This window comes from Haliotis cracherodii, unplaced genomic scaffold, assembly GCF_022045235.1.
Source record: "Haliotis cracherodii isolate W230 unplaced genomic scaffold, xgHalCrac1.p SCAF_19, whole genome shotgun sequence".
NCBI lineage: Eukaryota > Metazoa > Mollusca > Gastropoda > Lepetellida > Haliotidae > Haliotis > Haliotis cracherodii.
Genome location: NW_027266274.1, coordinates 2,595,303 through 2,667,391, shown reverse-complemented (window position 1 = coordinate 2,667,391; position 72,089 = coordinate 2,595,303). Strand labels below are relative to the sequence as shown.

The window sequence follows — 72,089 nt, the reverse complement described above, 5'->3', positions numbered from 1 at the left end:
CTACACAGTTACACACAGTCACACAACACTGGTGTCCCACATTGCCATGTACTACTCAGTTACACACAGTCACACAACACTTGTGCCCAACATTGCCATGTACTACACAGTTACACACAGTCACACAACACTGGTGCCCAACATTGCCATGTACTACTCAGTTACACACAGTCACACAACACTTGTGCCCAACATTGCCATGTACTACACAGTTACACACAGTCACACAACACTGGTGCCCCACATTGCCATGTACTACACAGTCACACACAGTCACACAACACTGGTGCCCAACATTGCCATGTACTACACAGTTACACACAGTCACACAACACTGGTGCCCAACATTGCCATGTACTACTCAGTTACACACAGTCACACAACACTTGTGCCCAACACTGCTGTGTACTACACAGTTACACACAGTCACACAACACTGGTGCCCCACATTGCCATGTACTACTCAGTTACATACAGTCACACAACACTTGTGCCCAACATTGCCATGTACTACACAGTTACACACAGTCACACAACACTGGTGCCCCACATTGCCATGTACTACTCAGTTACACACAGTCACACAACACTTGTGCCCAACACTGCTGTGTACTACACAGTTACAGGGGCGGTCGGGTAGCCTAGTGGTTCAAGCGTTCGCTCGTCACGCCGAAGACCTGGGTTCGATTCCCGATATGGGTACAATGTGTGAAGCCCATTTCTGGTGTTCCCCCGCCGTGATATTGCTGGAATATTGCTAAAAGCGGCGTAAAACCATACTCACTTACTCACTTACTCACTTACACAGTTACACACAGTCACACAACACTGGTGCCCAACATTGCCATGTACTACTCAGTTACACACAGTCACACAACACTTGTGCCCAACATTGCCATGTACTACTCAGTTACATACAGTCACACAACACTTGTGCCCAACACTGCTGTGTACTACACAGTTACACACAGTCACACAACACTGGTGCCCAACATTGCCATGTACTACTCAGTTACACACAGTCACACAACACTTGTGCCCAACACTGACATGTACTACTCAGTTACATACAGTCACACAACACTGGTGTCCCACATTGCTATGTACTACTCAGTTACATACAGTCACACAACACTGGTGCCCAACATTGCTGTGTACTACACAGTTACACACAGTCACACAACACTGGTGTCCCACATTGCCATGTACAACACAGCCACACACAGTCACACAACACTGGTGTCCCACATTGCTACGTACTACACAGTCACACACAACACTGGTGCCCTATATTTCTTAGTGGTACATTATCACTTACTAATGGTGTCCCACACTTATCAAACGTTTTCACGGCCACACACCACAAGTTGCTTCTCACTGCTAGTTTATACTTTTGTAGGGCAGTGAGGTAACGCCGAAGTCGCGGGTTCGATTCCCCACATGGGTACACTGTGTGAAGCCCATTTCTAGTGTCCCTCGCCGTGATATTGCTGGAATATTGACGTAACAAACCATACTCAGTCACTTATTTCCACACAAACACGTACCACTGATTTTTCGCAATGCCCTCTGGCCAACAATCACAAACATTGTTGTCAAACACACCAACACACACACACACACACACACACACACACACACACACACACACACACACACACACACACACACACACACACACACACACACACACACACACACACACACACACACACACACACACACACACACACACACACACACACACACACACACACACATGCATGCACACACACACACACATGCATGCACTTCGCTCACATCCAAGCATGTTCATGATATAAGGTGCGCGTGCCATTAACCACTGGATCGCCTCGCCTGTACTCAGTTACTTACATGACTGCAACATGACACCTCTCGCACACTATTTCACAGTCAAACACTGGCAATATGTACGGGTTACATGTCTTCGTGCACAAGATGTGGCTATAACGAAGAGACATCCAGATTAAGTTACTGATGGTTGACTTTTACACATTCCTTGCTTTAAAGAACGAATTCCGTTCGTGATGCCAGGCCGATGTTTGCTGGACAGCCATGGATTTCAGTGGATTTGTCCAGGAAGTCAGAGGCGTTTCTTGGTGTGGTCTCCGTTATCCGAGAAACTAAGATCAGGAATTAAAGTCCAAGCTGAGTTTAAAGAATATGTTTGACATTTCAAACTTAACACCTATTATAGAACTATGAGGGGTTGGGTACATGTGAACAGATAAACTGTAGTCACATTGTCTGTATAGCAGGAAGGACAAGTTACGATAGAAATGAGAAAAAAACCCATAGAAATCGGTATCACAGTTGTCAGTTGAAATAGACTTAAACATCTTAATTCACACGTCCATGTGTTTCTTAATATTAGCGACCGTGATGCAAGCCACTGACGCACGAGCAAGGTGAAAACCCAAGGATCTTATTTACGGACTGTCGATAGGGATTTAAATTAGCAAAAAAGCAAACCATACGCCAAGGAGTGTTGCAAACAAACTAACTGAACAAGAGGATGATGAAAGCCCCTCAAGTGATCCTCGGTGTGATCACAAGTCTGTTCATCGGTGCATTACCCCTGTGTCCCCAAGTCTGTTCATCGGTGCATTACCCCTGTGTCACCAAGTCTGTTCATCGGTGCATTACCCCTGTGTCACCAAGTCTGTTCATCGGTGCATTACCCCTGTGTCCCCAAGTCTGTTCATCGGTGCATTACCCCTGTGTCACCAAGTCTGTTACCCAGTGTGTTCCCTTGTGAGTTCTTCAGTGCGTCCCCTGTGTCTGCACCAGTGTGTGACCTAGTGTGTTCATCAGTGCGTCCCCTGTGTCTGTCACAGTGTGTTCCTCAGTCTGTTACCCAGTGTGTTCCCTTGTGAGTTCTTCAGTGCGTCCCCTGTGTCTGCACCAGTGTGTGACCTAGTGTGTTCAACAGTGCGTCCCCTGTGTCTGTCACAGTGTGTTCCCTAATGTGTCCTTCAGTGTGTCCCCTGTGTTTGCCCCAGCGTGTTCAATAGTGTTGTTTATCAGTGTATCCCCTGTGTCTGTCACAGTGTGTTCCTCAGTCTGTTCTCCGGTGTGTTCTTCAGTGTATCCCAGTGTCTGAACCAGTGTGTTCCCCAGTGTGTTCCCCAGTGTGTCTCGTTTGTCTGTCCCAGCGTGTCCCCTGTGTCTGCTTCAGTGTTTTCTCTAGTGTTATCCTCAGTGTGTCACCTGTGTGTGCCCCAGTGTTTTCCCCAGTGTTTACCTCAGTGTGTCCCCTGTGTCTGCTCCAGTGTTTTCCCCAGTGTTATCCTCAGTGTGTCCCCTGTGTCTGCTCCAGTGTTTTCCCCAGTGTTATCCTCAGTGTGTCACCTGTGTCTGCCCCAGTGTTTTCCCCAGTGTTTACCTCAGTGTGTCCCCTGTGTCTGCTCCAGTGTTTTCCCCAGTGTTATCCTCAGTGTGTCCCCTGTGTCTGCCCCAGTGTTTTCCCCAGTGTTATCCTCAGTGTGTCCCCTGTGTCTGCTTCAGTGTTTTCCCCAGTGTTATCCTCAGTGTGTCACCTGTGTCTGCTTCAGTGTTTTCCCCAGTGTTATCCTCAGTGTGTCCCCTGTGTCTGCTCCAGTGTTTTCCTCAGTGTGTCCCTTATGTCTGCTTCAGTGTGTGACCTAGTGCGTTCCTCGGTGTGTCCCCTGTGTCTGCTCCAGTGTTATCCTCAGTGTGTCCCCTGTGTCTGCTCCAGTGTTTTCCTCAGTGTGTCCCTTATGTCTGCTTCAGTGTGTGACCTAGTGCGTTCCTCGGTGTGTCCCCTGTGTCTGCTCCAGTGTTTTCCCTGTGTCTGCTTCAGTGTTTTCCCCAGTGTTATCCTCAGTGTGTCCCCTGTGTCTGCTCCAGTGTTTTCCCCAGTGTTATCCTCAGTGTGTCCCCTGTGTCTGCTTCAGTGTTTTCCCCAGTGTTATCCTCAGTGTGTCACCTGTGTCTGCCCCAGTGTTTTCCCCAGTGTTATCCTCAGTGTGTCCCCTGTGTCTGCCCCAGTGTTTTCCCCAGTGTTATCCTCAGTGTTTCCTCTGTGTCTGCCCCAGTGTTTTCCCCAGTGTTATCCTCAGTGTGTCCCCTGTGTCTGCTCCAGTGTTTTCCCTAGTGTTATCCTCAGTGTGTCCCCTGTGTCTGCCCCATTGTTTTCCCCAGTGTTATCCCCAGTGCGTCCCCTGTGTCTGCTGCAGTGTGTCACCTGTGTCTGCCCCAGTGTTTTCCCCAGTGTTATCCCCAGTGCGTCCCCTGTGTCTGCTGCAGTGTGTCCCCTGTGTCTGCCCCAGTGTTTTCCTCAGTGTGTCTCCTGTGTCTGCTTCAGTGTGTGACCTAGTATGTTCCTCAGTGTGCCCCCGTGTATGAACCAGTGTTTTCCTTAGTGTGTTCCCGAGAGTGCCCCCTGTGTCTCCTCAAGTGTGTGACCTAGTGTGTTCCTCAGTGTGTCTGCCCCTGTGTCTGCTCCAGTGTGTTCCCCAGTGTGTTCCTCAGTGTGTCTGCCCCTGTGTCTGCTCCAGTGTGTCCCCTGTGTCTGAACCAGTGTGTTCCCCAGTGTGTTCCTCAGTGTGTCCCCTGTGTCTGAACCAGTGTTTTCCTTAGTGTGTTCCCCAGAGTGCCCCCTGTATCTCCTCAAGTGTGTGACCTAGTGTGTTCCTCAGTGTGTCCCCTGTGTCTGCCCCAGTGTGTTCCCCAGTGTGTTCCTCGGTGTGTCCCCTGTGTCTGCCCCAGTGTGTTCCCCAGTGTGTTCCTCGGTGTGTCCCCTGTGTCTGCCCCAGTGTGTTCCCCAGTGTGTTCCTCGGTGTGTCCCCTGTGTCTGAACCAGTGTGTCCCCAGTGTGTGACCCAGTGTGTTCCTCAGTGTGTCCCCTGTGTCTGCCCCAGTGTGTCCCCTGTGTCTGAACCAGTGTGTTCCCCAGTGTGTTCCTCAGTGTGTCCCCTGTGTCTGAACCAGTGTTTTCCTTAGTGTGTTCCCCAGAGTGCCCCCTGTGTCTCCTCAAGTGTGTGACCTAGTGTGTTCCTCAGTGTGTCCCCTGTGTCTGCCCCAGTGTGTTCCCCAGTGTGTTCCCCAGTGTGTTCCTCGGTGTGTCCCCTGTGTCTGAACCAGTGTGTCCCCAGTGTGTGACCCAGTGTGTTCCTCAGTGTGTCCCCTGTGTCTGCTCCAGTGAGCGATCTAGTATGTTCCCCAGTGTGTCCCCTGGATCATTGTGTGCAATAGTGTGTTCAAAAGTGAGTTCATCGGTATGTCAATGTGTCTGCCCCAGTTTGTCCCTATGTGTGTTCCTCAGTGTGTCACCTGTGTCTACCCCTGTGAGTTGGCTTTTACTCCTCTTTGAACAAGGTGACGCAGATCTTAGATGTTAATAGTTCCTACTAGTAAGATGCTGACAGGCCAAGTATCATCGTCAGCACGGCCATGGGGTCCTGATGCTCCCAATTACAGTAATTCTGCACGCCAAAATACTGGCCACTCAAACGACTGAGCTACTTCATTTTCATGAAAAAATCAAGTTTACGAAAGAGTTTTTGTGACCATACATTTACATGAAACATAGCCACATTGCCACAAACAACATCAAAGGTGCTAGAAATATTTGAAAACCCTTTTCAAAATTAAGTATACCTCCAAAACTGTATATACATTTGCACTTTCTTATGCTGCCGAAATAGATATGCAGTCCAATGTTGAGTAGTTCCACTAAGATATATAATCCCCGACTATCTGGGGAAAGAGCGAGATAAGTACCTGTGTGAAGACACGGCCAGGCTAAGACACTGATTAGGTCGAGGATGCTGCTGCAGTCACGCTGCTGAGAATGCCCAATCAATCGGTTCTGTTTTCAATGACAGGTCTGCAAATAGACTGAAAAATTGTTTAATTATGGATCCCTAAACACAATTTGCAGTACTAATCACGTGTTTCCTACGTAACAACTATGCATATCTACGTCTTCCTTCTCCTCACCGTGTCATCCAAGGGCCGTTAGGACTGTGGCAAGGCGGAAACATACATAAACCTAACTCCTATTTGAAATTACAAATGATAACTGCAAAATTAACATATAAAATATATGTGATGGGAAGACACCGGGATCTGTTTATACCAATCAAAGGGGCAATACCTCTTTATACAAAGTAGACCATCTGTAGCTTCGGAAGCGCCTGTCCAAATAAAAAACAATATTGAATTTACATCGATATGTCCTTTGAGGTTACACACAACCAAATGTTTTCCCATAGACTTCTGTAGTAACGTTATATTTTTTTTTAAATAACTAAGCATTTAACAGCTATTACCTGTACGTGTGTGCACAGTTTGGCCTTAGAGCAGCAATAAAAACATAAAAAATGACCAGCTTAGCCAGCTCCTTTTCCGAGTACCGGAAGCTAAACACTCCACCCCCAGTTTCACACCAAATGTCACCTACTTGCAAATAGCTGTGGTCACATTCAGCATAAGTCATCATGTTGAAAAAAGACAGTACTAAATATAGAAAAAAATGGTCAGTTTTAGTAACTGGATGGATGTACATTTGAAAGATATAAAAATCTTACATAATATCCTCCAATCACAGCCTGCAGATATCCCTACGAAAACCGCACTGTCAAAAACTGTTTGGTGTAGTCCCTTGACGAGGAAATTAGCTATTTGACATTCGATCCATATTGACATTAAAGGAAGAGCTTATTCATTTTGGGCCATAACAGTCTGAACTGTTTTGAAAGTTTGCTAAAACTTATACCTGTGAAACTATGTCCCTGCATGACTACACGTGATGACCATAGATCTATTTACAGCTCTATCTTCGAAGGTTCAGGACAACTTGTCAAAAATGAAAGCAAATGACATCTGAAGTTTAATGAAAAAAACATGTGAAATGATGGACTTCCTCATAGATAACATCTATGTGAAATTATGTCTAAAAGACATTTAAGCAAAATGTCTTTCTGGACTAATTAAAAGAATCAAGTATTTATGTATTTGTTACATCATGCCTGACTATTGTCCAGCATCATTTAACTCCACACATCTAGTTACACTCTAAAACAAGACGTTGTTGTGAAATGTATGCACGCTAACATGTCGGTGACATTGAATGGAACAGTGCCCTAAAAAGTTTCGAGAATCACAATACAATTTCTATGAAAGGTTTGGCAGTCAGACTTGAGTTCACCCGACATGCCCAGAAAACATTTGACCACAATCTATTTCCACGATAAAACACCCATGTCAGGACCTGTTTTCAATTCTTTGTTTTGTTCTGAAAGTGAGTCAAATTATATTCAGGTTACCATAGTATCAAGGAATATACGCATGTTAAAGCATACACGTTAACACTCGTAAATGGTTCCTTGGTCTGGAAATGGAATGTTTCCTTTTCCATATTCAAGAAAAAAACTCGTTACCTTCAATGTCTACTCATATACAGTGTCTTTCCCTGAGTCGCTTCATCATGCTATGACTTCTACCAAGGCAGCATTGCTGCTTGTGGGCGCCACAGCCCGCCCAGTTCTTATCCATAGCATTTGTAAGATATGAGAACGCCGCAATGATTCCCGATTGTTAATCTCGATACACATCTTCATCTGATCAGCTGTCTTTCACAAACAAAGGCAAATGTCACAAGTGTGTTCAGAGATTGATGATGAAAGGCGATATGATAGATGTCATTGGCGTCTAGGATATGAGGAGACTTAACCAGTTTCACTAACTCACATTTTCTATAAGGAATCAGTTTACCGTTTAACATTGCGACTTACTTTCTGTTACCCGTCTACATCAAGAGACGTATAACCCCCTGTCAATATATTTTCAGACTGAACCTTCTACGAAACGTTAAGTCTTCATCGATGACACTAATGGGCAACATAGATGTCCCGGCTCCTTCACACCATGCTGATATATACTAATGTTGGAGACATGAGGAGATCCGTAGCTATCCCCGTACTGCGCGCCCGTCATTATACACAGCCCATTGACATGTCACTTATGACATAATGATCCTCACAGCTTTTTCATCTGAACTGCTTAACCTTATTCAAGGATCCTGAAGAATACCAAATAAACTATGGAGACTGAAAGGTGTGTAATATATGACATGTTTATTTTTATTTTTAATCCCTAATCTCTGATCCATGTCCCAGACTAGTGTTTACGTATGATAATATTGAGTCTGGCTGTTCCTCCTTACGCGAGAGCATGTTATCCCTGACAAGGCAACGGGACGGATCGAGGGCATCAAACGTCATTGTGGTTCTGTCAAGGAGCCACGCGACATCTCTGTAGCCGTCAAGCCCTTTTGCATTATGCTGAAAGCCTTGAGAGCTCTTTTTAGAGGGATTATTAGCAAATAAGTGGCAGGGTTGACAAATTTGTTCAGGCAGATCACTCATCGATTTTCTATGTGGTCACCAGTAAGACCAACAACAAAGCATTTGTGACAGACCGAACCTCTGCTCTTATGTCAAGGCGTGTGTGTGTTAGTTCCAACCAAGCCCGGATACGCCGATCAATTCACACTCTTTAAATTCCTATCATTTCTAAAGATTTGTGGATTTGTGTCCGCTTCTTTAAGAAACAGCGGTTTGAAGAAATATTTGACGAGTTCAAACGTCGCTTCAGGGCGCTCATAACTCATCACCGCTGCGGATTTACAAGCAGCAAAAGTTCTCTCCAGTTCCAACATACTTTTTATAATCTTTTAGATATTCCCACCGCCCTGTTCTATAGGAGGCGTGTTGGAAGTAAAAGAAATGGCAAAGGACACTTGGCTTCAGAATCAGAATACTTCTAGAAATTAGAGATCTCATTTCTTTATCATTAACGATTATAAAACTTGCGAAATGTTTAAGATTTAAGACGGTTTGCTTGGTGTGTTGTTTTAGCGATTTCTCGTTATCAAGGAGTGATAGACTTAACCATGCGACAAATCCGGAAAGCACAGGAATTGCTGGTGAAGAGAAGTCACATCCCGGCCTGCGGTACAAGGTTTGAATGCGGACACTAGTCTTCCACGTACTAAGATGTTAAATTAGTATGTATAACAATGATTTTATTAAAAACAAATCCAACACTCCAAAGAGTGTCAATATTTTATACAGGCTTATGTCCCAATGCAATGGCCCGGACTTCAGAGGCTTCAATGGAGGCCTAATCACGCACGTAACGACGCATGCAGCTTGGCACCTCGATCACAATGTGTCGAAATAACCCAGAAAGTGAATTAGGTTCCTGAGTGATTCACAAGGACTGGAGGGGTGGGTGGGGTAGGGGGTGGATAGGGGTTGAATGAAGATGTGATGTGATGAGATGGGGCGAGGGGGTCATTACGAAAAGCACTTTCCTTCTTCTCTTCTTCATTACTTCTGTCATGACTGGAACGATATTTGCAGCGACTTTAATACGAGAAGAATATTTAATCTTTTTTCAAAACTGAAGCAAAGAGGTTGTTTCAGTTTTCGATGGAAATGTAGCCTTTTTCGTGGCTGTGATATCCTCATGTACGAAGGCTATAGGAAGAACATGTAGGGCAAAATGCATTCATGATGACAGTCAACATATAATTACGGAACATATCCGCACCAAGCGTTCTTCATATACATTATACGTTAAACATAAAAAAAAACACACAAAAAACAAGAACGTACTTATTATATTGTTACCTATGGAGTGTAGTGTAGTGTCGGTGTATTATACGCAGCACTGCCCATCCATGGCCCCTGGTTACTGATGTGCCATCCTGTCTGGTAGTTCTGTAACTGAATAATGTCTTGTCACCAGTCTTGGCTAAACCGTCTACATGTCTCTTGCGTTAAAATTCGTTTCAGTCAGTACACAACTCATTTAAAATTAAGCATTCTGTTTATTTATTGTCTGAAATTTCGAGATTTACTTCCGAAATTATTTCAAGTAGATCATATCAATCATTCATTTTTAACCGGCAGATATTTATGGACTGATCTGTGGGGACAGGTGCCCTTCCATAACTCTGTGAGGCTATAAGGATCGTATGGACATGGGAGCTAGTTACCAATTGATTTCCCTTGTCACCGAACAGGCAGAGAGAGAAAGCAGAGTGCCACGGGGGTCTAAACAGTTGCAGCCAATACGTCACGAGAACGGGGTCGGCCATTTTACGCCACTCTCAGTTGACGGCGCAGAAATGATTAATCATTGTATCTCACAATAGGTTCCTTCAAAGAAATAAATGAGATTTTATTTTTGAACTTTTGTATTTTCCTACCTTGGAGCTTGTATGGGCATTATGGCTGACTGCACCCAAATCTGCTGACCCGCATGCATCAGTGATTTCACCACTGCTCTGAGACACCGATATCCAGGAGCAGGGTCACACGTGTGACCGGGACAACTGACAATTACAAACACATGTTGAAGGTTCCGAATAGCAGATACATATCTAAGGATCAAAGAATATATTTCTAATTTCATGAACTGTAATAGTATACGGTGCAACAATCAATAAAACAACACTATCGAAACAATATATACTCTAGTGCATCGTGTCAACATGCACACAGTGTCATCTGAGGGGTCAATAGATCCCGTGATGCAGTCTGACAACAACAAAGTTTAATTCATTTCTCAAAATGTTCTTATTCCTTTTCTCTTAAAATCAATATGTGGAATCACGTAGAATCTATGACACAATTGCATATGGACATCAATTGCGTCATGTGTACCCGACCAGTCATACTACACCCAGTTATTTAGAGGGCAAAGCGCGATACTGTGACCATATGTCCTTAACCAGCTCAAGGGAATTCGTGTTGCGAAACGTCGTTTGTTGTCATTGTTGAATTGGTCGACAATTGAAAGATAATTATGAAGTATGTCAAATAGGTGCTGAAGTAAAGTTAATAGGTTATACATTTTAATTACTTTAACTTCTGTCCAGATAGTTTCCTTCTGCTACTGGGATGGGTCTTAAAGAGGTCGTGCATAAAGAGGCTATACTACTACAACCGTGCAGTCAAACAATTGTACACAACACTCTAAAGATATGAATCTGTCCAAGTAATAAAAACAACGGCTCTCTATTTTTACATGCTGGGGTATGCAAGTCGCTTCCTAATCAACGTGCAAGTAGTCCGTTGGGTGTTTTGTTAATTTCCAGAACAGTCTCATGGTTAACATATTACCGTAAAAATGGGAAATCCCCCAAAGTTAGTTTTACGGTCAATTACAAGCTTCTCGTCACATGAAACATATATTGCGTGACCTTCACATTAAATAAATATGGCAGTTTTATCTTGTCTCTTGGTCAGTATGTTAGCAGCCTTATTTTCTCTGCTTCGTTTTCACACAGGCCGATGTGGACAGTGGCTTCTAAAATCAAGTTAGTTAATGGGACTGTATTTGTGTTGACGTTCATCTCTGGTTCCTATCTGTGCTGCCACTTTCACGTCATGAATGATTGGTCGAGAGTGGTCACGTGTATGCACAGGGCACATCCTCAAGGCTAGTATCAACTAGTTCATTCCGCCAGCAGTGCTGTAATAACACAAATGCCACAAAAGTATAAGTTGTGATTTGATCAGCGTGGATTGTTTGTGTCAGAGTTATAGGTCTCGGTATGCTGCCCCAAGTAATCTTTCACGTGGTTGCTTACTCTATGCCGACTTCCCCTACAAGGAGACGCGCATGTAGCTTACTCTATGCCGACTTCCCGTACATGGAGACGCGCATATAGCTTACTCTATGCCGACTTCCCCTACATGGAGACGCGCATATAGCTTACTCTATGCCGACTTCCCCTGCAAGGAGACGCGCATGTAGCTTACTCTATGCCGACTTCCCCTGCATGGAGACGCGCATGTAGCTTACTCTATGCCGACTTCCCCTGCAAGGAGACGCGCATGTAGCTTACTCTATGCCGACTTCCCCTACAAGGAGACGCGCATGTAGCTTACTCTATGCCGACTTCCCCTACAAGGAGACGCGCATGTAGCTTACTCTATGCCGACTTCCCCTACATGGAGACGCGCATGTAGCTTACTCTATGCCGACTTCCCCTACATGGAGACGCACATGTAGCTTACTCTATGCCGACTTCCCCTACAAGGAGACGCGTATGTAGCTTACTCTATGCCGACTTCCCCTACATGGAGACGAGCACAAATGTTTTCGTCGCTGTAATCCCCTACACTATCTCCACTTACACAGGCATTGAATCTATGCTAGAAGGCAATGAATAGGGAACCATCACCGCCAGTTACCAGCACACCCTTTGGTAAACGCCCAGGGAACCCAAGGGGAAACCTCGTGGATAGGAAGCCTAAACTGACCATATAGTTATACCATTTTGTCTTAAAAAAACACAAAGACAGAAAGTGAGTATGCTGTGGATAGTGAATTGAAAGACCAAAGGATAGTTAAATGTCTGGGCATATTAATAATTTTGTTTCCTATTCTGATAGTATGATTGTCCCGACAACACTGTGGACCCACTCGCAGTGTACGACCCCTGGGTGCTCAGTTGACAGTTGACAGATAAATGATGTTGTGTAAATGATGTTGCGCTAACAGTATCAGTACCTTGTTGTATTGTCAACATGTGGTACCTATTTCACATGTTTAATTGTTCTATGGAATGCGGCTTCTTCACCAGAAGAGCGTCATTCTCGTGTCCAAAGAAATTAGTATAGTTGAATCCATGATAAAAACTGCAGTGTACATACAAAAGTTGTTTGTGTATGATTTCATTAGGGGAGCACTCTACCGTATGCACAATCTGATCATTTCTATATCTGACGTGCTTATTGATTGGAACACGACAGTAGATTTAATTGCAAACTATAGTCCGTAACTGATCGCTGTCACAAACCAGAAAACATTGGACGACAACCGATTAAAAGTGTTCAGTAACGAGGTGGTCCGCGACCGTTGACGCCCTGGCCTGACCGTCATGTGACCACCGTACGGCTACATGCAACTCGGTCGGTGGATGATGGCTGCCACAATCAATGCTTCTCCCAGAAGACTGCATGTTCATTCTTCATGTATCAGTACCTGATAATTACAAGCAATGGACTGAAAAAATATACTTCACTATGTACGATTCTACAACGACCGATTGTGTTGCTCGCTGAGTAAACCAATACAGTTTTAGTTTGTCATTTTGTTGCAATACGATATATGATCGATACCTCAATCTTTGTGGCAAAACTCTCTCTCGCCCCTTAATATAATAAATCCATAAACAATATATCACAAGCTGATCAGGGCATATAAATCATGTTGGCACCAGCTGACCATGACATAGAGATCATGTTGGCACCAGCTGACCATGACATATAGATCATGTTGGCACCAGTTGACTATGACATATAAATCTTGTTGGCACCAGCTGACTATGACATACAGATAATGTTGGCACCAGGTGACCATGACATATAGATCATGTTGGCACCAGCTGACCATGACATATAAATCATGTTGGCACTAGCTGACCATGACATATAGATCATGTTGGCACCAGCTGACTATGAAATATAGATGACGTTGGCACTAGCTCACCATGGCATATAGATCATGTTGGCACCAGCTGACCATGAAATATAGATCACGTTGGCACTAGCTGACCATGACATATAGATCATGTTGGCACCAGCTGACCATGACATATAGATCATGTTGGCACCAGCTGACCAAGGCATATAGATCATGTTGGCACTAGCTGACCATAACATATAGATCACGTTGGCACTAGCTGACCATGACATATAGATCATGTTGGCACTAGCTGACCAAGGCATATAGATCACCTTAGCACTAGCTGACGATGACATATAGATCATGTTGGCACTAGCTGACAAAGGCATATAGATCATATTGGCCCCATGTAGGAAGCATGACATTTGTCAGGTCCACTGGTGCTATAATAATATTTTTGCATTGGTGAGCTTGTGCCAACAAGATCTCTGTTTCTGAGATCTTATACTGCTATAAGATCGGGTAAACCAGAATGTAAAGTCATTGTATATATACTGGTATGTGATCAGGTGACCACGTAAGGTTAAATACTAGACGTTTTAACCGCAGAATACGTACTGTCATAAGATCAGGGTGTATCATGACAAACCACGAAGCTAACATACACGTTTATTAGAAGGGATCGTCATAGGAGATGTGGTGAACAGGTCAGGCTGACAGACTTCTTTCTCACACCTTACTGCAGGTTGCTTCTCGCGCAGCTTCTGGCATCATTAGCCACAGGCCGGCAGCCGTGAGATCTACATGTCACGTCAGTTTCTATAGTCCTAGTAACCCCTCCATTGAAAAGTCGCGCATATTGTTTTGCTAACCATTAGTTTCCAAAGCGAGCGGATCTTCCAATCTCATTAGGTAGTGGGAGGATGGGAGCGATTACGCAACAACGTCTGGATAATCCGCTTACTTCTGGTCGCTACTAGACTCGAGATATCCTCTTTTTATCTCATTAGCTGCTGGGTGTTTACCAGACACACGTGGCAGGGTATAGAAGCAGAAAACTGGAAAAATTAGAATAATTATACAATAACCAATTAGTTAACAATTATCCTTACTCATTACTGTGTTAATTAGGTTATGAACATAGGGAAGACGACTGGTATTTCCGAGTAACATTCATATTGACATCGGTATTTCCATCAACAACCACTCGCAGTGCTAGGATTTGGTTTACCAGTTTGTAGGCATTGTGAATAGTAATAACTAAACAAACAGATATTATCATTCGACTCATGAAATCTGCGATGGAGTTTAACTCCCATCACTCGCAGTTGTTCTTTACATTCAATGAATAGAAGTGAATCAGATGTTTTGCCCGTCACATACAGCAAAATCACCAAAGCAAATATTGGATTCGAAAACGTTCTAACGTCATCTAAAATCATTTGTGCTTTTTTTAGATATCCTTTCGCGTGGCTAAAAGGACCTTCGTCAACCCTGCAAATGGAATCACAATCTGTACCTCAAATGGATGTTTCTAAAATGTTAGTTTGAGTCAGATCCATACAAGTGTAAACAACAATATACGTTTCATGTTCAAAATGCCCTTCAATAACATATTGTAGTTTGGTATCAAAATATAGCAATTGGTGTCAAAGAAATATCATTAGGTTGTCATGTGTTCAAACCAGTACGTTAAGATATGTATAATACAATGACTTGAAGTACACCACGGCAAAATGGCCGACACAATCGAGCCAACGTGGAAGCTTTCGAAAACGTGTTGACCGAACTTGTGGTTGTTAGCTAGATATTACTATTGTTGACCGAGACGATATAATTACGAGGTGATTATACAGGAGTGTCGCGAAGTCGTGTTGTGCTTGTCATTTGGAATAGTGTGAAACGTTCACTTTATACACATTGTCTTTAGTTTCATGTGTAGATTTCTTAGCTCGCTTTGAAAATATTCCTAAAATAAAATATTTCGGTGCCATCGTTTCTAAGACACCGATTCTTAAGATTAAAGTCTCCTCCAGAAAATTTTGCACAGAAATTCTCCAGGGTTTTCCAAGGAATGTGGAAGTTGTCCATCATCTTTGAGTGAGGTCAGGTTAAAAACGCATGAATTTCAATGTGTTGTTCGTTGTTGAGTAGAAGAAAAGAAGCAACAGGGTATGGCTGAGGAAGATGGTTTGTGTGCAGTGTCCAGGTATTACATGATTGCTTGTACATTTGAATAACGGGCTCTATGTACTCGTGATACATATGTGTATTACGGAAGGGCAGATGTAAGACACGCGTGTGAAGGCAGCCACCACGACAAACACGAGGAGACAAGGGCCAGCCCTCACTGGCACAAGGGGCCCACATCCCCTACATGCATTACCAAGGTATGCATACACATTAAGTGCTTACAAGAGGAAATCTTGGGTTCTTAAATGATCATGAAGATGAGATATCAATATTACGTAGAGCCTCTTTCAGGATGTTAGTAAAAAGTACACGCTTTAAACATATTTACCAGTATGAAAATAAATGATGACTTCCTGGACAGAATCCGACTGTGTCAAAGTCGGACAAGTCCATTTTATGAACAGGGGGTTAAATTTGGTCGTTCCGCATATTCTCACAATTTTCTCGTCGATCATCTGTACCTTTTCTCCCAATAACGATTGTCATATCTCTTTTGGAAGCGATCGTACGGCCATTGCGTTTATCTACGTTGTCCAGCTACATCTACGGGGAACACCTCACTAGACACTCCCCTCTAAAAAATGACGTCGTACGACATCAAGTTGCGAGCGCATGTTCGAATCTCCAGAAATGACGTCATGATAGAACAATGCTTTACCGTGAAATAAACCATGCCTCGTGGTTCATATTCGCTTCTTATCTATCTGTCTGTCTGTGTATGTGTGTTTGTGTGTGTGTGTGTGTGTGTGTGTGTGTGTGTGTGTGTGTGTGTTTGTGTGTGTGTGTGTGTGTGTGTGTGTGTGTGTGTGTGTGTGTGTGTGTGTGTGTGTGTGTGTGTGTGTGATACAATTAGCGTGATAAGCAAGGCAACATGTTAGAGAACACTCAGTATGCGTGGGTTTTGGCACACCAACCCCCTTTCAGTGCCCTGGGGGCTGAGAGACAATCAATTATGTCTAATTCTAATATGTGTTTGGCCACAGGGTGGGTGTGAGGCGACACAACCCGCCACGCTCCAGCACTGCTACAGATAAAGACAGACTGGATTAGGTGGGCTTCGACGACGTATATATCTTCAGAGGATATCAAATCTTGCAATCTAGATAATTGGACGCCCCGTTCAACTAATTGTATGTGTTTGGTTTTATTTGTGCGAAAATGGTCATATTTAGTGCATTCGTGACTGGACTGTTAAAACATCAAATCTTATCAATAGACATTCGGGTTATTTTTTTCTAACCTTTCTCGGGTGTACGTAGTCGTCCCCTTGAGACTATCGCTACCTCAACGCGTGACCAAAACGGGCAATATGTTTTCGGACTCAATGCAAGTGTTGTGGAGCTTCGTATTGACGTGGGTGATAGATGTACTGCACAAGACAGCTGTAGGGTTGAACTCAGGTCATTGATCGCTAATATAACCCATGTCAAACTACTTGAATTTGTGTTCAGTTTTATTTCAAAGAGCTCTATTGCAATGTTTGAAAGGTATTGCTGAATTTCCCACTGTTACAACACATTAAGGCAGTACCACAAGAAGTTTATGTTATTACTTTTTGTTTCTATCAGGAAACATGTGAGATCCAGCCATCAGAGATCCAGCCATCAGGAAACATCTGAGATCCAGCCATCAGAGAACATGCGAGATCCAGCCATCATGGAACAGGGGAGATCCAGCCATCATGGAACAGGTGAGATCCAGCCATCAGGAAACATGTGAGATCCAGCCATCATGGAACAGGTGAGATCCAGCCATCAGGGATCATGTGAGATCCAGCCATCAGGGAACAGGTGAGATCCAGCCATCATGGAACATGCAAGATCCAGACATCAGAGAACATGCGAGATCCAGCCATCATGGAACAGGTGAGATCCAGCCATCAGGGAACAGGGGAGATCCAGCCATCATGGAACAGGTGAGATCCAGCCATCTGGAAACATGTGAGATCCAGCCATCATGGAACAGGTGAGATCCAGCCATCAGGGATCATGCGAGATCCAGCCATCATGGAACAGGTGAGACCCAGCCATCATGGAACAGGTGAGATCCAGCCATCAGGGATCATGTGAGATCCAGCCATCACGGGACAGGTGAGATCCAGCCATCAGGAAACATGTGAGATCCAGCCATCATGGAACATGTGAGATCCAGCCATCATGGAACATGCGAGATCCAGCCATCATGGAACACGTGAGATCCAGCCATCATGGAACATGTGAGATCCAGCCATCATGGAACAGGTGAAATCCAGCCATCAGGGAACAGGTGAGATCCAGCCATCAGGGAACAGGTGAGATCCAGCCATCATGGAACATACGAGATCCAGCCATCAGAGAACATGCGAGATCCAGCCATCAGGGATCATGTCTATCGAAAGCTGAAGACAAAAGACGTCCATTGTAATGCGACAATACTTAGCATCTAGAGAAAAGAAAACAATGTTAATTATGTCTGCAGAGGAGAAAGAGAAACACGTGTTTAAAAAATGCCGAGAAACATGTCACTTATTGTAACGACCGGTTGAGGGCTATATGACGTCGGCAAGCCGAAGGATGCTTTGAAGTTTATTTCCGGAGATACAATGCCCAGCGTTATCACCCTTCAATCACATTCAGCTTCAACCAGTTTCACGCATTGTCCACGCCCCGATTGAGTGATCGGGAGTTGTCCACCACCTCTGTCTTGCCCACGCCCTGAGAGTGTGACCGGGAGTTGTCCACCACTCTAACATACCCCGCCCCTTGTGTTGTTCGGATTCAAAGAGTGCCTGGGAGTTGTCCACCACTCTAACATACACCACCCCTGTATTGCCCCGGCTACAAAGAGTGACCGGGAGTTGTCCACCACTCTAACATACACCACCCCTGTGTTGTTCGGATTCAAAGAGTGCCTGGGAGTTGTCCACCACTCTAACATACACCATCCCTGTATTGCCCCGGCTACAAAGAGTGACCGGGAGTTGTCCACCACTCTAACATACACCACCCCTGTATTGCCCCGGCTACAAAGAGTGACCGGGAGTTGTCCACCACTCTAACATACACCATCCCTGTATTGCCCCGGCTACAAAGAGTGACCGGGAGTTGTCCACCACTCTAACATACATCACCCCTGTATTGCCCCGGCTACAAAGAGTGACCGGGAGTTGTCCACCACTCTAACATACACCACCCCTGTATTGCCCTGGCTACAAAGAGTGACCGGGAGTTGTCCACCACTCTAACATACATCACCCCTGTATTGCCCTGGCTACAAAGAGTGACCGGGAGTTGTCCACCACTCTAACATACACCACCCCTGTATTGCCCCGGCTACAAAGAGTGACCGGGAGTTGTCCACCACTCTAACATACACCACCCCTGTATTGCCCCGGCTACAAAGAGTGACCGGGAGTTGTCCACCACTCAAACATACACCATCCCTGTATTGCCCCGGCTACAAAGAGTGACCGGGAGCTGTCCACCACTCTAACATACACCAACCCTGTATTGCCCCGGCTACAAAGAGTGACCGGGAGTTGTCCACCACTCTAACATACACCATCCCTGTATTGCCCCGGCTACAAAGAGTGACCGGGAGTTGTCCACCACTCTAACATACACCACCCCTGTATTGCCCTGGCTACAAAGAGTGACCGGGAGTTGTCCACCACTCTAACATACATCACCCCTGTATTGCCCTGGCTACAAAGAGTGACCGGGAGTTGTCCACCACTCTAACATACACCACCCCTGTATTGCCCCGGCTACAAAGAGTGACCGGGAGTTGTCCACCACTCTAACATACACCACCCCTGTATTGCCCCGGCTACAAAGAGTGACCGGGAGTTGTCCACCACTCTAACATACACCATCCCTGTATTGCCCCGGCTACAAAGAGTGACCGGGAGCTGTCCACCACTCAAACATACACCACCCCTGTATTGCCCTGGCTACAAAGAGTGACCGGGAGTTGTCCACCACTCAAACATACACCACCCCTGTATTCCCTTGCTTGACCAGCCGTCAAAATCAGATTATGTGGCGAGTATCTTATTTACAATACCCCTCGGAAGAATTCAAGTCCTTATCAACTGATCGCTTCATATCGCGTGCAGGCAAATCGAATCCCTCTCCTTACAGCCTAATTCAATAGTGGCTAGTTTTCACTTCCCGTTAAGACATAGCCGTCGTCCGGCCACCGCCCAACATTTGCCAAACCCAAACTGTGGGAGACCTCTCCAGATGAGACGCGCTTTGCCTTAATGTTTTACCATTAGCACCAAATGCTAACCAATTTGAGAGTGAGGTAGTTTCTTAATGGACAACTTGGTCCAAACTTTGTGTTTACACTGTGTGGTGTGTTTGTGACGCTCCAAGACTCCTTGCGTCATCAGAACCAGCCAATGGTGTCACATGTAGCGATCGTACCGACGCTCGAGCTGTCCTCGCGAGGAGGCGAAGAGCCCTAACCCCATTCGTCGACGGCGAGCATACATTATCTGTGTTTAAATACCACCCCGCCTTTCCCACGTCCACTTCCATCAGACCCGGGGACATATACAGACAGCACACAGGTACGTGTAGATTGCACTCTATTGACTCGACTCTCTCAGCTCCGCCAACACTTTCTGTCACACATTGCACGTCAATAGCAGCAGGGATTTGCCACATTCGATGCACTTTGTTAAGGTCCTCGAGCGTATGATGTCGCTATAATCAAACCCATGCTTCACATGTTCCTGGCTGTTCCTTAATTTTGTTAGTTATTAAAGCTACTAGTTTTTAATATTAATGTTACAATGCTGAACATCTGAGGCAGGGTTGAAAAGCTGATAATTTTCATTAAACAACTAGACAAAGCCAATAGCTTAGGGCTCCCAGCCATTACTTAATAGATGGTTAATTTGCAACACTTTGATTGATTAGCTGACAATTGATTCACTCATTAACTCACTTACACTTAATTATAATGTACTGAAGAAATTAATTAAACACTGCCTTGGTGTACGTCTTAGTGAAATTGCAACACTTTCATTTGTGCTCCGTCATCACTGTTCGACCCAACATTTCTAATGCGTATTATATTGGAAGGAGATTAACAGAATCTTTTAATCCCGTCCGTACACCGACCTTCACAATACGCTGCCCATGGATGTCACGTCTAACACACGTCTATGAAGGACGCAGATTGATGTTAATAGTATCGACTCGCGCCGCAATGCTCGTGCATGTGTTTACTGAGACTGTAAATCAACACTTTAATGATGATACACTGGCATATTGTCTCTTGATTATGACATGCCTCGCAATGACGGAGAGAGGCGAGGTTAATGGTAGTGATCAGTTTTCCAGCCTAATTTGTCTGTATCGCCAACTCTTTGGTCTCACTGATGTGCTCCTCACTGCAAATAGATCACCTAACTTTGGATTTTCCAATTGAGATTTGCAGTTAGTCAAAGATAATTCATTACTCCGGGTAAAACATTTATCAAGTTATTGTTGATTGAGGTTATTAGTGCGTGATAAGGTATTATGGATGTCGACTGATCACCCGTCTGGCGTCCACCGATGATCAATGTACCTGTTGCTGGCAAATATTTAATGCAAATCAGGTATCTCCAACTCTGGAAACGGCACCCTGGTATTGATGTACATTAAATAGCATCTATGTGGAAGGCCCGCGATGTCAGTTTGTCACCACGAGATAGAAGGTGCTGGTGTTTCTGGTTGAAAGTGAACGGCGACGCGCATGTAATTATTTTGGTTGACAACCGAAACGCAGAGTACTTGTCGTTACATTTTAATATGCACCCCTGGAAACCTGACGAATTACAGTCGCCACAAGTCCTGATAATTTCATTTTTTTTTAAAAATTGGAATAATTTGTGACATTAAACATTAATATTGAAAACACAAGACCCCAAGGATTACCGTACTTAAGTATATAACCAGTATCCCTGATTCTAAGCTCCCAAACAATGTAACTGAAATCTCCCGAAAGTTTTAAAATCGTGTGAACTGATATGATTTAACGTGTTTCGTTATCGCAAACAATCCAATGCTGTCGGAAGTCTCTATATCCATGTATTATCCATTGAATGCACAATAAAAATCATAAAGACGACAATAAGAACCTCTAACGATAGTCAATACAAGTTAATGTGGTTTGGTAGAAAGAAGTAAATGAAATAACCTCAAACCACAGTCCCTACAAGTTAATGTGGATTATAGAACATTCGTCAATGAAGTTGTACTTCATAAAAAGATGGATCTGTTTAGAGTCACGAGACCCGAGACAGTTTGAAGTTGTAATTTGATTATGATATGTACTGGAGGCTTATTTAAGATGTATTTCAGTCTCGATGTTTTCGGAGAGAACTGAAAGCTGGAGCCGTCGGTGTAAAGTCAGCCTGCTCAGCAGCATAGGTCATTGACGGAAATCAGCTTTAGTCAAGGGAAACGCAGTAAATAAATATTACAAATGAAGAAGTGCTCCTCGTCGGCTACTTTCCATTCCAATGCCTACATTTCCGTGTACACGAGAAGACAAATGTGAAGTGCCTAGATGATTAACTGGGCATATAGCTGAGGTTAGATGCGCGATATAAGTTGCTTGGTGTTGTGTCTGTTGTTGCTTATTTATTTACTCGACAGAGGCAGAAAATCGTGTAACTTATACAAGAACGAAGTTTTTTCATAGCTTTACTGCTCTAGTGTAAGAATTGCGGGTATAATAGAAATAAGTTCCATTAAGCATAGCTTTCAATTTTCCATTTCTTTCATATTTCTTTCAAAGTATGATTGACGCAGGAATGCAGACTAACCATTGAAAAAGTAAATTTTTATCGTCCTAGTTGACACAAAGAATGAGAGACTATATATTCACTTAGAATTTTGTGTAAGTTAATGCTCATTTCTCACAGTATTTCATCAACGATATAGAGTATTAGTAAATCTAAAGAAACCGCAAAGCATGTACTATAATCATTTAGAAAGTATTGTTTGATGAATTTGAAAAAGGAGCAAGTCTCTATCACTTCAGTTGTCAACAGGGGTGGTGTGTTCCGAGCGGGGATATGTTCCCGTAGCCATATACACCTCATGTGTTTTCATCATGTCCTCCGGCGTGTGGGGAGATCGAAATGATAGGAATTCACGCCTTCTGTTTCCTTTGAGAAAACACAATCTACGTTTATCCTTCACTTTACTTGACTTTGTTTCTTAAATTCCATTATAAATCCTCGGCTTTGATCTTCTTACGTGCCTCTTTAGTGTGGCTTTCTTGTAACAACGCTATCTGAAGATTTAAATAACATCAATACACTAGGTGTAGTGGCGCTCTTGCTTCCTTTGTTTTAGAGAAGTACAACTGCAAACACGTTGTAAACGAAATACGCGTTGAACGCCTCGGTAATAAGCATTGTTCTACACACGTGTAAATAAGTAAATGATCTGTAATTAGTCACGCCCTGTTTTTTCTGTATTAGTGATATTAGTGATTACTTGATATTCACAGTAATATAAAGTATTACTGGGAGTGAAATTTGCGTTATGGTAGAGTTAACAACACATTGTGTACTCGCGAAAACATCACATTCAACAGTTTAATAGAACTTCAAAATGAAAACAGCCTTTATCTTGGCATGCTTGTAGTATACTTAGTAATTTGGAATAATTGTATGTAACCAACAAGTAGGTCCGAGTTCTACATGTGGTTTCCACTTGTTACTTGGTTATGGTTGTAATGATGCCTCGTGGTAAAATACTCCAATCGCTGTCTAATTATCAGTGATGTGAAGAGATGTGAGCTCAATATAAACGTAATACCGAAAGGTGTTAACAGTCAGCTTCAGACATTAGCAGATTAACTAATTATATCGTACATTATCTCTTTTTCGAGAGTCTAATTAGCATCAGTAAAAACTCAAAGTAATCGTGCAGTATATGGAAATCAGCCCTCTTGTTGGTCAAGTTGTGATGTAGAGAGACGTCCGTGTTAGCATCAGAAAACACATGCCAGGCGCGTGCTCAGCTCCCTTATTGGTCAAGACGTGATGTAGAGAGACGTCCGTGTTAGCAGCAGAAAACACATGCCAGGCGCGTGCTCAGCCCCCTTATTGGTCAAGACGTGATGTAGAGAGACGTCCGTGTTAGCAGCAGAAAACACATGCCAGGCGCGTGCTCAGCTCTTTTATTGGCCAAGTCGTGATGTAGAGAAACTTCAGTGTTAGCAGCAGACAAGACGTGTCAGGCGCGTGCTCAGCTCCCTTGTTGGTCAAGTCGTGATGTAGAGAGACGTCCGTGTTAGCAGCAGAAAACACATGCCAGACGCGTGCTCAGCTCCCTTGTTGGTCAAGTCGTGATGTAGAGAGACGTCCGTGTTAGCAGCAGAAAACACATGCCAGGAGCGTGCTCAGCTCTTTTATTGGCCAAGTCGTGATGTAGAGAAACTTCAGTGTTAGCAGCAGACAAGACGTGCCAGACGCGTGCTCAGCTCCCTTGTTGGTCAAGTCGTGATGTAGAGAGACGTCCGTGTTAGCAGCAGAAAACATGCCAGACGCGTGCTCAGCTCCCTTAGTGGTCAAGTCGTGATGTAGAGAAACTTCAGTGTTAGCAGCAGACAAGACGTGTCAGGCGCGTGCTCAGCTCCCTTGTTGGTCAAGTCGTGATGTAGAGAGACGTCCGTGTTAGCAGCAGAAAACACATGCCAGACGCGTGCTCAGCTCCCTTGTTGGTCAAGTCGTGATGTAGAGAGACGTCCGTGTTAGCAGCAGAAAACACATGCCAGGAGCGTGCTCAGCTCTTTTATTGGCCAAGTCGTGATGTAGAGAAACTTCAGTGTTAGCAGCAGACAAGACGTGCCAGACGCGTGCTCAGCTCCCTTGTTGGTCAAGTCGTGATGTAGAGAGACGTCCGTGTTAGCAGCAGAAAACATGCCAGACGCGTGCTCAGCTCCCTTAGTGGTCAAGTCGTGATGTAGAGAAACTTCAGTGTTAGCAGCAGACAAGACGTGTCAGGCGCGTGCTCAGCTCCCTTGTTGGTCAAGTCGTGATGTAGAGAGACGTCCGTGTTAGCAGCAGAAAACACATGCCAGGACGCGCGCTCAGCTCCCTTATTGGCCAAGTCGTGATGTAAAGAAACTTCAGTGTTAGCAGCAGACAAGACGTGTCAGGCGCGTGCTCAGCTCCCTTGTTGGTCAAGTCGTTATGTAGAGAGACGTCCGTGTTAGCAGCAGAAAACACATGCCAGGCGCGTGCTCAGCTCCCTTAGTGGTCAAGTCGTGATGTAGAGAAACTTCAGTGTAAGCAGCAGACAAGACGTGCCAGACGCGTGCTCAGCTCCCTTGTTGGTCAAGACGTGATGTAGAGAGACGTCCGTGTTAGCAGCAGAAAACATGCCAGGCGCGTGCTCAGCTCTTTTATTGGCCAAGTCGTGATGTAAAGAAACTTCAGTGTTAGCAGCAGACAAGACGTGTCAGGCGCGTGCTCAGCTCCCTTGTTGGTCAAGTCGTGATGTAGAGAGACGTCCGTGTTAGCAGCAGAAAACACATGCCAGGACGCGCGCTCAGCTCCCTTATTGGCCAAGTCGTGATGTAAAGCAACTTCAGTGTTAGCAGCAGACAAGACGTGTCAGGCGCGTGCTCAGCTCCCTTGTTGGTCAAGTCGTGATGTAGAGAGACGTCCGTGTTAGCAGCAGAAAACACATGCCAGGCGCGTGCTCAGCTCCCTTAGTGGTCAAGTCGTGATGTAGAGAAACTTCAGTGTTAGCAGCAGACAAGACGTGTCAGACGCGTGCTCAGCTCCCTTGTTGGTCAAGAGGTGATGTAGAGAGACGTCCGTGTTAGCAGCAGAAAACACATGCCAGGAGCGTGCTCAGCTCCCTTAGTGGTCAAGTCGTGATGTAGAGAAACTTCAGTGTTAGCAGCAGACAAGACGTGTCAGGCGCGTGCTCAGCTCCCTTATTGGTCAAGAGGTGATGTAGAGAGACGTCCGTGTTAGCAGCAGAAAACACATGCCAGGAGCGTGCTCAGCTCCCTTATTGGTCAAGTCGTGATGTAGAGAAACTTCAGTGTTAGCAGCAGACAAGACGTGTCAGGCGCGTGCTCAGCTCCCTTGTTGGTCAAGAGGTGATGTAGAGAGACGTCCGTGTTAGCAGCAGAAAACACATGCCAGGCGCGTGCTCAGCTCCCTTAGTGGTCAAGTCGTGATGTAGAGAAACTTCAGTGTTAGCAGCAGACAAGACGTGTCAGGCGCGTGCTCAGCTCCCTTGTTGGTCAAGTCGTGATGTAGAGAGACGTCCGTGTTAGCAGCAGAAAACACATGCCAGACGCGTGCTCAGCTCCCTTGTTGGTCAAGTCGTGATGTAGAGAGACGTCCGTGTTAGCAGCAGAAAACACATGCCAGGAGCGTGCTCAGCTCTTTTATTGGCCAAGTCGTGATGTAGAGAAACTTCAGTGTTAGCAGCAGACAAGACGTGCCAGACGCGTGATCAGCTCCCTTGTTGGTCAAGTCGTGATGTAGAGAGACGTCCGTGTTAGCAGCAGAAAACATGCCAGACGCGTGCTCAGCTCCCTTAGTGGTCAAGTCGTGATGTAGAGAAACTTCAGTGTTAGCAGCAGACAAGACGTGTCAGGCGCGTGCTCAGCTCCCTTGTTGGTCAAGTCGTGATGTAGAGAGACGTCCGTGTTAGCAGCAGAAAACACATGCCAGGACGCGCGCTCAGCTCCCTTATTGGCCAAGTCGTGATGTAAAGCAACTTCAGTGTTAGCAGCAGACAAGACGTGTCAGGCGCGTGCTCAGCTCCCTTGTTGGTCAAGTCGTGATGTAGAGAGACGTCCGTGTTAGCAGCAGAAAACACATGCCAGGCGCGTGCTCAGCTCCCTTAGTGGTCAAGTCGTGATGTAGAGAAACTTCAGTGTTAGCAGCAGACAAGACGTGTCAGACGCGTGCTCAGCTCCCTTGTTGGTCAAGAGGTGATGTAGAGAGACGTCCGTGTTAGCAGCAGAAAACACATGCCAGGAGCGTGCTCAGCTCCCTTAGTGGTCAAGTCGTGATGTAGAGAAACTTCAGTGTTAGCAGCAGACAAGACGTGTCAGGCGCGTGCTCAGCTCCCTTATTGGTCAAGAGGTGATGTAGAGAGACGTCCGTGTTAGCAGCAGAAAACACATGCCAGGCGCGTGCTCAGCTCCCTTATTGGTCAAGTCGTGATGTAGAGAAACTTCAGTGTTAGCAGCAGACAAGACGTGTCAGGCGCGTGCTCAGCTCCCTTGTTGGTCAAGAGGTGATGTAGAGAGACGTCCGTGTTAGCAGCAGAAAACACATGCCAGGCGCGTGCTCAGCTCCCTTAGTGGTCAAGTCGTGATGTAGAGAAACTTCAGTGTTAGCAGCAGACAAGACGTGTCAGGCGCGTGCTCAGCTCCCTTGTTGGTCAAGTCGTGATGTAGAGAAACTTCAGTGTTAGCAGCAGAAAACACATGCCAGACGCGTGCTCAGCTCCCTTGTTGGTCAAGTCGTGATGTAGAGAGACGTCCGTGTTAGCAGCAGAAAACACATGCCAGGAGCGTGCTCAGCTCTTTTATTGGCCAAGTCGTGATGTAGAGAAACTTCAGTGTTAGCAGCAGACAAGACGTGCCAGACGCGTGCTCAGCTCCCTTGTTGGTCAAGTCGTGATGTAGAGAGACGTCCGTGTTAGCAGCAGAAAACATGCCAGACGCGTGCTCAGCTCCCTTAGTGGTCAAGTCGTGATGTAGAGAAACTTCAGTGTTAGCAGCAGACAAGACGTGTCAGGCGCGTGCTCAGCTCCCTTGTTGGTCAAGTCGTGATGTAGAGAGACGTCCGTGTTAGCAGCAGAAAACACATGCCAGGACGCGCGCTCAGCTCCCTTATTGGCCAAGTCGTGATGTAAAGAAACTTCAGTGTTAGCAGCAGACAAGACGTGTCAGGCGCGTGCTCAGCTCCCTTGTTGGTCAAGACGTGATGTAGAGAGACGTCCGTGTTAGCAGCAGAAAACACATGCCAGGCGCGTGCTCAGCTCCCTTAGTGGTCAAGTCGTGATGTAGAGAAACTTCAGTGTAAGCAGCAGACAAGACGTGCCAGACGCGTGCTCAGCTCCCTTGTTGGTCAAGACGTGATGTAGAGAGACGTCCGTGTTAGCAGCAGAAAACATGCCAGGCGCGTGCTCAGCTCTTTTATTGGCCAAGTCGTGATGTAAAGAAACTTCAGTGTTAGCAGCAGACAAGACGTGTCAGGCGCGTGCTCAGCTCCCTTGTTGGTCAAGTCGTGATGTAGAGAGACGTCCGTGTTAGCAGCAGAAAACACATGCCAGGACGCGCGCTCAGCTCCCTTATTGGCCAAGTCGTGATGTAAAGCAACTTCAGTGTTAGCAGCAGACAAGACGTGTCAGGCGCGTGCTCAGCTCCCTTGTTGGTCAAGTCGTGATGTAGAGAGACGTCCGTGTTAGCAGCAGAAAACACATGCCAGGCGCGTGCTCAGCTCCCTTAGTGGTCAAGTCGTGATGTAGAGAAACTTCAGTGTTAGCAGCAGACAAGACGTGTCAGACGCGTGCTCAGCTCCCTTGTTGGTCAAGAGGTGATGTAGAGAGACGTCCGTGTTAGCAGCAGAAAACACATGCCAGGAGCGTGCTCAGCTCCCTTAGTGGTCAAGTCGTGATGTAGAGAAACTTCAGTGTTAGCAGCAGACAAGACGTGTCAGGCGCGTGCTCAGCTCCCTTATTGGTCAAGAGGTGATGTAGAGAGACGTCCGTGTTAGCAGCAGAAAACACATGCCAGGAGCGTGCTCAGCTCCCTTATTGGTCAAGTCGTGATGTAGAGAAACTTCAGTGTTAGCAGCAGACAAGACGTGTCAGGCGCGTGCTCAGCTCCCTTGTTGGTCAAGAGGTGATGTAGAGAGACGTCCGTGTTAGCAGCAGAAAACACATGCCAGGCGCGTGCTCAGCTCCCTTAGTGGTCAAGTCGTGATGTAGAGAAACTTCAGTGTAAGCAGCAGACAAGACGTGCCAGACGCGTGCTCAGCTCCCTTGTTGGTCAAGACGTGATGTAGAGAGACGTCCGTGTTAGCAGCAGAAAACACATGCCAGGAGCGTGCTCAGCTCCCTTATTGGTCAAGTCGTGATGTAGAGAAACTTCAGTGTTAGCAGCAGACAAGACGTGTCAGGCGCGTGCTCAGCTCCCTTGTTGGTCAAGTCGTGATGTAGAGAGACGTCCGTGTTAGCAGCAGAAAACATGCCAGACGCGTGCTCAGCTCCCTTAGTGGTCAAGTCGTGATGTAGAGAAACTTCAGTGTTAGCAGCAGACAAGACGTGTCAGGCGCGTGCTCAGCTCCCTTGTTGGTCAAGTCGTGATGTAGAGAGACGTCCGTGTTAGCAGCAGAAAACACATGCCAGGCGCGTGCTCAGCTCCCTTAGTGGTCAAGTCGTGATGTAGAGAAACTTCAGTGTTAGCAGCAGACAAGACGTGTCAGGCGCGTGCTCAGCTCCCTTGTTGGTCAAGTCGTGATGTAGAGAGACGTCCGTGTTAGCAGCAGAAAACATGCCAGACGCGTGCTCAGCTCCCTTAGTGGTCAAGTCGTGATGTAGAGAAACTTCAGTGTTAGCAGCAGACAAGACGTGTCAGGCGCGTGCTCAGCTCCCTTGTTGGTCAAGTCGTGATGTAGAGAGACGTCCGTGTTAGCAGCAGAAAACACATGCCAGGCGCGTGCTCAGCTCCCTTAGTGGTCAAGTCGTGATGTAGAGAAACTTCAGTGTTAGCAGCAGACAAGACGTGTCAGGCGCGTGCTCAGCTCCCTTGTTGGTCAAGTCGTGATGTAGAGAGACGTCCGTGTTAGCAGCAGAAAACACATGCCAGGCGCGTGCTCAGCTCCCTTGTTGGTCAAGACGTGATGTAGAGAGACGTCCGTGTTAGCAGCAGACAAGACGTGCCAGGACGCGTGCTCAGCCGTAACACATTGTACGTCGTTCTCGTGACGCTCGCGGGTAGCCGTAACACATTGTACGTCGTTCTCGTGACGCTCGCGGGTAGCCGTAACACATTGTACGTCGTTCTCGTGACTCTGGCTGGTAGCCGTAACACATTGTACGTCGTTCTCGTGACGCTCGCGGGTAGCCGTAACACATTGAACGTTGTTCTCGTGACTCTGGCTGGTAGCCGTACCACATTGTACGTTGTGACGCTGGCGAAAGTTGATGCTGCCAACCCTCTTCGGTACGCGGGATTCGGAAGACATCTTAGAAGGTATTCGGGACATAAATAAAATTGTATTTGGTCTGCAGATTCAACATTTAAAAAATACTTACTGGTGTACGTAAAATAATCATTGATACATTTTAAGTTTTTCAACATATTTTCAGTAATTTAACTTCAAATTGCACAATTTTCTAATGGGTTGATCAATGTAACCCGAAGTTTAACACTCAGATGGTATTCGGAATTCAGGGTTAACATTGAGAACCGGAGTTTAACACTTAGATGGTATTCGGGATATAAGGTTAAACAATGAGACCCGGAGTTTAACACTTAGATGGTATTCGGGATTCAAAGTTTAACAATGAGACCCGGAGTTTAACTCTTAGATGGTATTCGGGATTCAAAGTTAAATATGTGACCCGGAGTTTAACACTTAGATGGTATTCGGGATTCAATGTTAAATATGAGACCCGGAGTTTAACACTTAGATGGTATTCGGGATTCAAAGTTAAACAATGAGACCCGGAGTTTAACACTTAGATGGTATTCGGGATTCAATGTTAAATATGAGACCCAGAGTTTAACACTTAGATGCTATTCGGGATACAGAGGAGGACGGGACTTTGCCACAGTTATATGACAATTAGCAAGTAACTATTTCTGAAAGCTCAACATTCACTATTCAGACATGTCACATCTTGACAAATGGAAACTCAGTTCTTCCATATTGAATAATATTAAAAGTCATTGCTTAAGTTTGGGTTTCTTTGTAGAACTGGTGCCCAGGGACTTATATTCTTGTCGATGGGGCGACTAATGGAATGGGGTGAAACTAGGCCACTTGGCCGATTGTGTGTCATCGTGCACCCACGTCGAGGTGGCTCTGTCGTTCATGCTGTCAGTCACCAGTTTGTCTGGACAGGAACTTTTTAATATGCTGGGGTGATATAGCTAGAATATTGCAGACTGTGGTGAATAACAACAATCACTGTCGCTCTTGCGTACTGTAAACACCCACTGTGATACCAATCTGTTGAATCGCCGTACCAGGAATCTGTGTTCTGCCGGCCAGCGATACCACCGAGTCATTGCAATGGCCCTACAAATGAAACATCTTTAAATGAGTCCTAAATAGCTAGATCGGACGGGTGTTGATTTCAACCTAAATACTGTCTGTTAATTATACCACTCAAAACAAGTTAAGGAGCACCCGATGTGTTCATGTTGATTTGTTATGTCCATGTTCATATATGTACTACCGACAAAATAAGGGAACTAATAATTTGAATGAAATTTTCGTTGAGGTGTACTTTTACATTACAGTGGCCTTGCGTCTGAACGCAACATCTAACCACAATGCAATTTCACATCATGCATAAACAGCACGTGCACATAGAAGCCAAAGTGTGTTTGCCTTCAGGGGAACTCACAATCACAAATGCAACTGAGCCAAGTACACGCTAAAAATACCCCCGATAGTGTATCTCAATGAACACAAAAAATTACGATAGAGGAGGGTCGTCAATATCCCAAGTCGACTGAATGTTTGGCAATCAAAAAGTGTTATTTCTCGAATTTGGTACAACAGCCGTTAAACGGATGGAGTTACAATGAGAACTTGGCTTGGCAGGCCTAAAAATGACATCTGGACAAGATCTTTAATTACACTACGCTAAAGAGTCAAATCTGCTCCTGTTATCAACAGAGAATTCCGTACAATAGCAGGAATGCACGCGAATTTCAACATCAACTGTTAAAACCCTGCTCTCCACAGCCCACCTGAAAGCAAGGCGTGTCAGCTTACCATAGGCGGCAAAGAATGTTGTGGGCGAGGCAACACGGGGGACGGGCAGTGCGCCAGTTACACCATGTTTACAGACGAATCACGGCTTTGCTTCCGATTCACAGATGACAGAAAACGTTGTTCGCGACGTAGCGGCGAGCGGTATGCCAGGGGACCAATTCGAAACATTTTGACGAAATTTTACGTCCTGTCGTTGTTCAATCCGCTGGAATTATCGGCAGAAATTTGGAACTGCAATACCAAACCACAAGTTTCCCAGGTCGTCACTGAATATCACAGACGAGAAGGTGTATTATCAGGGCATCAGGGCATTATCGTTTGCAGAAGCCCGAGGTCTTCCATTAACTGCCCGACGAAGAAGAATGGATAGAATTTGTTATCAAATAAAAATAAACAACGATATCGGTTTTGAAACATTTACTGCAATCAACACACAACGAATGTCACTGACCCACTTTTACAAATATGGAAACGTCATAGAACAAACCAGATCACGTCACTATTGAACATTATATACCATCAAGGTGTCGTGTATGTATCCTCCAACATGGTGGACAAATCAGATATTGATCTTCATACCCGAAAATAATATTACAGACATTTAGCGTCCTTACACCTTCCCCGTCATTTCATCCGTTCCCTTATGTCGTTATTAAATATGTTTAAAGGGCAGTAATGTCAACAAAAAACTGAATGAAAAGCTAGGTTGATATGTTTAGAACAAGAACAGATAAAGTTTGATGATTAGGCCTTCGATATCGTACACATTTGACATTTGATCCTATTTATTATATAAAACCAGTCACAGTAGTACAAACATGCATGGTTTGCCAGTAAACATTCCCCCGTGGGGATGTCGGAGTATTCGCATTCCCTGCTGTAGGAGGCGACAACATGGGTGTTCACGTTCCCTGGCTTGCTTCATTTCATGTCATCGTACTCAAATGGCACAGGGCGTTGCCCATACAATCAATCACCGGTTGTCTGGTTCAGTCTCGAATATTTACAGACTGCCATCAAATTGCTGGAATATTGCGGAGTAAGACAACAAAGAAAAACTAAAAATAACGTCAATCATGTGTGATGTATGTGGCTCAAATAAAATGACTACAGATATACATTTTGTTGTGAATGTTTAAAAAAATAATCATTTCTCATTGGTCACCAGAGGTTCCAAATCCGAATAACGGTGTTCTGATTAAAACAGCAGATGTGATATTAGCTTATCGAGTAATAAGATGTATTTCATTTGGAACTTCTATCACACGCACAAACAGGCTTTGGTGCCAGACAACAGGATCATAAGCGTTGACAGGATACAAGCAAACCCTCAGCCAACAAATATTCGTTTTAATTACTGGACTGAGTGCTAATAAAGTTGACAACGGTCACCAAGACCTTGATTGAATATGAAGCAGAATCTGATTCTGCATTATCACTCGTCGTTCAAAGACAAACTGTTGTATTATTTCCTCTATCATTTTATTTCAAAGCTGGAATTAATTACTTTCGTTTAGAAAGGACGTTTAGTGTTATAAGTCCCCTGTCAGTTTGACAGATGTCAATCGTGTCGATCGGAACATTTCAAAACGGGCACCTAACCTTACATTGTAACGTGACAAAACGGCAATATTCCAGTTACACGCGTTCTCACTTTGTTCAAAGAATTAGTTAGCTAAACTCAAAGAAAAAAAACTGTGTTCTACACATTAAGTTAATTAATAAATCGTGAGATAATCTTATTTCGCTTTCGACAGCCCATACGCAGCCCATTGTACTTTTCCGACTTTATCATGAGCGTGTGTTTATGAATCACTATCAAATGGTGATAATACCAGGTGTTCGGTACCACGAGCATGTGTTCATGAATCACTATCAAATGGTGATGACACCAGGTGTTTGGTACCACGAGCGTGTGTTTATGAATCACTATTAAATGGTGATGACATCAGGTGTTCATAACCAAGGACATGGATATGGTTCTGGTGAACCGAGGATTGGAATTTGGGCGAATCACTGTGTCGAACACGGGACAATCACATCATGAAAGCAAAAGGACACAGATGCGTAACAACAGTATTGGTTGTTGATGATGAGATGATGAGAATAGGCCAGAACCGATTTGAACATATTCTGTTTCAACGTCGAGGGGCGGTAGGGTAAGCCTTGGTGTTAAATACTTTTCTTACCCCATATAGACAGATTAAGTGGCATTCATGCATGGTGACCCTCGCAGTATTTTTCATGGCTAGTGCTAACAGTGGAGTAAACCGCTACTCACTCACGTGTATGTTATCTCTTGGTTTGGCAGCACAAAATTAAGTTTGAAACCGTCAACTTGAGGTTCCAAATGTCAGCTGAAAAAAATAACCATCCATCTTTCTTAGCTATTTAAACTATGATGTATTATTTGCAACACCAGATTCAACTCTCTTTAGGTTTATACTGGGCTTCCAGTGAGGTAAAAACCACAATGCCACCACTGCAGAGCACCAGGGAAATATTGATAATGTTATAAAATAGTGTCAACTTCAACTTCATAACTTTTCAAACTTCATAAAGGTTAAACAGGAGCAAAGACCAACTATATATCGTAGCAATAAATCTCAGGTTGTACTCTCTATATCTACCGCCCCTGACAGTAGAATGTACTCTCTATATCTACCGCCCGTGACAGTAGAATTTACTCAGTCTCAATATCTACTTTCCGTGACAGTAGAATTTACCCTCTATATCTACCGTCCATGACAGTAGAATTTGCATTCTCTGTCTACCGCACTTGACAGAGGAATTTGCATTTCACATCTACCGCCCCTGACAGTGAAATTTACTCTCTATATCTACCGCCCGTGACAGTAGAATTTACTCTCTATATCTACCGCCCCTGACAGTAGAATGTACTCTCTATATCTACCGCCCGTGACAGTAGAATGTACTCTCTATATCTACCGCCCTTGACAGTAGAATGTACTCTCTATATCTACCGCCCCTGACAGTATAATTTACCCTCTATATCTACCGCCCGTGACAGTAGAATGTTCTCTATATATCTACCGCCCCTGACAGTGTTATTTACTCTCTATATCTACCGCACTTGACAGAGGAATTTGCATTCTATATCTACCGCCCGTGACAGTAGAATTTACTCTCTATATCTACCGCCCGTGACAGTAGAATGTACTCTCTATATCTACCGCCCGTGACAGTAGAATGTACTCTCTATATCTACCGCCCGTGACAGTAGAATTTACTCAGTCTCAATATCTACTTTCCGTGACAGTAGAATTTACCCTCTATATCTACCGTCCATGACAGTAGAATTTGCATTCTCTGTCTACCGCACTTGACAGAGGAATTTGCATTTCACATCTACCGCCCCTGACAGTGAAAATTTACTCTCTATATCTACCGCCCGTGACAGTAGAATTTACTCTCTATATCTACCGCCCGTGACAGTAGAATGTACTCTCTATATCTACCGCCCGTGACAGTAGAATGTACTCTCTATATCTACCGCCCGTGACAGTAGAATGTACTCTCTATATCTACCGCCCGTGACAGTAGAATGTACTCTCTATATCTACCGCCCCTGACAGTGTTATTTACTCTCTATATCTACCGTCCGTGACAGTAGAACGTACTCTCTATATCTACCGCACTTGACAGAGGAATTTGCATTCTATATCTACCGCCCGTGACAGTAGAATTTACTCTCTATATCTACCGTCCGTGACAGTAGAATTTACTCTCTATGTCTACCGCCCCTGACAGTGGAATTTACTCTCTATATCTACCGCTCGTGATAGTAGAGTTTACTCTCTATATCTACCGCCCGTGACAGTAGAATTTTCTCTCTATACCTACTACCCCTGACCGTGGAATTTGCATTCTATATCTATCGTCCGTGACAGTAGAATTTACCCTCTATATCTACAACCCCTGACAGTAGAATTTACTCTCTATATCTACCGTCCGTGACAGTAGAATTTACTCTCTATATCTACCGCCCCTGACAGTAGAATTTGCATTCTATATCTACCGCCCCTGACAGTGTTATCTACTCCCTATATCTACCGCCCCTGAGACTGGAATTTGTATTCTATATCTACCGCCCCTGAGACTGGAATTTGTATCCTATATCTAAGAAGGAAAACCAAATGCCCTTCTCGGTAATTTCCTACATTTGTAATAATTGGGTGTTGTATCTGACGGTGACTCGCAACGTATTCTGTAAGGAGGTTGTGGTGCCCAGCTTTAATTAGACTATTACATCCAGTAATGACAACGACATTACCTAACACCCTTACTCCTCTCATCACCAACACGCGAACAAGTAAAGGAAGAAATATTGTGATCCAACACGTTTAGTGTTTAACCGTTGAATTTGAAGGGCTGCACTTAATAAATCATTCGGAGAGTGAAGTAGAAAAAACTGCAGTGTTAGCGGATGGTCAGCCAACACCGTATGTGACAGAAAAAAACAATCTATCAAATGTAAGTGGTTTGACAGTCTGTGCTTATAAAACAAATGAACGCTAGGGTATTGAAGTCAAGTGTGAAAGTAGTACAGTGATACTGTCTACAGCTAGGTGAAGGTGGGTGAAATCTAGCCGATGTGTGTGACAATTCTTCCAAGGAGCAACACTGTCACAGAGTCGTTAATTGACGTCGGGGTCACCGCCCGGGTTTGTCTCGCTGCCGTCTAGAGTGCCTGCCCCCTTGATGGCGTGGTTGTCACTGCTGTCATCAGTCTTTGTAAGGACTTTAGGACGTTATACATAATAAGACGTGTACACCTTACTGCACAGACACCACAGCCAATGCCATATCAGGTACTACAACATGCTCCACATTCAGCAGGAGTATTAATGTTGAATGTAGACGAAATAAAGTTACCCCAAATGATGGGCTTGTTGAATGTCTCATGATATGGTAATATATAGTGTGAACGGTCGAAATCTTGGTGCAAATTCATGCAAATACAATATAGTTGATTCATGCACTGGAGGAATATCCATAAGCGATCTCCCGTTAGGCATTTCTCAATTGATATCACAACACATCAAATTTTACGATCCTTCAGCTGACGTCAATCAGTTGATGGTGCCAGCAGAATCATTATACTGAGTTGCTATTGGCCTTTATGTGCCACCAATATATGCTTATACAAGTTGTAGTTTGTTTATATATGATTGTTGCAAACTGGATGATCATAAGTAGGCTGTATCGTGCTAAGGAGCGATATTGGATTTTACTTATTTCCAAGCTCCTTATCAGGCCAGGGGGCGTGTGTATCTGACGGCTTGTAGACACCATACAGCGGAGCTTGCCGTTGTTCACTTCACCTGAACTACCTAGAGGCGACAGTCACATATTCTCCATGCATTCCACGTGAAATTGTGATGTTATCCTGAATCTCCGCCAACCTACAGTTGGGGCTTCAACAGCATACTGGTTATGAATGAGTTTTAATAAAAAGATATATCAAGAACCATCATCAAACTTGCCGCCGTGACAACTGCCATGGTGCATGGTGGTGTACTTGAAGATCATGTTGTCTTTGTTTGTTAAATATATTTCCATGTTAAACTGACATAAATATGGGAGCTAACCCCCCCCCCCGCCCCCCCCCCCCCCCCCCCCCCCCCCGTTTCTACCACGTACTGAACACATGTCAGCAATGTCTTCTACCACACCGATAGTTGAACTCTGTACAGACATATTTATCATACCACACACCGATAGTTGACCTGACATATCATATCACACACCGATAGTTGACCTGTGTAGAGACATACATATCATATCACACTCCGATAGTTGACCTGTGTACAGACATACATATCATATCACACTCCTATAGTTGACCTGTGTACAGACATACATATCATATCACACACCGATAGTTGACGTGACATATAATATCACACCCCGATAGTTGACCTGTGTACAGACATACATATCATACCACACACCGATAGTTGACCTGTGTACAGACATACATATCATATCACACCCCGATAGTTGACCTGTGTACAGACATACATATCATATCACACACCGATAGTTGACCTGTGTACAGACATACATATCATATCACACACCGATAGTTGACCTGTGTACAGACATACATATCATGTGACACAGCCTGAGTTGAAGCCAGAATCTTCTCATGAATCTTAGTGTACAATGTGTGAAGCCCATATCTGGTGTCCTCCGCTGTGATAGTTCTGGAATATTGCTGTAGCAGTGTAAAACTCACTCACTCACTCACTGATGACTTTGATGGTTGACCATCTCTCAAAGCTTTTGAGCATACACATAATTAATGTTTCTAAGAATTGCTAAACGAATAACCATAGAGCCATACGTTGAGAGTCATCAGTTGAGTTTGGGGACTAACACACGGCCACGTCTTCATAGAGAGTTGTAACCGAAGGATAACTATTTGTACTGCGGTTTATTAGGACTGTATGTCTGTGTGTAGAATTTACACCGGAACCTGGCCGTTGCCATGGATGTTGCTGAGCACGATGCTGTCTATGAGAAGTCGCCGTGGAGACAGTTGATCGAGGCTTGAAATAAAACAGAGTTAGTCGTTCTGCACCCTCATTACGGGATTTCTACACGCACTCATTCCGCGCATGTCCTCGAGCTTACCTAACGTCAGTCACACGATGGGAAGTTGCTGTGTCCTTCATACGCACCAGGATTAGGGCGTTGTCGGGATGGGTCTATATTTTATTAGATGTCACAATTACCATTGCAACATTATTTCTTGTTTTCTTTGGAATATAAAGACATTTAATATTATCTGGAAAATACATAATTAAGAAAATAGAAAGTATTTTCCTGTAAGCCATTTTTGAAATGCTAGGGCCTTGGGCTGCTAGCAAACATGTTGGTGTCTGTTATGAAGGCACGCTGGGGAATGTGACATCGCTCTATAGTTAAATAGAAACATAGAAATTCGACACTGTTGTACACTAGGATAGAAATATGACACTGCTTGTACATTGTTGTACAGTAGGACAAGACTAGAAATACGACACTGTTGTGTAGTAGGACAATGTTGTACAGTGGGATAGAAAAACGACATCCTTGTGCAGTACTATATAAAAACTAACATTGTTGTGTAGTAGGGTAGAGACACTGACATTGTTGTGTAGTAGGACAGAAAAACTGACATTGTTATGCAGTACGATATAAAAACTAACATAGTTGTGCAGTACGATAAAAAACTAACATTGTCGTGCAGTACGATATAAAACTAACATTGTTGTGCAGTAGGATGGAAAACTAATACTATTGTGCAGTAGGATAGAAAACTAACACTGTTGTGCAGTAGGATATAAAAACTATCATTGTTGTGCAGTAGGATAGAAAACTAACGTTATTGTGCAGTAGGATAGAAAACTAACATTGCTGTGCAGTAAGATATAAAAACTAATATTGTCGTGCAGTAGGATAGAAAACTAACATAATTATGCAGTAGGATAGAAAACTAACATTATCGTGCAGTGTGATATAAGAACTAACATTATTGTGCAGTAAGATAGAAAACTAACATTGCTGTGCAGTACGATATAAAAACTAACATTGTTGTGTAGTTGGATATAACAACTAACATTGTTGTGTAGTAGAATAGAAAACTAACATTATTGTGCAGTAAGATTGAAAACTAATTTTGCTGTGCAGTACGATATAAAAACTAACAATATTGTGCAGTAGAATATAAGAACTAATATTGTTGTGCAGTACGATATAAAAACTAACATTGTTGTGTAGTTGGATATAAAAACTAACATTGTTGTGTAGCTGGATATAAGAACTAACATTGTTGTGTAGTTGGATATAAAAACTAACATTGTTGTGTAGTTGGATATAAAAACTAACATTGTTGTGTAGTTGGATATAAAAACTAACATTGTTGTGCAGTACGATGTAAAAACTAACATTATTGTGTAGTAGGATAGAAAACTAACATTGTTGTGCAGTACGATATAAAAACTAACATTATTGTGCAGTAGGATATAAGAACTAATATTGTTGTGCAGTACGATATAAAAACTAACATTGTTGTGTAGTTGGATATAAAAACTTACATTGTTGTGTAGTAGGATATAAGAACTAATATTGTTGTGTAGTAGGATATAAAAACTAACATTGTTGTGCAGTTGGATATAAAACTAACATTGTTGTGCAGTACGATATAAAAACTAACATTGTTGTGTAGTTGGATATAAAAACTAACATTGTTGTGCAGTACGATATAAAGTAACATTGTTGTGCAGTAGGATAGAAAAACTATCATTGTTGTGCAGTAGGATAGATAACCTAACGTTATTGTGCAGTAAGATGGAAAACTAACATTATTGTGCAGTAGGATAGAAAACTAACATTGCTGTGCAGTAAGATATAAAAACTAATATTGTCGTGCAGTAGGATAGAAAACTAACATAATTATGCAGTAGGATAGAAAACTAACATTATCGTGCAGTACGATATAAAAACTAACATTGTTGTGTAGTTGGATATAACAACTAACATTGTTGTGTAGTAGAATAGAAGACTAACATTATTGTGCAGTAAGATTGAAAACTAATTTTGCTGTGCAGTACAATATAAAAACTAACATTATTGTGCAGTAGAATATAAGAACTAATATTGTTGTGCAGTACGATATAAAAACTAACATTGTTGTGTAGTTGGATATAAAAACTAACATTGTTGTGTAGTTGGATATAAGAACTAATATTGTTGTGCAGTACGATATAAAAACTAACATTGTTGTGTAGTTGGATATAAAAACTAACATTGTTGTGTAGTTGGATATAAAAACTAACATTGTTGTGCAGTACGATGTAAAAACTAACATTATTGTGTAGTAGGATAGAAAACTAACATTGTTGTGCAGTACGATATAAAAACTAACATTATTGTGTAGTAGGATATAAGAACTAATATTGTTGTGCAGTACGATATAAAAACTAACATTGTTGTGTAGTTGGATATAAAAACTAACATTGTTGTGTAGTAGGATATAAGAACTAATATTGTTGTGTAGTAGGATATAAAAACTAACATTGTTGTGCAGTTGGATATAAAAACTAACATTGTTGTGCAGTACGATATAAAAACTAACATTGTTGTGTAGTTGGATATAAAAACTAACATTGTTGTGCAGTACGATGTAAAAACTAACATTATTGTGTAGTAGGATAAAAAACTCACATTGTTGTGCAGTACGATATAAAAATTAACATTATTGTGCAGTGGAATAGAAAAGTAACATTGTTGTGCGGTTGGATAGAAATCTGATACTGGTGTTCAATAGGACAGAAGTATGGCATCGTTGTTCAGTTGGATATAGATACACGGTATCGACTTTAGTTCATATTTTTTATTGGAAGTTGGAGGATTTCAAATAAACAATCTTTATGATAGTTCTCGACAGCACAGTGCACAAGATAGCGTCATCTATTCGATTTATAACGACCATTTAGCTGACAAACGTGCTAATGAGCAAACTGATATATTATGACTCGAAGTAATAAAACTAATTACGCCTGAAAAGATTCATTAAATGTTCCTTTAATGTTTGAAATAACTACGTGCATGGATAATGTAGGTGACAGTGAACCCTTTTCAGCCTGGAGTAACAAACCATCATGCCGAGCTGGATTCACCTTATAGCTGATGTATTTGATTTATGGCGGATAACCAGAAGTACGATTCGAATGAACTCACTAAGAATGGCGATTATGATAATGATGACGATAAGCACATGAACAATAATAACGCAAATCAACACGTTTGTTCGGACGAAATATACCTTCACCGAATAGATGACAGATGTGCACTGTAGTTCTTGGGCCGTACCATAAACTTACCTAGATTATGACAGCACTGTGTCATTGTCGATGTTAGATGAAGGTATATGACTTCTACTAAATTCCAAAAACATCTACATTCCTGTTTTTGGACTCTATGAATCACAAAAACCTCGCATCGACATTTGTGTCTTGCCCTGCTTCATACTGGCGTTTCTCTTGTGACACACTAGGAAGGATATACTTCATTCTTGTGACAAGACGAACGAGCAGAACACTCTTGTGTGCTGCAAGCTTCAAAAGAAATAATTTATGTGTCACCAAATTTTATTCAATATGGAATACACTCTTCAGCGACTGGTGATTTACGAGGACTTCGGTGAGAACCCCTCTGATTGGGAAGAACGTTCTAAAACAGTATGCACAAGAAATCATTGGTTGGTTTACCTCCAGGTGTCTTGCCTCCAGGTGTCTTGCCTCCAGGTGTGGTGGGCTAGGCGAGATTGGTCGGGTGGGGCGGGGTGGGGCGCGTCTGTCCGGGTTGTTTGCAACCATTTCCATCCATGTCAAATCTGTACTACATTCATCACAAATGTATACTCTTGAAATAAGAACCGCATCGATTTCATTACTATACATATATGACAGACATGATAGCATAAACGACCATCTAAAGTATGGAAAGCTGTCATCTGGTACCCAAATAAACCCAACTATTGTCATAATGAGGATCAAAACACAGCAGCGAAATGCATAACCTAAACAATATAGTGCACTAACACCAAGTCGGAGCCACGGGGTGGATGCATGTGCGTGTTCTGTACGTCATGAATAGGCCAGTATAAATTGAGAGGGAAGGAGAACTGTCGGTTGCCAAATCGCTAACTGTTTGCAAATATTCAGCTGCAAAGTCATACCACGACTCTCTGTGAGGCACAGACACCCTCGCCGGACGATTGAAAGCAGGAGAGTCGCAGTCGACTGTAGCCAGAGTATCAATGTGTCCCCGAGCACCATCTGTACACCTTGGTATCGTATAGCAAGGTACGTCACGAGACGGAACCAGGTTAGGCTACGTCACCTTCGGCAAAGGTGTACAACAGCATCCACGTGATCAGAAGTTACTACAGGACGGCGAAGGATATCTGACCAGACAGCTGACCGTCATCTCAGTGCTAGGCGCAACAGCATCGTCAACTACGACGTCATTGGTGTGAAACACGCAAAGTATGGTTTATCCAGCCATGGGTAATGTATGGTTTAAATATGAATCAAGTCTAATGCTGCATCGATCTGGCGTTTTGCCGCCAACTGCATACGATAGGTCGATTCTAGGGATTTCTCCCACACCCGAAGAACACACTTGCAAGGCAAATGCAAGGCAAGTTAACGGCCCAACATTATTGTGAACAATTCCTGCAGCCACATTTTGTTCCATTAATGAACTTTAACGAACGCTATCTTTCAACACAATGCAAGACCGCATACAACATATGAAACACCAGTAATCCTATGGAACCACACTGCACAGTTGCTCCACACTGCAATGTTGTATAACTCATCAAGTGTTTTATCTTACACACACCCTTCTGGTTATGCTTTTCCTTCTATTTGCAGTATCGGGGTGTATGTTTCACCTGAAAGTGGACAGGATGAAATGAGTGTTAGGCTGGATTTTACCACCTTGCAATAGATGTGTTCATGCAGCAAGCTTAAACAAATAATAACATTAGAACATGGCACATGGCCATGAATAAGCCATAGGATTCATACCAGCTTCTGACAGTTAAGTTTTACATATTGTGTACTGTATACATACTTCTAACGAGCTACGGTTATAACAAACTAAGATAAGTGTTCTCTTTGGGTTCGTTATAATCGTAGTTTATGGTATTAAAAGCGGTACTTAGATTCCACTACATAATGAGAACCACCTGAAATACAGAGTGTGTTTAAATGTATTAGCGAATGTTGAAAGAACACACGAGCAATTCACATCCAATACGTGTGCAAATATGATTACAGCCCGGAACAGCCGAGGGACAGAACATGAGCGTCTTGTTTGTGAAGTTACCGGGTGTAGCCATCGCAAAGGGGGTTAGGGTGTATGCCGGCCTTCTTAGCTGTCTCAGTGCAAATATGTAATTTGTGAAGTAGATCTGTCAAACATAGTCCCCTCGAAGGTGCGTGTGAAAATTGGAGAAGTAGACCAGAGTCAGACCAAGCAGGATAGACTGCTGTCTTCAGGTAGCTGGAGAGTGAATGTTTGGAATCCATAAACATTAACGTTTGTACAATTCGTGGCTGCCTGTATGTATGCGTAGTTTATGTATTAGTTTATAATTGCCTGAATTGTCTGAAAGTATAACAAGATTATATGTTGTTATGTGTTGGAAATCGTTTTATTAGATACAACAGCAAGTTGTGAAGTCAGTCTCACCGAGCAAGGACACTTCGATCGAACGCTCAGTCCTTTCGTTCGGTACCACCTTGGCGCTTAAAAGATTTGACTGTAGATAATTCTACTATAATGCGGCTGGGATGTGGAACTCCCTGCCATTGATATTACCGTGTTGTTGTTGTTAAATAGTTTACAAGTGTGGATACTGATCTCATGACGCCGCGTTTTATGCTGATGTTGCTTGGCGGTGTCTGGTGAATGTTGGCCTCATGGCTTGGCCAGTGTTGCATAGGATTGTTTGGTTTGCAATTAACTAATGGCCTGTTTTCCCATCACATAAGGGATATTTGGGTTTAATGAAGTATATAATGGTATTTCATTAAACAGATCAGAAACTCAATGAACCAGAAAACATTACATTTTGGAGCTTTGCAAAACATTTTTACGAAATTAATAATCTTCACTGAGTTCATTTTGTAATGTTACGCACATTATCTTCTGTAATCAGCCAAAGCGCATCACACTATAAGAAAAGTTGTTATTTCATGAGCTAGTCATCCGCATCAGGATAATTGGACTTCACAACCTGGAGAGAAGGAAGTTCAGAGTACGTGCATCTGTCATAATCATAACCAAATAGCTTCCCACTGCTGCATGTTCTACGGTCATAGGTACTGGGCGATGTTTAGCTGAGTTTCCATTATGTCATACCCTAACTAAATTGAATTTACGTGATACATTGGTGGACGTTTTCTGTCTTGTCTTTCCCGGGAGGCGGGCAGGACAAGGCGCTCTGTTAATGTCAGCTGGTTATCATGTTGTTTCTTTTTCACTCAATTACATCCACATTTCACAATCTCTGGAAACACTTTTTGAGTTATGTGCTGAGCTGTTCAAGCCTGTTAGCGCTGGTACTGCCTGAACTATTTGATTGCAATATTATCTTATTGTGGGACTTGTGAAGTCGTCGACATGACACGCCAGCAGATGAATTACCTATAATGGCGACAGTGATTGGATTACAAGTTTTTTCAACAACAATTAAATTAAAACCAGTTCAACACACTACAGTTTCCAAGTCTGTAGAATGTATGTATGAGACTTGTGCAGTTAGTTGTTTAGATCCAGCAGAGAGCGGTACACAAGAGTTTCACAACACTGGAGATATGGTTCCTGATGAGGACACGTACACTGTGCACGTCGAATAGCATATTTTCTTCAAGTTAAATGCTGGTTAGTGAGTGATTTCGTTTTAATTTGTGAACAGTATCTAAGATTATAGACATTTATCTGAAATTGCGGTACAACTTTAACTGTCAACAGGTACATCATACAATGTGGTACAAACTTCCATCCTATATGTGTACATCTGCATCCTAAATGTTGGTACAACGTTTTCAACCTGTATGTGTACATGTGTATCATACAATGTGGTACAACGTATTTAAGTGTCGACCACCATGTGTACATGTGTATCATACAACGTGGTACAAAGTGTTTAAGTGTCGACCATCATGTGTACATGTGTATCATACAACGTGGTACAACGTATTTAAGTGTCGACCACCATGTGTACATGTGTATCATACAACGTGCTAGAAAAATGTTTAGGTGTCGACCACCATGTGTACATGTGTATCATACAATGTGGTACAAAGTGTTGAAGTGTCGACCACCATGTGCACATATGTATCATATAACGTGGTACAAAGTGTTGAAGTGTCGACCACCATGTGTAGACCATGTGTACATATGTATCATGCAATGTCGTACAGTCTTTTTAGCTTCTATTTAGTATATTTATTACCGGTCCTGCAGACGTTCAATGCAGGGTCGCTTTACCGAAAGGCACTTCAAGAACATTACATATAAAGAAGCTCTGTTTGCCTATTATCACAAATCAAAGAAAAGTCCTACGCAGGCTACGTATATATTACAAATGTGATGACAAAGGTGCTGTCCGATCCACTGTATTTCACTGTATTTCAGAGAGAGTGTAGAAAGGGAAGGAAACTGAGCTTGCTCTCACTATTTGAGGTGAGGAGCCTCGAGTGTCTTCGGCTCCTCGCAAACAGAGATTGATATACAGCTGGTCCCAGAGTCAAACGTTTCATCTCTTCTTTGGGGACAGAAAACATATTTTTCGAAACTGATTTGTTCGAATGGACTTATTTGGAGATGTTTGGTGGTATAGTTTTGTACGAAAGACTAATGTTGCAACTTTGGTTGCATAATTTTCGAGTAGTTTTCTCATTATTTCAATTGTTTGATATATTTTTCAACATTCCGTGTTTGGTCTCGTAATTTCAATAATGTTCTCGTTATTTCAATAATGATTTTTCTCTTTAACTGAAATCTTTTCTCGGTATTTGGTTTATATTAAAGTTATTTCAAGTTCATTTTAAAAATAGAAATTATGATTTTTTATGTAACTTCAATTTATTTTCTCGTTCTTTTTAGTTAAATTTCAAAATCTCGAAAATTCAAATTATTTCTCGTTACTTCAATTATCTTTTCGTAATTTCGATTTTTTTCTCGTTGTTTCGATTAATATTTCATTATTGACATTATTTTCTCGTAATTTCAATTTATTTTAAATATTCGAAATTGGACTTTTAAAAATAGAATTGAAATAACGAGAAAAAAATCAAAAACCTCGAAAATAAACAAGTCATTGAAATAACGAGAATTTTCGACTATAATATAATTATGCTTCCAAAGTGGTTCTATTAGGAATTCGTAGTTTTGTGTTCACTGCGCAACTCGATTTGTCATGTATTGGGGATCTTTTCACCACATAGGTTAGTCCGTCTACCGCCAAGACGAAGCAACAAGTGACAGTCTTAAAGTCAAGTAATCATTATTCAAAAGTAGGCAAAAGTGAATGGAAGAAGCACAGCGAAGTTCTTAAAACTATGGTGTCATTGCAATGCTACCTCGTTGCCTGACGTCACAGCCCTGTATCACGTCATGCATGGAATGTCGCCTCACGTTAGAAGTTGAGAGAAATACGTAAATGTGTCCAGCCATTTGCTTAAATAGCACGTTAATATGACACTTGAATGTGTTTTACCCCATTTGTTTACAATGTACCAAAAACTTAAATACTATTCAATACTTTAGGTATTCTCTATATGCCTTTGTAGGAGGACAGCCCCCGTGGTCTTCTGGATAGAGCGTTTGCCTGTGGTTATATTCCCGGGCGAATGGCGAAAGACATGAAAAAGATGAAACTTATTGTTTCTGTTCATCGCGCTCGGCAATAAGAGGATAAAACAACGACTGATTGGCTCAGAGATTAATCATAAGTAATAACTGCGACATGGTATCTCCGCGAGCTGGTACTATAAACCGGCATTAGTCCGGACTAGTGCAAGCACACGCATACACGCACACGCGCACACGCACACGCACACACGCACACACACACACGTACCGCCCTTTTCCCCACCCTTAGGGGCCGACCATTTGATATTCTTTCGAAAAAAGTAAATTGTCCCCGAAAATTCTTGAAAAAGATTATTATGCTTCCTCGTGTTGGAAAAAAAGGGAACTTCTCTGGCCCCAAAATTACATTTTTGCAAACCTTTAGAAAAAAATATCAAGGACTCAGTTTCAATTAATAAAATATCTGGTTTTGCAGCTGAGGTTGAAAACATTTCTGGTCTCAATACATTGTCCCAGACCCTCCTTCCGGGAGGAACGCAGTACAGAGCGTCTGACATGTGAACGGCGTTTCGGTTGTCTGGGTAGTCACTACGTGACACATTTCTGTTTAGAATTCTGCCGCGAATGGTCGCTAAATATGTGCAACAATGTTGAATCCTACGTTAACTCCACCCCCCTGACCTGAGTAAGAAACTGTCGCAGCTATATGTACGTTAACCGCCCTCTGTTTCCAACGGAACAGTCAGATTAGTTGGATCATAAACCTGTCTGAGATAGGTCTAAAATCATAATCACAGTATGCGTACCTGTCAGGTTGGTTTGTATCTCCTGTTTGTGTGACATTACTGTCATTTACTAGGTATCACGTGCGCGTGTGTGCCTGTCCTTTGTCTGTTAGTATTTCTTAATAAGGAGTTTTATTTCATGTGGTTACTGACGTTGAGTTTTGAATGAGGTATTGACACTTGACGCAGTTCTCGATTTAAATGAATACAACAGTTGGGTTGTCGCTAGATGTATGATTGTCTCATCTCTCATTGCAGAACCATGAGAGAAAACGTCGCCCAGGTCCTCGCCCTCGTGGTTGCCGCCCTTGTTCCCATGGTAATGCTGGTAAACACAGTACAGGCTGCACCGACAGAGTGCGCAGATGGACTTTGTGATGACAAACTGGCTGCGTCTGATGAAGCATTTAGTGATGGTACTGACTTAGGCAAGAGAATGTCCAAGTTCGTGCGTATAGGCAAAGGCCACGGTAGTTCTTTCGTTCGGATCGGCAGGCCACACTCATTTGTCCGTATTGGTAAATCGACTGGACTTGAGTCTGAGTACGAGGAGCCCGCAAAGCGAGGAGGGTCCAACTTCTTAAGGATCGGAAAGGGCATGAATAGATTTCTGAGAATCGGTAAAAGTGTAGATAGCGACAAACGGGCTAGCCGGTTCTTGAGAATAGGCAAATCTATGGAAGACGAAGATGAAGAGATGGACAAGAGAGGCCATGCTTTTGTTCGTATCGGCAAAATCCCTTCCTCTGCATTTGTAAGAATTGGCCGTGAGCCTCTCCTGGATCGTATCATGAAGAAGCCCAGTAGCAGTTTCCTCAGGATCGGGCGGATGGGACAGTCATCATTTGTGCGCATTGGCAAGAAGAGTTCCGGTTCTGACGAGGACACCTACAGCGTGTAGACGACTTCCGGTCTGCTGTGCGCGGCCAGGTGAGCCACACGACACACATATACACGGAGACAACACATCTCGCAGCAGTACAGTCACTTTGCATCCATTACAGTGTCTGACACATACCGATAAACCTACAGCTGATATTTCGAAATGCAGGGGTCTTTCTTTTCAACTCGCTTGAACTCAGCCATCTGACTTGAGGTATGAAGAACATTTAGATCTTAAGTTGGTTACGGATGTGTATGCGGTCTTCTCAACTACATCTTAAACAAAGTCTTTTTTCTAGATTCCCCAAAGGGTTTGGCGTGTACGTGGACTTTCGTAACTGACAAGTGAAATGCATCTCATGATAAAGAGGTGACACCCAAGACTAGTCGTCCATCAGATCCCATGCGCAGTGGGTCACCTGTCGAGTCATGCATTAGATCTTATATGCAGTCGGATCACTGTTCTAGTCGTTCATTAGATCATCATTGGGACCCCGTATGGTACCCGACTGGACTTCCTGGCTCCTCGTGCAATCTGAAGGACGTTTGAAAGCAACAACAGGCCTTTCCTTGTGGAGGATACGAGAGTCACTGTGCAGGCCATCAAGTGACAACATTAAGAACTAAAACAAAGAAGCTACTCATCATGACACAACTTGTATGTATTTGTATGTTCAGCGTTTCTGTGATGCCGATCGTTTAAGATTTATCAGATGACTGAGATACAATAAAATCTAGTTGTTCAACTTTGATGTGTTTGCTACCCTGTGTACATGTTGGTCTAGCACTAGGGCGAGTACTCGCCCAGTGAGCCACGATCCGTTTACTACTGTTTGGGGCACGTATATCAGTGATATCATTGTAAGGATTGTTATGTCTGCCTCTTGCTGAGTAACTAGTTCACTATAATTTATCAGTTATTTCACTGTTTGCGAGGCGACAGTGTCCTCTTCACACAATGCGTTCGTATGATGTCACATTGCCATATGAACGCATTGTCTCAAAATGACACCGATAATTTTTCATGACGCTACATTATGACCACATTAGGTATCGTCGTTCCAACAATACTGTGACGGAGCTGACTTTACAACTTTTTATACGGAAACCCATATCTTTCTACATTTTCTCAGAAATGACATGGTGAAATATAGAATAAATTACTCGCAACTCTGAACTACCGATTATCTGTCACCCGTGAATGAATGTTCTTTTTTTTCAAATGCGAATGCACGGAAATTACAAAATTCAGTCACATGGTAGAGATAATCCGTTATTCAATGTAGCTCGTAGATTACTCTGTGAATAGCTCACCCGTCAGTTCGAGCTGCAACCTGTCATACAACATCGCTTTCAAAAAAAAGAAATGCATCAATATCATTTTACTCCCAACAGGAGCTCTGTCTTCTTCTATGCCAGCTAAGGTGGTGAAGGTGACACCCCTGTAACTGATGAGCAGGATGAATGAGATGGTGTCACGGCGATGTCCACGTGTGACGTCACTAGAGTGTTGCTGGTAGTGTGTTTAGGTACTTCAGTATAACTGTACTTCCTCGTGATGGCTGGTTATCGTACAACATCTCTTTCAATAATCTGCAAACCTTGTTTTCAATGGTTTTTATTTTGATCAAGTCCTGGCTAGTTCCAAGCTACAATTTAATAATGAAGTTTGGTACTGCACGCAATTTAACGTTTGGATACAAAATAATCATGATGAAATATTCATAGTGAATCAAAGAAAACCAAACCAAGCTTGATGAGATCTGAAGAGGTATGGCAAGGAGCGATTCCGGTATGGACATTTGTCGTCAGGCTTCAGTAAGAATACCGAGCTGCCAACAATGAAGAGGGAGCTGTTGTAATTGATTGTTGTAACTTTTAACACGACTTTATCGCCGAGTTCCGCAAATGCATAAAGTACTGCCTTATTGTATGTGACTCGCCTAATAGAACAGGCTTTTAATTCTAATGGCCTCTGCGTCATGGCAGTTCAGTCGCTTCCCTCGGGCAGGGTTCTGATACGCCATCGATACCTCCTACAAGTGGTAACCGACATGAGGAACTATTCTGCTCCATTCTTCCCCACTGTAGACTCATGGATGCTTCCCATGGCTTGGCGTATTATTCGAACGATTGTAAGGTTTATAAAAGAATCCCACTTTAACCTTCTTTTAGCAATGCTACAATTGCACTCTTTTCGGGGAATAGAAGCCGTACAAAACTGTTTAAAATCATTACCATTTATATTGTACAGTAAAACATTGATAAGTAGCAATTTGAAACTATACACTCTCCATTCAAACTGCTGTTAGTCTGGTCGCATTCAATTAGAGGTGAATACGAGAGTTCAATGCTGTTAGAATGGTAGCAGAAAACACTCGAATTCAATGTAAATCTGAAACACTATAGCAAAATAGGAAAAAACCCTCAAAATGAAAGCGTGATGGCTTTGGTGTAGTTTTTTAGTCCCGAATAACTGCTTAGTGCAAAGGTGTTTTCGATTGCCCTGGGGCTCTGATGGTTCAATAGCATCATGAGGAAAAAGGTCACTTCAATACAGTAAGTAATTATCATTTCACCGAGGTGTATTCGCTATAAGTTGTAATTGTAAGCTGACAAATCATGTAAAATGTCATTTGAACAACCTGACACCCACAGACAAGAGAGGCCACCTACGGGATTGTGCTTATTTTACTTGTCGACAGATTGACTAGAAATCCAAGTTGAACTAATGAAATTGTCCTTTGTATGACTGGCTTTATGTTTTTTGTACAGCAACTTTATAGGTCCAATTTAAACAGATTGTGCTGTTCATTTAACAAAAATGCTTACGGCTGTCCAAAGTTTAATCTTGATTGAACAGCTGGTAACAAATGAACTTCAAGTTCTCCTAATACACTTTGTATCCACAATGAAATACACAGAACGAACAGTAGGAAGAGTTGCCGTCTAATTGAGGTGTTGAGAGGGTCAGGGCTATCGATACCATACCAGTCGAACAAGTTAGTGTCGTGATGATGACTCGCTCTTCTGGTACGCTCCACGTGAACACTGTTAAATGCTATTAAAGTAGTTTCCAATTTACTATAAGTCCTTGTGCTTGGATGTTCAAGCATTATTGTATAATCTAAGCCGTACATGAATACGCGTGACTGTAATTAAAAGGTCTTTTGCGAACGATTTCTTTTATTTTCAAGAATTCTAAGGACAATAATATTGTCAAAAGAGGAAGCTTTTAGTGATGAAAAATGTACTTTGTATTAGGTAATTATTCAGAACCAGCTTTGACAACGATTGTTCCTTGTATTTGAAATTAGTTGGTTAAGCAGCAATTATCCCAATGCCATATAGTTTTGTTAAACGTAAGAGCGGAAGAACCCCTTCATTTATTCACGGTACATGAGGGCAATTTTATAGCGTCCTGTGTACACGCGTACAAAGACACGAAGGTTAGTTACGCACGTTGTGAGACCAATTCGATTTGATTGATTTGATATGGGCTTGACTCTGTTAGCGGTTACAGTCTCTGGCACATAATCCTACCTACGTAGTGGTTATTTCCAACTCCTCCATGCGCGAATGGTACGTGCAGTTACTCTGATCATCCTCCTACCCTCGGGTTGAATTAGCCAACGCAACCAAGCGACGTTGTCTTGACGTGTTAATACTTGTCTGTCAGAGCGAGCACCCGTCAAGGGGCAGCTGATAGTTCAGTGGCTGGTGGCTGGAGTGGGGACGGTCAACGGATGTCGGTGTGGGGACGTGGTGGCAGAGCAGTCACTGTCCCGTCATAAACACTCACAGAGGTATTCATGGTCATACTTCACATTTGTGACAGACACTTGAGACAGGGGCGTCCGTCACGTCAGCTTGTGTGGGGAAATCAGGTGGAATGGTCTGTGTGATAGCTCTGCTCATGTAAGAGCTCGGACATAGCTACCGCATTTATAGCGAGTCGTTTGTTCAAAGATTATTATTGTATGATGAAACACTTATGACAGTAAAATGGGACAGGCACTTACAACTGTTTCATGCTAACGAAACGCTACTTAAAATCCTCCCACTGTACTCCGCACAGACACACTACATACTCATACCTCGTAAACGAAGACGCACGGATGTTAACAGGAAATCACTTAATCCAAAGACTAAAAGAGGTGGGCCTTACTGCGAGGCACGTATAGTACACCTGTGATAGTTTGCGTGTATTAAGTACAATATTTTCATGCTTACAGACTGCGTTTGAACCAAATACACAACCAGGCAGCATATGTCTGCATCGCCAAAGTGACGGGGTGCTTTCCGTTGACGGAAATGGTATCTCCAAGTGAAATGGTTAACAGCCATCCATGCGGCCATGTTATCAAATTAAGGTGATGGTGTCTTATTGGACATCCTCCGTTTTCACCAGATTTGACATTGTCACTGTGTGGGAAGCATTTCTGCCGTGGGTGACTTTTTACACCTCTCGGAGGAAGCATTCTACGCCAGGCAATCGGGCATCGTTGGAAGAAGAGTGTGGACCTCGTAGGGAAACAGGTTGAAAAATAATGAGCAGTCTACTCCACCAACGCAGTCCATAACCGTCAAGCTCAAGAGTTATCAGCCACACCTCGTGTATCACCTTTATTGTGAGACTCATACAACGACAGCATCTAAACCTGACTTTATACAACAACTCACAGTTGACATCATATTCTTGTCAAGATCATACTGTTAAAGTCTCATATCGTCACTATCAGATACTCCACGTCACATCACATACACCATCACCAGAAGACTCAGGTCGGACCACAACCTACAGTCATCACATTCCGGAAGTCACACTGCACAGCGTCGTCACCAGAATACCGTCACATTCAGATTTTGGTGTCACACTGCACACCGTCATCGTCATACTCAGGATGTCACACTGATTACCGTCACCATCAGGTTACTCACCCTGCATGTCGTCACCATCAGGTTACTCAGCCTGCATATCGTCACCATCAGGTTACTCACCCTGCATATCGTCACCATCAGGTTACTCAGCCTGCATATCGTCACCATCAGGTTACTCACCCTGCATGTCGTCACCATCAGGTTACTCAGCCTGCATATCGTCACCATCAGGTTACTCAGCCTGTATATCGTCACCATCAGGTTACTCACCCTGCATGTCGTCACCATCAGGTTACTCAGCCTGCATATCGTCACCATCAGGTTACTCAGCCTGCATATCGTCACCATCAGGTTACTCACCCTGCATGTCGTCACCATCAGGTTACTCAGCCTGCATATCGTCACCATCAGGTTACTCAGCCTGCATATCGTCACCATCAGGTTACTCAGCCTGCATATCGTCACCATCAGGTTACTCAGCCTGCATATCGTCACCATCAGGTTACTCACCCTGCATGTCGTCACCACCAGAAGATTGACGTTAGGCTTATGACAAACACCATCGTATTTCTGACACCACACAAATTACAGTTACCATCAGATAACTGACGTCACCCTGCAAATCGTCAACATCAGAATATTAACGTTACACTGCAAACTGTCAAACTTTGATTTTTAACGTCAAACTACATTCCGTCACCATCAAATCATTGACGTCACACTCCACTGAGTCAACATCATGTTCACCAAATCACACTGATAACATCAATACTGTCACATACGATTATTGACCTTACACTATATACCACCAAAGACCGACTCCGTGGTCTAGTTGTAGAGCGTCTGCCAGGAGAGTGGAAGGTTGGGGATTCGATCCCCGGACGCATCATACCAAAACACGTTAAAATATGGTACTTGCTGTTTACCTACCTGGCGCTGGGCAAGGGGCGAAAACAAGGACTCAGCTCGGAGTCAGTATACAGTGTCTGAGCATAAAATTGGTATTACTCCGGACCAGTGCACGCATCACCCAATACCACCCCACACGCACGCACGCACGCACGCACGCATACATACAAGCACGTTACTATATAAGTGCAATAATTTTGAACGCGACGTTAAACCCCTTTCACCTCACCATATACCATCACCAAATGACCATCAGATAAGTGACGTCACACTCCATTGTGTCACATCAGATTATTGACGTCACATTGCATACCGTCACTATAAGATTCGTGACATCACGTTATATGCCGTCACCGTCAGATCATTGACGTCACATTGCATGCCGTCACCATCACCTTATTGACGTCACATTGCATGCCGTCACCATCAGATTCTTGACGTCACCCTACATACCGTCACCATCGGTTCATTGACGTCACCCTTTAATACTGTCACTATCATGGCGTGAAATACGCCCGCAATCAGCACATCCATATAGAAAAGAACATACTGTCGTCATACCATGCTTCGTTGCCATCAAATTAGTGACTTCAATATACCGCCAACATAAAACACAAGTTGGACTACTTACTAACCATCAGCCAAGTCAGATGCCATGAGAAAGTGCTAGAACCATGGGAGGGCAGGAGACATACCGTGAACAACATGTTGATGTCACAGATATCATACTACAGGTCAGGTTACGAATATTACAAATACGTTTCGGAGTCGAGAAAATGTTAGTTTGTTAACTTGTTCAGACTGTGTGCTGCCTGTTAAATGTCAGGAACTCCTCCTCGAGGTGTCAAACACGGCAATGCATGTACGGAAAACACCACAGTATCTAGCGGAAATCAGAGACGTATTTCAACAGACTGTACCTGAAGATCTCTCGCGTTCGTAGAGTGCCGATCGAAGTGTCAGTGAAAGTGAAAGAGATTCATTGCGACCTCACGACCTCTACTACGTCATGTAACATTAGATATGTTTCAGACAACTACGTTAGTTTTCTTTTCAAAACGAATTACGGTTGATCATTAAATTCATCATTTCAGTAAAAAAAAACACACACACACACACACACACACACACACCCTCCCCCCCCGCCACACACACACACACACACACACACACACACACCACACACCGTCCTCTTCCTCTCCCCTATTTATCAGCAGCCAGGCTGATACTTCCGCGGACATCAACGCATTTGTGGTGCATCTTGGTAGAAATGACAATATAATTACAATGTACAGGAACGTCATTTCAGGCTGACAAAAGATTGGCGTTACATTTGGCAGGGTAGTAACTACATGACACATTTCTGATTTAGAAATTCCGCATTCTATTTCTGCCGCGATTTTGTACTTAGCGTTACAGCCAGGTTTCAGTGAAGTCAATTGGTGAACATTGAATACGTCAGTAATAATATGCTGTCACGGGAGTTTTATCACTGTAAATTATGAGCGTCTTGATAGAATTGAATACCTCGTGGAATGGTCATTTGTTACCTTGCCTTACCCTGGGGAAGGTTTGTTTGTGAATCTATCACGACAGTACGGACAACTCTATCGATTCAATCAACACCTCCACTAACAATGGCGAAACGATTAAACATATATAAAACTAGATGACAAAACAAGCTTGTGTGACGTATCAGTGCTGACAAGATCCTGTAAACCATACACCAGCGACAATATTTTAAAAATACATCAACCTACTCATTTTGAAACGATGCCTTCATTAGAATTGGCGGCCGTACATTTGGAGTCAGCTGCGAGGGTATTGCTGTTCCGTTTCCGCTGTAGCTCGGTGTCTGCAAGTATCACATGGTAATCATTAAGGCGATATTTAGCGGATTATATTTCCGGAATGCTTTTTGACTCCTCATTTCGAGATTATGTTGGGCCCGAGGGGTGTTCCTAGTTCCTTCCACAGAAAGTGTTTGCTCCAGTGTAAGAGGAGACCCGTCAAGTTCGAGTTATAAAACACTGATGATCAATCGCCTTTTTGTATTCTTGACATGACGCAAACTTTCATTAGACATGTTTTGCATCCCAATTTGAGGTAACGGTCAAAGAAATGGTACTTGACCTTCATGACCGCGATGCAATAACTCCGGACAACGTATAATGTCTTTTTCATATTTGACCGTAACACATTCGAGAAGTCACATTCAATTTGTTAAACCCAATTTCACCTCGTCTCACACACGTGATATATACCCCGAATGAGAGTATGTAAACGTTAAGATGGAAGCGATATCTTTATGTCATCTGCATTTCTGTGCGGTGGCCCTGTACAAGTCAAGTTCTACTCTTCACACTCTTCAGTCGTGTGGCTTCTTGAAGAGGACGAGATGTACAAAGGCACTGCTCGGGAGATTTACCAGAGAACAGGGACACTGTTAGCCAAAAACGTAGGAGACCATATGCCGAATTCGAATCATTAAAAGTTGTGGTGAGTGAGTTTGGTTTAACGCCGCTCTGAAAGTAATTCAGTTTTATCACGGCGTGTCAGGTTGATGATGCATATGTAAGACGTTCAGCATACTCTGCAGCCACGAGTACGATCATGGTGCAGCCAAACGTATAATAGCATCAGAGGCAAAATGGGTGTTGTGAAGAAGTATCCGTTAGAACGACAACTTCCACGGCGGAGAGTAGAACCATAATCACAACGAATCTGACCGATCATTGGTTTCTGGAAATAAACTCAGCACAGTTGATGTGGAAGCATTTCTTTTTTCAGCCTTAAGCGATTGACCACCTTATCCTACTACTACCACTACTACTACTGCTGCTGCTGCTGCTGCTGCTAGTAGTCGTTGTAAAAGCAGTAGTAGTAGTAGTCGTAGTAGTAGTTGTAGTAGTAGTAGGAGGAGGAGGAAGAGGAGGAGCAGCAGCAGTAGTAGCAGTAGTACCTGCAGCAGCAGTAGTAAACGCCAGTAGTAGTTATCGGTTGAAGGGTAAAAATTACACATTACAACTCGCTTACCTCTGAGTAATTCAACCCCACTATACTGTACTGACGATGTAAATAACGACACTGCTGACAGTGAGTTCCCGTGATAAACACCCCTATGTTCGCACCTGAACTGACCGACAGTACTAGAGATTGCATGGCGCCCACTTGGAGGGAGAATAGGACCTGCAGTAGTAGGTGTGCATATGGATACACACAAATGTTCATGAACACCACGCTCAAACAATCTTCAGCCCCAGTAAAACCAAAAATAAGTGAGTACAAACGGAATCCAACACTTAGACTATCACTATATATTGCCACACGAAGTGCGCATGCGTGTTAGTAACTGCGTCGTCAGCAAGTTGTACCTATTTGCTGCCATGGCCAGAAGGACAAATGGCACAAGTGTTTTGTTTACTCATCAGCCGTTTCGGTTAGTGCGATAAAAGCTATACATATGACCAGGTCATCTGAAGGCCAGACTGATCAAAGGAAGGACCTCTGTTTATGTTTTTATACACATAGACACAAAAAATAACACTTAAGCTAACGTCAGTAATATTTCTTTCTTATGCTATGAAACAAACTTGAAACCGACATACGGATATTGCATCCATTTAAAAAGTGCAGATATTTGTTGGCAGTTGTTTGTGACTCCGCCGTACAGACGCTGCAACAACGCTACACTTGCTTCAGCCTCCCTGGCTAGACTTGTAACTAGTCGCTTCTGTATAGCAAGTTGTTTGTGACTCCGCTGTACAGACGCTGCAACAACACTACACTTGCTTCACCCTCCCTGGCTAGACTTGTAGCCAGTCGCTTCTGTATAGCAAGTTGTTTGTGACTCCGCTGTACAGACGCTGCAACAACGCTACACTTGCTTCACCCTCCCTGGCTAGACTTGTAGCCAGTCGCTTCTGTATAGCAAGTTGTTTGTGACTCCGCTGTACAGACGCTGCAACAACACTACACTTGCTTCACCCTCCCTGGCTAGACTTGTAGCCAGTCGCTTCTGTATAGCAAGTTGTTTGTGACTCCGCTGTACAGACGCTGCAACAACACTACACTTGCTTCAGCCTCCCTGGCTAGACTTGTAGCCAGTCGCTTCTGTATAGCAAGTTGTTTGTGACTCCGCTGTACAGACGCTGCAACAACACTACACTTGCTTCAGCCTCCCTGGCTAGACTTGTAACTAGTCGCTTCTGTATAGCAAGTTGTTTGTGATTCCGCTGTACAGACGCTGCAACAACGCTACACTTGCTTCACCTCTCTGGCTAGACTTGTAGCCAGTCGCTTCTGTGTAGCAACGATTTTCAGATGACATTCTTGGAAGATAATTGCATTCCTGATAAGCGAAAGACTCTTAGTATTTTTTTGTTAACGTATGCTGGTTACCGTTTTGATATTTTAATGAAATTGGAAATGGAACAGGAACAGCTGAATAAAACTAAAGCAGATGTTTTTAGAAAGAGTAGTAAAATTAATGCGCTTCAGCAGTGGCATTATAATGAAGATTTAACTGATTCTGTTGATTGAAAGTTTGACATATTGTCCTGTATTACTAAAGTTGAAATAAAGCTCTCGGATCCAGTTCTTTCCTCTCTATGCAGCAGTGTGAGATCTCACGGTCTCAATGCTGAGTCGCTTCTTTCCGTATTTGAGGCAGTATTCCTTGTTTGGGGTTGCCGTACAGAAGATAATGTTGAATGATTGCATTTAGATTTCTGTCAAAGCTTGATGGGAGTAACACGTTTTGCTTGTATTTCTATGATATAAGAAGCATAACCTAATCGCAAAACGTAATAAAAGATACAATTTTATACTATTGTATAGTATTATTATTGATACTTGTACATTACAATATTATTTATATATAAACATATACCATATTTGTGTAAGAAATATTTGTCAGCTTTGCCTTAGTTAACATCATTTATTATTATAATGTGGTGGGTACCATAACATAAATGAACTAGATAGAAAATGATTGTTTGTAAAGATGTAGAGAACGAATTCCATTTCATATTAGAATGTTCATATTATATCAGTCTTATATTAAGTAGGAGATAGACGTACTGTGTTTTCAACGTAGAGCTAGGTTTACCTGTAGAGTTAACCGCGCTAATTTGAATTTGGAACCAAACGTGCAGCTTGAGGTTCCAAATGTTAAAATTAGCGCGGTAAAAATCTACAGGTAAACTAGCTCTACATTGAAATGTTTATTTCAATTCTTACATAACAAAATGAAACGCTTTTGTTCTACATCGCACATCACCATTATAACATCATATTGCACATTGCGACGCAAAAGATATGAAGTCACAGTCGTATATAAAGAAAATCACCAATTTCCAAGCTCTCTGCTGTCCCCAAAACTTGAAATACATTCTGTTTGTATATTTCTATCGTGTTTCCTGCACGAAAGGTATTGCCACACATCTTTTAAATATTGTTGTAACAGCAACTTTGCATTTTGCAACCCATAATTGTAGATATAATTATTCAAATATGCCATCGACAACCACCCAGAACACTGGCCTCCACCCATACCGCTTCACTCAATGTATTCGCTGACACCAAAGGGTTCACGTTTTATTTAGTCATGGTAGAATGGAGATTAACTGCGCGTTCGGTTCCAAATTCAATTTAGCGCGGTTAAATCTGCAGGTAACCTTGCTCTACATTGAAAAAACAGTATGTTTATCTCCTAATTAAACCATGTTATTTGAAATGTCCATGTCCATTTCAACCGTATACAACTTCTAAATATATAAAAAAATGTCAATCATTTATGCAATTCTGGAAAATATAATACGCTCGTTGTCTTAGAAATAAACTCTAGAATGATAATATATTGTACATAAAGTACATTCTCCTTATACATGTTCAATTGTAATCGATGTTAGTCAGCTGTCTACCAGTGTCAATGATTGTTTAACAACTGCCGATTATCTGTAAAGATGAAGGCTACTAAAGAAAGGAATTGAAACCGTTGTGACTAACATCAACTGGCTAGGGGCGGCACCTCGACATATTATTTCATTAACGTTTTCTGTCCTGATAGCACATCACAGCCTCGGCCCAAAACAACACCCACCCATTATATATTAAAAATTTTGTGTTATTTCAGTGTGGCGAAACATTACATTGTACACGATTAATGATAGAATTAGAGTGATAAGGCTCTTTAGCTCAGTTCTTTTTACTGAGTTTTACCGGAACATCGGCTAAACAAGAATATTAAAACATAAATACCCGATGTGTGGATGCAACAAAACACAATGTCATACCATTATTATTTTGAATACCACATTCTTCCTGCATCAAATTTATCAAATCTCATAATAATAAATGAAAATAAAACTAAAGTTTTATTTGCAAGTTTAATGGATTTTCGGTGATGTGATATTTGCTGCTAACATGACCCGCTCATCTTTCAACAAACTTCAAATAGTAACTTTCGCAAACTATAAACTTCATCTTTTGACGTTTACGCGATTTTGACCGGAACTACTTTTTATTGGGAATCCCAAAAAGGAACAATTGTCTCGATTGTCTACCTTGCTTACCACGATCGTGAGAATCGGCAATATTTGACAATAAATTGACACTTCTTTTTCAAACGTGGTTTCATTAAAACGCTTACTTACATATTCTTGTTAAATTAAACAAATATACTGAAAACCTACATGAATATTTAAAAAATGAAGCTGTTGAGTTTAACAGCATCACCTCCCAGTTTACGCCAATCACTGCAGGCCCAACAAGAGGCATAATGTCACGAGGAATATTCAATAACCGCAATGTCACATTCAATGTGAAACCTCCCAGCCCCAATCCATCCGTCAATAGCTGTGATTTTTTTATCAGCGGCGGTCATTTTTCGCAGTTTTCGTATAAAATGTTGTTCACACACTATTATTCATGCGCAATTGAGAGTGAAAAAGCGCAAACGTGTTTCTTTTTAATATAATACTAATCAATCCAACATGACTCCAACAAGTATCATGTATTGAATTAAAGACATAATTGATGTTAAATTAGTAAAAGTTACTATCGATGATTAATAATGAGTTGTATTTTTATTTACTGGAACTACTTTATTTTGCGTAAGTATGAAGATTAATCCCACAATTGGTTCACTGCATTCCAATGTAACTGGTACTGTACATCGCCTAAAATGTGCGTCACGGTAAAATGTGTACCCCTTAAACTTCAAAATTCGAATTTAGTTCTGTTACCTTGAACATTTTATACTCCATACTGAAAGCCGATGTAGCTTACTCATATCTCAAACAGTTTCATATTGACCCTGGACCATTCTAACTACACACATTCTTCAGTATCAGGTGCATTTATCCACTAAATCTACGGCAAACGTCTAATGTGGTAGTAGAAAATATGTCCTTGGAAGCCAACTGTGGAACAATGCATAATCTAATTGTGTTTGTCTGACTGTGATGAGTTCACGGTTATATACAAGCCGTAGCATTTGACGCTTGAATAATTAGCAGTGCTGTGAAGGAGCGATGGTATTACCGACCGGTACTAACAAACCAAGACAACTATTTCTTTCCGTGGTTAGAATGTTATTTAGAAGTAATTGAAACTATTCTGGTCCTTCTCATACATGTTTCATAGCGTCCTTCGAGGGATTCATAAAGACCCTTCACTGATCAATTCCCCTGAGTTGTTCCAATCACTATTGTTCCCGGGGTGGGTGGTGGTGATGGTGGTGTGTGTGTGTGGGGGGGGGGGGGGGGGGTGCTTTGGCTTCCAGATCTGCCGTCGGTGTGCTCACATAGGTCGTCATACAAACATTCACATTTTAACTATTTGCTTTTAAAGTAATACATACATCCGATCTGTAAGTAATACATCATTTGTTAGGCGTATTTCCAGTAACTATTGATACGCTGACCTTTCCTCAGCATATATCCTTACATAATGAATGGTAATATTGCTGTTGTTGTTTACTGCATGCGTATTTCATAATGTAGGGGCGTGTTGTAACGCATGTACACATGTAAAGCAAACTTGCACTAACTGGTCAAACACGTGCAGGTGTAATGGCAAATACACTGTTCCCGCACACCTGACGTGGATAACCTTGTCAGACAACTGCCAATAGGTTGGAATGGGCGTTAGGATAAACAAGGGTCACCATTGATGAGAATATAGCTTAATACAAACAAGTTTAACTTGCGTTTTGTACACGAAAACAAACACGTGAAATGCTCTTTCACAATATTTGCATTTTCACTGAAACCGTTGAATCATCCCTGTGTGAAGTGATCATGAGGTTTTGTCATAATCTAGAATCGTGTTTGCTGTTGAGGGAGCTTTTGGCAGATAACGAATATGTTTCTGCTTTCTTGTTTACTCTCGAGGGTGTTCTCAGATAACGAATATGTTATTGCTTTCTTGTTTACTCTCGAGGGTGTTCTCAGATAACGAATATGTTTCTGCTTTCTTGTTTACTCTCGAGGGTGTTCTCAGATAACGAATATGTTTCTGCTTTCCTGTTTACTCTTGAGGGTGTTCTCAGATAACGAATATGTTACTGCTTTCTTGTTTACTCTCGAGGGTGTTCTCAGATAACGAATATGTTATTGCTTTCTTGTTTACTCTCGAGGGTGTTCTCAGATAACGAATATGTTTCTGCTTTCTTGTTTACTCTCGAGGGTGTTCTCAGATAACGAATATGTTACTGCTTTCTTGTTTACTCTCGAGGGTGTTCTCAGATAACGAATATGTTACCGCTTTCTTGTTTACTCTTGAGGTTGTTCTCAGATAACGAATATGTTATTGCTTTCTTGTTTACTCTCGAGGGTGTTCTCAGATAACGAATATGTTTCTGCTTTCTTGTTTACTCTTGAGGGTGTTCTCAGATAACGAATATGTTACCGCTTTCTTGTTTACTCTTGAGGTTGTTCTCAGATAACGAATATGTTATTGCAAAAGATATGAAGTCACAGTCGTATATAAAGAAAATCACCAATTTCCAAGCTCTCTGCTGTCCCCAAAACTTGAAATACATTCTGTTTGTATATTTCTATCGTGTTTCCTGCACGAAAGGTATTGCCACACATCTTTTAAATATTGTTGTAACAGCAACTTTGCATTTTGCAACCCATAATTGTAGATATAATTATTCAAATATGCCATCGACAACCACCCAGAACACTGGCCTCCACCCATACCGCTTCACTCAATGTATTCGCTGACACCAAAGGGTTCACGTTTTATTTAGTCATGGTAGAATGGAGATTAACTGCGCGTTCGGTTCCAAATTCAATTTAGCGCGGTTAAATCTGCAGGTAACCTTGCTCTACATTGAAAAAACAGTATGTTTATCTCCTAATTAAACCATGTTATTTGAAATGTCCATGTCCATTTCAACCGTATACAACTTCTAAATATATAAAAAAATGTCAATCATTTATGCAATTCTGGAAAATATAATACGCTCGTTGTCTTAGAAATAAACTCTAGAATGATAATATATTGTACATAAAGTACATTCTCCTTATACATGTTCAATTGTAATCGATGTTAGTCAGCTGTCTACCAGTGTCAATGATTGTTTAACAACTGCCGATTATCTGTAAAGATGAAGGCTACTAAAGAAAGGAATTGAAACCGTTGTGACTAACATCAACTGGCTAGGGGCGGCACCTCGACATATTATTTCATTAACGTTTTCTGTCCTGATAGCACATCACAGCCTCGGCCCAAAACAACACCCACCCATTATATATTAAAAATTTTGTGTTATTTCAGTGTGGCGAAACATTACATTGTACACGATTAATGATAGAATTAGAGTGATAAGGCTCTTTAGCTCAGTTCTTTTTACTGAGTTTTACCGGAACATCGGCTAAACAAGAATATTAAAACATAAATACCCGATGTGTGGATGCAACAAAACACAATGTCATACCATTATTATTTTGAATACCACATTCTTCCTGCATCAAATTTATCAAATCTCATAATAATAAATGAAAATAAAACTAAAGTTTTATTTGCAAGTTTAATGGATTTTCGGTGATGTGATATTTGCTGCTAACATGACCCGCTCATCTTTCAACAAACTTCAAATAGTAACTTTCGCAAACTATAAACTTCATCTTTTGACGTTTACGCGATTTTGACCGGAACTACTTTTTATTGGGAATCCCAAAAAGGAACAATTGTCTCGATTGTCTACCTTGCTTACCACGATCGTGAGAATCGGCAATATTTGACAATAAATTGACACTTCTTTTTCAAACGTGGTTTCATTAAAACGCTTACTTACATATTCTTGTTAAATTAAACAAATATACTGAAAACCTACATGAATATTTAAAAAATGAAGCTGTTGAGTTTAACAGCATCACCTCCCAGTTTACGCCAATCACTGCAGGCCCAACAAGAGGCATAATGTCACGAGGAATATTCAATAACCGCAATGTCACATTCAATGTGAAACCTCCCAGCCCCAATCCATCCGTCAATAGCTGTGATTTTTTTATCAGCGGCGGTCATTTTTCGCAGTTTTCGTATAAAATGTTGTTCACACACTATTATTCATGCGCAATTGAGAGTGAAAAAGCGCAAACGTGTTTCTTTTTAATATAATACTAATCAATCCAACATGACTCCAACAAGTATCATGTATTGAATTAAAGACATAATTGATGTTAAATTAGTAAAAGTTACTATCGATGATTAATAATGAGTTGTATTTTTATTTACTGGAACTACTTTATTTTGCGTAAGTATGAAGATTAATCCCACAATTGGTTCACTGCATTCCAATGTAACTGGTACTGTACATCGCCTAAAATGTGCGTCACGGTAAAATGTGTACCCCTTAAACTTCAAAATTCGAATTTAGTTCTGTTACCTTGAACATTTTATACTCCATACTGAAAGCCGATGTAGCTTACTCATATCTCAAACAGTTTCATATTGACCCTGGACCATTCTAACTACACACATTCTTCAGTATCAGGTGCATTTATCCACTAAATCTACGGCAAACGTCTAATGTGGTAGTAGAAAATATGTCCTTGGAAGCCAACTGTGGAACAATGCATAATCTAATTGTGTTTGTCTGACTGTGATGAGTTCACGGTTATATACAAGCCGTAGCATTTGACGCTTGAATAATTAGCAGTGCTGTGAAGGAGCGATGGTATTACCGACCGGTACTAACAAACCAAGACAACTATTTCTTTCCGTGGTTAGAATGTTATTTAGAAGTAATTGAAACTATTCTGGTCCTTCTCATACATGTTTCATAGCGTCCTTCGAGGGATTCATAAAGACCCTTCACTGATCAATTCCCCTGAGTTGTTCCAATCACTATTGTTCCCGGGGTGGGTGGTGGTGATGGTGGTGTGTGTGTGTGTGGGGGGGGGGGGGGGGGGGGTGCTTTGGCTTCCAGATCTGCCGTCGGTGTGCTCACATAGGTCGTCATACAAACATTCACATTTTAACTATTTGCTTTTAAAGTAATACATACATCCGATCTGTAAGTAATACATCATTTGTTAGGCGTATTTCCAGTAACTATTGATACGCTGACCTTTCCTCAGCATATATCCTTACATAATGAATGGTAATATTGCTGTTGTTGTTTACTGCATGCGTATTTCATAATGTAGGGGCGTGTTGTAACGCATGTACACATGTAAAGCAAACTTGCACTAACTGGTCAAACACGTGCAGGTGTAATGGCAAATACACTGTTCCCGCACACCTGACGTGGATAACCTTGTCAGACAACTGCCAATAGGTTGGAATGGGCGTTAGGATAAACAAGGGTCACCATTGATGAGAATATAGCTTAATACAAACAAGTTTAACTTGCGTTTTGTACACGAAAACAAACACGTGAAATGCTCTTTCACAATATTTGCATTTTCACTGAAACCGTTGAATCATCCCTGTGTGAAGTGATCATGAGGTTTTGTCATAATCTAGAATCGTGTTTGCTGTTGAGGGAGCTTTTGGCAGATAACGAATATGTTTCTGCTTTCTTGTTTACTCTCGAGGGTGTTCTCAGATAACGAATATGTTATTGCTTTCTTGTTTACTCTCGAGGGTGTTCTCAGATAACGAATATGTTTCTGCTTTCTTGTTTACTCTCGAGGGTGTTCTCAGATAACGAATATGTTTCTGCTTTCCTGTTTACTCTTGAGGGTGTTCTCAGATAACGAATATGTTACTGCTTTCTTGTTTACTCTCGAGGGTGTTCTCAGATAACGAATATGTTATTGCTTTCTTGTTTACTCTCGAGGGTGTTCTCAGATAACGAATATGTTTCTGCTTTCTTGTTTACTCTCGAGGGTGTTCTCAGATAACGAATATGTTACTGCTTTCTTGTTTACTCTCGAGGGTGTTCTCAGATAACGAATATGTTACCGCTTTCTTGTTTACTCTTGAGGTTGTTCTCAGATAACGAATATGTTATTGCTTTCTTGTTTACTCTCGAGGGTGTTCTCAGATAACGAATATGTTTCTGCTTTCTTGTTTACTCTTGAGGGTGTTCTCAGATAACGAATATGTTACCGCTTTCTTGTTTACTCTTGAGGTTGTTCTCAGATAACGAATATGTTATTGCAAAAGATATGAAGTCACAGTCGTATATAAAGAAAATCACCAATTTCCAAGCTCTCTGCTGTCCCCAAAACTTGAAATACATTCTGTTTGTATATTTCTATCGTGTTTCCTGCACGAAAGGTATTGCCACACATCTTTTAAATATTGTTGTAACAGCAACTTTGCATTTTGCAACCCATAATTGTAGATATAATTATTCAAATATGCCATCGACAACCACCCAGAACACTGGCCTCCACCCATACCGCTTCACTCAATGTATTCGCTGACACCAAAGGGTTCACGTTTTATTTAGTCATGGTAGAATGGAGATTAACTGCGCGTTCGGTTCCAAATTCAATTTAGCGCGGTTAAATCTGCAGGTAACCTTGCTCTACATTGAAAAAACAGTATGTTTATCTCCTAATTAAACCATGTTATTTGAAATGTCCATGTCCATTTCAACCGTATACAACTTCTAAATATATAAAAAAATGTCAATCATTTATGCAATTCTGGAAAATATAATACGCTCGTTGTCTTAGAAATAAACTCTAGAATGATAATATATTGTACATAAAGTACATTCTCCTTATACATGTTCAATTGTAATCGATGTTAGTCAGCTGTCTACCAGTGTCAATGATTGTTTAACAACTGCCGATTATCTGTAAAGATGAAGGCTACTAAAGAAAGGAATTGAAACCGTTGTGACTAACATCAACTGGCTAGGGGCGGCACCTCGACATATTATTTCATTAACGTTTTCTGTCCTGATAGCACATCACAGCCTCGGCCCAAAACAACACCCACCCATTATATATTAAAAATTTTGTGTTATTTCAGTGTGGCGAAACATTACATTGTACACGATTAATGATAGAATTAGAGTGATAAGGCTCTTTAGCTCAGTTCTTTTTACTGAGTTTTACCGGAACATCGGCTAAACAAGAATATTAAAACATAAATACCCGATGTGTGGATGCAACAAAACACAATGTCATACCATTATTATTTTGAATACCACATTCTTCCTGCATCAAATTTATCAAATCTCATAATAATAAATGAAAATAAAACTAAAGTTTTATTTGCAAGTTTAATGGATTTTCGGTGATGTGATATTTGCTGCTAACATGACCCGCTCATCTTTCAACAAACTTCAAATAGTAACTTTCGCAAACTATAAACTTCATCTTTTGACGTTTACGCGATTTTGACCGGAACTACTTTTTATTGGGAATCCCAAAAAGGAACAATTGTCTCGATTGTCTACCTTGCTTACCACGATCGTGAGAATCGGCAATATTTGACAATAAATTGACACTTCTTTTTCAAACGTGGTTTCATTAAAACGCTTACTTACATATTCTTGTTAAATTAAACAAATATACTGAAAACCTACATGAATATTTAAAAAATGAAGCTGTTGAGTTTAACAGCATCACCTCCCAGTTTACGCCAATCACTGCAGGCCCAACAAGAGGCATAATGTCACGAGGAATATTCAATAACCGCAATGTCACATTCAATGTGAAACCTCCCAGCCCCAATCCATCCGTCAATAGCTGTGATTTTTTTATCAGCGGCGGTCATTTTTCGCAGTTTTCGTATAAAATGTTGTTCACACACTATTATTCATGCGCAATTGAGAGTGAAAAAGCGCAAACGTGTTTCTTTTTAATATAATACTAATCAATCCAACATGACTCCAACAAGTATCATGTATTGAATTAAAGACATAATTGATGTTAAATTAGTAAAAGTTACTATCGATGATTAATAATGAGTTGTATTTTTATTTACTGGAACTACTTTATTTTGCGTAAGTATGAAGATTAATCCCACAATTGGTTCACTGCATTCCAATGTAACTGGTACTGTACATCGCCTAAAATGTGCGTCACGGTAAAATGTGTACCCCTTAAACTTCAAAATTCGAATTTAGTTCTGTTACCTTGAACATTTTATACTCCATACTGAAAGCCGATGTAGCTTACTCATATCTCAAACAGTTTCATATTGACCCTGGACCATTCTAACTACACACATTCTTCAGTATCAGGTGCATTTATCCACTAAATCTACGGCAAACGTCTAATGTGGTAGTAGAAAATATGTCCTTGGAAGCCAACTGTGGAACAATGCATAATCTAATTGTGTTTGTCTGACTGTGATGAGTTCACGGTTATATACAAGCCGTAGCATTTGACGCTTGAATAATTAGCAGTGCTGTGAAGGAGCGATGGTATTACCGACCGGTACTAACAAACCAAGACAACTATTTCTTTCCGTGGTTAGAATGTTATTTAGAAGTAATTGAAACTATTCTGGTCCTTCTCATACATGTTTCATAGCGTCCTTCGAGGGATTCATAAAGACCCTTCACTGATCAATTCCCCTGAGTTGTTCCAATCACTATTGTTCCCGGGGTGGGTGGTGGTGATGGTGGTGTGTGTGTGTGTGGGGGGGGGGGGGGGGGGTGCTTTGGCTTCCAGATCTGCCGTCGGTGTGCTCACATAGGTCGTCATACAAACATTCACATTTTAACTATTTGCTTTTAAAGTAATACATACATCCGATCTGTAAGTAATACATCATTTGTTAGGCGTATTTCCAGTAACTATTGATACGCTGACCTTTCCTCAGCATATATCCTTACATAATGAATGGTAATATTGCTGTTGTTGTTTACTGCATGCGTATTTCATAATGTAGGGGCGTGTTGTAACGCATGTACACATGTAAAGCAAACTTGCACTAACTGGTCAAACACGTGCAGGTGTAATGGCAAATACACTGTTCCCGCACACCTGACGTGGATAACCTTGTCAGACAACTGCCAATAGGTTGGAATGGGCGTTAGGATAAACAAGGGTCACCATTGATGAGAATATAGCTTAATACAAACAAGTTTAACTTGCGTTTTGTACACGAAAACAAACACGTGAAATGCTCTTTCACAATATTTGCATTTTCACTGAAACCGTTGAATCATCCCTGTGTGAAGTGATCATGAGGTTTTGTCATAATCTAGAATCGTGTTTGCTGTTGAGGGAGCTTTTGGCAGATAACGAATATGTTTCTGCTTTCTTGTTTACTCTCGAGGGTGTTCTCAGATAACGAATATGTTATTGCTTTCTTGTTTACTCTCGAGGGTGTTCTCAGATAACGAATATGTTTCTGCTTTCTTGTTTACTCTCGAGGGTGTTCTCAGATAACGAATATGTTTCTGCTTTCCTGTTTACTCTTGAGGGTGTTCTCAGATAACGAATATGTTACTGCTTTCTTGTTTACTCTCGAGGGTGTTCTCAGATAACGAATATGTTATTGCTTTCTTGTTTACTCTCGAGGGTGTTCTCAGATAACGAATATGTTTCTGCTTTCTTGTTTACTCTCGAGGGTGTTCTCAGATAACGAATATGTTACTGCTTTCTTGTTTACTCTCGAGGGTGTTCTCAGATAACGAATATGTTACCGCTTTCTTGTTTACTCTTGAGGTTGTTCTCAGATAACGAATATGTTATTGCTTTCTTGTTTACTCTCGAGGGTGTTCTCAGATAACGAATATGTTTCTGCTTTCTTGTTTACTCTTGAGGGTGTTCTCAGATAACGAATATGTTACTGCTTTCTTGTTTACTCTCGAGGGTGTTCTCAGATAACGAATATGTTACCGCTTTCTTGTTTACTCTTGAGGTTGTTCTCAGATAACGAATATGTTATTGCTTTCTTGTTTACTCTCGAGGGTGTTCTCAGATAACGAATATGTTACTGCTTTCTTGTTTACTCTTGAGGGTGTTCTCAGATAACGAATATGTTACTGCTTTCTTGTTTACTCTTGAGGGTGTTCTCAGATAACGAATATGTTTCTGCTTTCTTGTTTACTCTCGAGGGTGTTCTCAGATAACGAATATGTTATTGCTTTCATGTTTACTCTCGAGGGTGTTCTCAGATAACGAATATGTTTCTGCTTTCTTGTTTACTCTTGAGGGTGTTCTAAGATAACGAATATGTTTCTGCTTTCTTGTTTACTCTTGAGGGTGTTCTAAGATAACGAATATGTTTCTGCTTTCTTGTTGAGGGAGATCTTCTCAAAGAGGGAATTAGTCTCCGTTACCATGTTTACTGTTGAGGGCGGTCATGACATGCTTTCTTGTTTACTGCGGCTATTCAAGTACAACGCTCAGTTTATGATCAGCTTACTACATTAGTATCGTTTCAGAATAGGTACTAGTATTGTATTTAACGGTCACATAAGGCTCTCATTCTATGCCATGCTGTTGAGCACAATTGCTGTCATCGCGCGAGCCCTCTGGTAGATGAAAATTGTCATCCCCCTCCCCTATGAGTGCAGTGTTATTAACATCAACGTTTCGGCGAGTTATGTTACACATTAGAGACTCGATGTGACTGACAGCCTTGTGCGACACTGGCTCCAAGCAATGTCACACCCAGTAACATTAATCAACCAGTCCTACACCTACCATTTTACAACCGATATTACTATTAAACGAACTCTTTCAGGGAGTTTTCTTTCATGTGGTCCTTAAACACCAAGACTGGATAACGGAATGTATATAAGTTGCTCTGCGTGGCTTACTAGAACTCGGAGTCCTGTCTGGTTGTAAGGCATGATCCTTGCTGTCTCGATGTTGACGTAGTAGCCGGACTTGACGTTTCATTGCTGATAGATAATAATACTTAATAATACCGCTGTAATTACACGGGGCTTTGTATCGCTACATATTTGTTTTGATATTACTATGAGGGATAACAGCTTTGTCGTATTCGTACTTTGGGTCGCAGTAATTACCTATCCTTGTTCTTGGCGCCTTTGAGTTCTGAAATGTGTTTCATTATGATCCCTGGAGTGTAACATTTCAATTCAATATTTGCCGGAAATAACCATCAAACTTCTTTCCGTCGCACCGCGTTACCTATGTTACACATGATGGGCCAATGTCCTGGCTCATATACAA

The 72,089-nt window shown here is 42.2% G+C and overlaps 2 protein-coding genes across 3 annotated transcripts; both read left to right on the top strand.

Moving 5' to 3' along the window:
* The first annotated feature begins 20,093 nt into the window (after positions 1 to 20,093).
* On the top strand, positions 20,094 to 49,466 carry LOC139467000 (FMRFamide-related peptides type HF-1-like). 2 transcript variants are annotated; one of them, XM_071248707.1, is made up of 3 exons: positions 20,094 to 20,221; positions 48,097 to 48,768; positions 49,020 to 49,466. In XM_071248707.1, exon 2 carries the CDS (start codon positions 48,101 to 48,103, stop codon positions 48,737 to 48,739), a length of 639 nt encoding a protein of 212 aa, XP_071104808.1. In that variant the 5' UTR covers positions 20,094 to 20,221; positions 48,097 to 48,100; the 3' UTR covers positions 48,740 to 48,768; positions 49,020 to 49,466. The 2 variants fall into 2 exon arrangements, with proteins under 2 accessions (XP_071104808.1, XP_071104807.1); XM_071248706.1 differs by having other exon boundaries at positions 20,098 to 20,221; positions 48,097 to 49,466.
* Positions 49,467 to 51,253: 1,787 nt separating this feature from the next.
* On the top strand, positions 51,254 to 54,154 carry LOC139466881 (uncharacterized). The gene is made up of 2 exons (XM_071248610.1): positions 51,254 to 51,279; positions 53,653 to 54,154. The coding sequence occupies exons 1-2, from the start codon at positions 51,254 to 51,256 to the stop codon at positions 54,152 to 54,154; spliced, it is 528 nt and encodes a 175-aa protein (XP_071104711.1).
* The last annotated feature ends 17,935 nt before the right edge of the window (positions 54,155 to 72,089 follow it).

Excerpts from the sequence above, each read along its gene's own strand:
- LOC139467000 (XM_071248707.1), top strand. The coding sequence starts at position 48,101 with ATGAGAGAAAACGTCGCCCAGGTCCTCGCCCTCGTGGTTGCCGCCCTT.
- LOC139466881 (XM_071248610.1), top strand. The coding sequence starts at position 51,254 with ATGAGGAAAAAGGTCACTTCAATACA. Across the intron at positions 51,280-53,652 it reads AAAAAGGTCACTTCAATACA|GTTACTCACCCTGCATGTCG; the intron begins GTAAGTAATTAT and ends CGTCACCATCAG.